Here is a 72,089-nt window from a genome sequence, read left to right on the forward strand (position 1 = left end):
GGTTAATAGCCTAAATATATACATTCTATTATCCTACCTTTCTTTCTTAGGTTCTATAAATCATTCTTTGGAAAAGTTACAAAGAAAACTAAAACTAAATAAAAAAACAATACAAAAACAACTAAAACTACTTATGCACACTTACACCTAACTCAAATTAATGAAACAAATAAGATGAAAATATCATTAAAGAATAGTGCCCCCCCAGTTAAAAAATCATCCCTACGCCACTGATCAGAACACGAGGAAGCTGCAGGGAGAAATAGAGTTTATTTAGACGTTTGTGGCTGTCCTATTGGCAGAAGTGAAGGCGGGTTTGGAGGTGTGCTCTATTTAGAGGGCTAAAAACTTGAGGCAGATCGGATGCTGTGTTCATGATTTGTGGAACGGGCCCCTTGGAAGCCAATCATGGGAATGGAATATGAAAAATCTGAATGATACATCTTGATATCATCATGACATGACATGAGAAAGTGTACCAACTTGTGTGAGTTTTGGACAAAATCTGTAGGAGTAGTAGTGAAAAATGATGATTGATTGTACGACCTATATGATTCAAGAGTTATAGACCAACACGTGAAGAGGGCAGAGGCTGTACACAGACAAACAAACAGATAGACACGCACACATGAACGGACAGATGTCCGTTTAACTCGCATCGTAGTCGGACACTCGATCTGGGTGGGGAAGTGAATGGCCACCACTTGCCCTTGAGCAAAGCACTGAATCCCAGACTGCTCCAGTGGAGATGCTCAGCGGCCAACAGTGTTAATGTGTGTCACTGGCACACACACACACACACACACACACACACACACACACACACACACACACACACACACACACACACACACACACACACACACACACACACACACACACACACACACACACACACACACACACACACACACACACACACATTCCCTCTCTCCACCAGAACACTTGCAAGAGCTTTTTCCGGCAAATGTCTTACACCAACATTGTTTTTATGAAGTATTTTGTTGATGTAACACTTTGTTCATTGAACTAACGTACACTAACGTCTCTCATGTAAGCACCATGATGACGCACTGCCATGATGGTACCTGACGGTGACGCTTTTCATTCACACTATAGCATTCGGAATTAAATATAACAGGGTTTAAGGGGTGTTACAGTATAGTTATATAGTGAAATTTAGTTTTTCAACTTTTATATTTTATTGGAGAGTCTAGTGCTGTTATTGCTGAGCTAACCTGTTTTTCTCATACAACACGCTGACCTTGTGTTAACCGACGAGTAACGCTTAGCGTGAACCATGAACCATGCACATGCAGCCACAGGCTCATCATCATCCACACACAGGAAACTAAGACATAGGGACCCAGATTTGTGATGTTAAATATATAAAATATTTTAAAAATGTCACATTATTTCCATGATTTTCAAATATATATAGGGTTGAAGTGCTTAAACAGATTTTTATGCTATACTAACACATTTCGCTGGGGACCCCCTGGAACCCTCTCAAGGACCTCTGGAGGATTTTGTGCATTTTACTAGATGGCATGGTAATACTCTGGCAATGACTAGCATCATCACATGTGAGATTACAATGGCACAACATGAGAGAGACAACATGGATGATGTATATTTGTTTTTATTAAAAACCAGTACAAATACTGAATAGAAAAAAACTATCATTGATTCACAAAGAGAAGAGTTGGGTAAGTGTGCATCAGTGAACACCTGCCATTTGGGGTGATGTTATGAAATTGACATTTCAATTCCTTTTCTTTAAACTATCTGTACTTTGTAATCATGAATAGGATCTAATATTTCACTGTAAGGCCTTGACATTTTTGCTGGATAACAATTATTCATTTGTGTTAAAGGTGCTGTTTTATGTATAAGTGATATTTTTGGGTTAAAACAAAACATTTCTTTGTTTTGTTTTAAAGCACTAAGCTATATGATAGCAAGAGGCCCCTATTATTGGACAAACAGTCTATAGCAATGATTACTATCAGAATATAGTGCTATTTAACACTTAAATATCACTTACCTTACCTTTAAATAGCTGTATAATACCATCATAATCATTGCTATAGTGTAGTGTTTGTTCAATAACTCCTCCAGCTTTGCACATTTTCAGGTTGCGATACCAACTTCATCCAATCAGGAACGAGAAGGATAAACAAGAGAAATTGGAAGTGAAGAAAAAACAAAATGATCAATGATTTCTATCAGAATATAGAGCTTTAACTTTATAACAACAAAAAAGTTTTGTTTTAACAAAAAAATATCATGAACAGCACCTTCAATGAATCATTCACGTTCAGACGTAGCAATATGATCATTTTCTCCATAATGAATATAGGATAGTGGCTCGATATAAATAATGTATTTAGAAAGCCACAGAGAGACTGCTAGAGTAGCTCCCGGTTTGCTTCGACAAATGCAGCCCTTGGAAGCTTTCACAAGCTGCACAGTGACTCAGGGATAGACACAAGAATATAAACACAGAATCAGAAAATGGCTCTTATTTGGTTCAATCTCACTATCTCAGTGTGAGATTCTGTTCTCCCTTTTGCATATAATTTAAATGCTCGGCCGTACGACCGCGCTGCGGACTGAAAATAGCAGATCTATAAGCTCACAAAACGTTGCACTCTGGCTATTTTAGGCCCGCAACATTGTTGTATGACAAAGTACAGTATAAAAACGAAGCTTTTGTCCTCCTCTCCACTGGTGCTGCTGGTCTTTCACTGGTGACATCTTGGTTCGGTTTGACTCTCTTCCAGTGGTGACTCTATGGTACCTTCCCTTCCTCTTCTTTACCGTCAACAGCACAGTATATCTTTTCTGTGTGAAAGAAAATGAAAACATACACTATAAGCAAGCAGGGTACACTATCATATCATTGTGCAAACAAGGGGTGGGGGGTCCCCAGTAAAAGTAGTTAACATAGCATCACAATCATCCTTTTATATGTTGGCTATTCAAAAATAGCAGCTCTACAAGCTTGTACATCTGCCCAAATACAATATCAATTTGGGGGTCATTGACATGAAAAAGTTTGAGAGCCACTGGTCTAGTTCGTTCCGGCCAGTGTTGATTTTGACAGCAAATTTTTATTTAGTTTTAGTCATAGTCTTTTGAATAAAATTCCATTTAGTTTTAGTCATATTTTAGTCATCTGAAATGTTTTAGTTTTTGTCTAGTTTTAGTTGACTAAATATCATGAGATTTTAGTCGACTAAATCTACAGTTGATTTAGTCGACTAAAATGTATTTTGGCCTTGATGGCGTCGTAATGGCTTATTTTACACTTGGTTGCATGCTGAAAATAGCCGCGAGGCGTTGTGAAGTCGTAGATCTGCTATTTTCAGAGCGCAACAACCGAGCACCCAAACATAAAATGACTAATGTCTTAGTTCTACTGGATGTCTTCTCCAATAGTCACTCCCTAACATTTTAGTCTAGTTTTTATTTGTTGACGAAATTATCAATATATTTAGTCTTAGTTTTAATCATCACAGCTTAGTTTTTATTTTGTTTTCGTCAGTGAAAAAAGGTTAGTCGACGAACATTTTTCGTCATAGTTTTAGTCGACGAAATCAACACTGGTTCCGGGCGTAACTCGGTCAGCCGCGAGCTTTTTTACCCTCGGAATCGGTCGGCGGCCTGAACGTCTGATAACATCTGAACAGCAGGATGAAGAGCAGCGCCTCGCCTCCCTGGAAGATGATGTAAATGAGGGGGAACAGATACAGGGGTCCGATGACCTGCGGGGGGAAGGCCACCTTCAAGATGGTGCCGCACAGCTGGATGTTCTGACAGCCCGTCTCCATGGAGATGGTCCTTCTACACCTGAAACACAAAGTGTCGTATAGTTTGTCAACATGGTTTGACCACCTCTTATCTCCACATTCTAACTTTTCGTGTTTTCTTTTGTAAATCAATGCTCACACATTCTACAGCGTCACACAAAAGTATCAAAAGCAGCAGATCTGCAAGCTCGAAACGCGTCGCTCCGCGCCGCGTTTCGAGCTTGCAGATCTGCAACTTTTGATACTTTTGAATTTGAATCCTGAAATAATACTAATAATACATCACACTTATATAGAGCTTTTCATAGTACCCAAAGTCGCTTTACAAAACAAATAAACATATGAAAAGTAACAGTTTTGGACATATGAGATATGCGGTTTCCCCCCGAACAGAGACAATATACTATAGAAGTAAGTACTCAAGAATTCAAAGGTACAAATGACAAAGTACATTTTATCTATTAATATCAATGCATTGCCGTGTTGTAATTTAGAAAATGTTCAAGAATAATGTAAAAAATATTCCAGAAGTTTTCGGAAATGTTCAAAGTGAAAAATAGCAAATCTACAAGCAAGAGGTTGTAATGTAGATCGGCTATTTTCCACTATATTTGAAATAGGGCTTAAGTGATTCATTCATAATTTATTTTTGTAAGTTTGGGCCCCAAGAGTCCCTTCCTAGAAAAGTAGTGGAGCAGAAAAAAAAATTGAAATTGTGAAAGTCAGAAAATGTCCTCCAAAAATGTACTTAAGTACAGTACTCAAGTAAATGTGCTTATTACTAACGGCACCAACTGGCTATGACATGACCGAGTACATTCCACTGGTCCAGAATGTTGTGTGTAGGTGTGTGTGACCGGCTGAATGCTGCTTACCGATGGTTGAGTTTGAACAGGGTGGACATGACATATCCAAGCATATAACCAATCAGCGGCATTAATGCGCCCACCGCCATGAGCTGGGGTGAGAGCACCACCCACACAGCCCCCCCGACGGTGATGCCAGACATGACGCCGATTGCCACGGCGGAGATGAGCAAGATGCTGAGGCCCACCTGTCGAGAAGAGCACTTTTGAGTATAGACGCACATCACATGGGTCAAAGTATCTGTGGTCTTCAACAAGGGGGTCCGGGACCCCTAGGGGGTCCTCAGAGTTACTACAGGGGGTCGGCCAAATCTTTGTGTGATATGATTTTTCTTTTTTACCTTAACCACTTGAACCTTAGCATCCCTTTTCCTGAGGAGAACTTTAGCCAAAAAATAGCAGCCGATCTACAGCCGATCTTGTAGATCGGCTATTTTTGGTAAAGGGGTATAGGTGTAGAGGGGAAAAAGAGCAGACCAAGTAAACGAAAAAAAGTATAATCTGAAACACAATTTCATACAATATAGAGGGGGGTCCCTGCTTCATCTCTCTCTCAGCTAAGGGGGTCCTTGGCCATGAAAACGTTGAAGACCCCTGGTCTAAACAGCATTGGTTAAGTTGGAACACCATAACCTCGGGGCAACAAACAGTTAAATTAATCCTAGTGTCTATTCTGGGGAGAAAACAAAAAAAAAGTTGCAGATCTCCGAGCTCTGACGAGCTGACGTGTTGTGAGATCAGATGCAGATCGGCTGTTTCTGATGAACAGATTTGATGTAGAAGGGGTAGTTGATTGATTGATTAAATACTTTATTAGTCAGACATGTAAACAGCACGAGGTACAGTCAGACATTTAGGCTAAAAGGATAACACAAAAAAAGTCCTGGGGACTTGTTTCTATTGTGGTCCTATGTATTCAATTAATCAACATAGCATAAAAATAACACAAAAATACATATCATCAACACATATAAAACACGATATGTACAAAGGGGAGAAAAAAATCATTAGTTTAGAATGGCCTTTAGCTAGAAGTTATAGTCAGCTAGTTCTCTGCTTTCAATCTTATTTTTGGTCTTATTATTTTTGTATGGTTCCTTTGTTTTTTAAATTTTCCATCATTGAATTGCCTATATTTCCTGTGTATGTATTGTATTTGTATTGTTAAGCACTTTGTAAACCTGTTTTTGAAAAGTGCTATATAAATAAAGTTTATATTAAAGTTTATATAAAGGGGAAGAATGTTAGCAGTGAATGTCACCTCCTTTCTATGGGACAAATGACTTTACCTCCCCTTGTGGTCTCCTGATTTTTTTCAGGCCTGTTTTGAAAGAAGCCAGTGATCCACATTTTTTAAGGGATGGTGTCAGGGAATGAGAATTTTCCCATGTTTTGTTCTATAGATGGGTGGTACCAGATCGTTGTCGCTCCCTCTAGTGTTGTGGCTGTGGGTGTCGCTCACTTTGGAGAAGTATTTAGTCACGGTATGAGGGCATTGAGGGCAATGCTCCTTTGACTTAGCCTGGTAAACCCCCCACCTTGGGAATCCAGGGGGAGAGGTTACCAGGCTACCTTTGACTATCTTAAAAAACAACCCCATTTTTAATTACATAACCCTGTCTTCTACCCTGAGCCATCCAGACTAGCAAAGTGTTTTGGAATTAGGTGGGTCGTGGGCTTTTAGGCCGAGAAGTAGTCGAATCGGTTTGTTTTGGGAGGTCTGAAGCTTAGTTTTAAAATAAGGGGGCCGAGTATAGACACCTGGGGGACTCTGGTATAGGGTTTTAAGCGGGCTAAGATCGAGATAGTAGACTCACTTTGATAATAATGGCTGAATATTTGGGCTTGTGGTGGTTGATGGCGATGCCGACAGCACACGGCACCAGGGTCATGATGAGAGCGATGGTGATGCCTTTGTAGGGCACGGCGTGCTCCAGCTGACCGAAGCTCTGGCAGTAGACAAACAGCAGCAGAGGCATCAGGCCCAGGGCCAGCACTGTGGAGCATGTTGTCATCACGATGCTATATATGAGAGGGAGAGACAGACAGTGGCGGAGCAGGGCTCACATTTTTAACTTAAGCCATTAAGACCTGAGGTGATTCTTAAAAATGTTTTCTAAATCCTAACAGTTTTTTGAAAAAAAATCTAAAAAAAAAAGTAGCAGATATAGCAGATATAGCAAAATAGCAGATCTACAAGCTCATAGCGTGGCACTCGGTGCCGCGCTATGAGCTTGTATATCTGCTATTTTTTAAAAGCCAAAGAAATCTAAAGTGACACGTTCCAGGTCTTAAAAGTACCAATACCACAATATAGAAATACTCTGTCACACGTAAAAAAAAAAGTTTTGTATTCACAAGTAAAACTGCAAATGTATTGGCAGCAAATTGTATTTAAAGTAGGGATGCACCGAATGGGAAATTCTTGGCCGAAACCGAATGCCGAAAATAGAAAACAGATGGCCGAAAACCGAATACCGAAAGGCCGAAAATGATTAATAAAAAAAAATGAATATATACATTTTTTTTTAAAACATTTTTTGGACCATTGCTGTCATGGCTGTGCTTCTGAGCTACATGATTATGTCAAAACTTGTCATCACTATAATGGGTCCATATTGAGATCCGTTATTTAAAATATATATTTAGTAATTGTGTAGAATTATGTATTTACTATTGTGTAGTAATAAAATACAATATGTCTCAAAACATTAGCATGCCATACAGTTGAATTATTGCAAATTAAATACATATTAATTCAAGAAATTAAAACAAATTTTGAATAGCCTAACACATTGGTTCTCAAAGTGGGGTCCGGGGATCCCCAGGGGTACTTAGGGGGGTTCCAGGGGGTCCCCAGCAAAATGTGTTAATATAGCGTCACAATAATTTTAACCTTTTATACTTTGGCTATTCAAAAATAGCAGATATACAAGCTCATAGCGTGTTGTAGATCTGCTATTTTTGAAAAATCGTGAACATTTGTGCAAACCTTGGTAGGCTATATATATATATATTTTTTTTTTTAAACTCAAATATTTGCCTCTGGGGGTCCCTGGAACAAAATATTTGAGATATTTGCCTCTGGGGGTCCCTGGAACAAAATATTTGAGATGAGGGTCCGCGGCCAAATTCATATCATTTTGGGGGTCCTTCCTTGACATGAAAAAGTTTGAGAACCACTGGCCTAACAAAAGGCAATATAATGTCTGCAGTTGCATTATTGCACACAGCCAAAATACTTTAAGTTTAATTTCAGAAAAGTCTCTCACACACACACACACACACACACACACACACACAATCAAAGAGGGAAGCGTCTCTACAGGCTACAGCTGGTGTTAATTATTTTTGCGCTGGGCAGGCACTTAACTAGCGCTGGCTTTCCTACTGTCGTTACACCTTCTGACATGTGTGGATTCTAGTTTGGTTAACAACAGCAAAGCTTGGTTACAAAGTTAGTATGTATCATTCCTTTCTTCCTACTTGAGTCTTGAGTTGAGACGGTGCGATCGAACGTGTGTGTGAGGGAGGGGGGAGGAATGTCAGGCTCTAGCTGCGCTCTGAGAGAAGCAGCAGCAGCTCTATACTCCTCCATACGGCGGTGTGTTACCGAGAGAGACGTTCTCCCTACAACAGTGTTTTACCGATCGGATTGTGTTGTTTCGGTGATATTTTTTCGGCCACAAAACCCTTTCGGCCGAAAGCCGAAAATGCAATTTTTAACCATTTTCGGCCGATATGTTTCGGTGGCCGAATATTCGGTGCACGTGCATCCCTAATTTAAAGTATCAAAAGTACTCATTATGCAGAAAGTCCCATTTCAGGTTTCAAAATGTACACACATCTTTTGAAAATAGCAGATCTACAAGCTCACAACGCGTCGCAGACAGACGTGTGAGCATACTTGTGAGCATCTGTGTCTATATCTGTGAGCAGTGCTAAAGAATTCCCCAACAAGTATTTGCCTAAATCTGAACTATTCCCCAGAAACCTCTTATCTACAAAATTCTAACTTTTTGTGTGTTATTTGTAAATGAACGCCCTACTTGATCATACTCCAGCGTCGAATTCGAATCCTGAAAAGTAACAGTTTTGGACATAATATTATGAGGTTTCTACTCAAATATCCATCCTTTCATGGTTCACTCAGTACAAACTGGGCTCAAAATACACAGGATGTTTTGGCGAGATGCTCTTCAAGACTTCCTTGAGGGGAAATCGACGTGTTCCTATCTTACAACAATAGAAACTTTGAGTCCTGGCTTCAGAAGGGCATCTATCGCATGCTTGGAGCATTGTTATGTGGAGGGATTTTTTTCTTAATTTATTTTATTTCTAGCAAATCAGCAGCAGACCCCTGCTCTAACCCCTGGTCATTTTGCTAGGATTGGATGGCTTAGGGTTGAGGACAGAGTACAGCAACTTGCTATGGGCCTGGTCTTCAAGATACACCACAACATTGGGATCCCCCTGTATTTGTCAAAATACTTCCAAAATGTTAATGAAGTCCATGATCATAACACCAGAGGCAGCTCCACGAATCATGTTCAACCCAGATTTGGCTCAACAAAGGGAATGAACTCGTTCTCATGCTATTCATCAAAAATGTGGAATGCCATACCAAAAGGAGTAAAGGAGTGTAAAACCCCACTCACTTTCAAAACTGCCCTAAAGATACACCTTCAGGAGGCTGCAATTCGAAAATGGCCCCTGTCCAAGTCTTAACCTACCCCAAGTCCTAACCTACCCCCCTACCCCCCCCCCCCTTTTCTTTTTCTTCTCTTGTACATCTTGTACATATTTATTCACTTTTCATACCAGTAACCTGTAAGCTGATTGTATGACATTCTGTATAGTAGTGTGTATATCTGTCTGTCTCTTATATGTCATCATGATTTGTGTCATCATGATTTGTGTGCATGGGGATCTCATCTTAAACAAGCTCAGTGCTTAATGAGTCTTCCAGTTTAGTAGACCTTGTATTGTGAATTTGTACTTCCATGTCTTACTAAATAAAGTAAATCAATCAATCAATCAGACAGACATATCCGCTACCTAACAGACTTTTACTTTTTTTTTTTTTATACCTACAACTATGAAATGTCATTACAATTCATCTTAAATGACACGTCAGTGGATCAATTAATGTTCATTAATACCTGAAGCCGATTCTACATGTCTCCTAAATCCCAACAGTATTCTGAAAAACGTATGTTTCTATATCAGTAGTGCTCAATCTTTTTCATGTCAAGGACCCCCAAAACTATATGTATTTGGCCGCGGACCCCCCCGCATCTCAAAATATTTTGTTCCAGGGGGTCCCAGAAGCAAAGATTTGAGTTAAAAATGTTCGCTTTAAAAATATATATATATTCAAAGATTTGCACAAATTTTCAAGATTTTTCAAAAATAGCAGATCTACAAGCTCATAGCGCGGCCCTCGGTGCCGCGCTATGAGCTTGTATATCTGCTATTTTTGAAAATAGCCAAAGTGTAAAATAATGCTTTTTTTTAGCTCAAATCTAAAAATGACACAGATGCGTTCCAGGTCTTATAAGGGTTAAAGTTTGCCGATCTACAAGCTCACAACGCTTCACGGACTTCGCATCCGTAACGCGTTGTGAGCTTGTAGATAGATTGTACCGTACATATATCAGTCTCAAATTCACTAGTGATTCTGTGTACATATATCTATTCATAAATCAATTGCTGCTAGATTAGAGTTGGACATTTACACTTATATGTATTGATACGGCCGTCTCTGCTACGACACCTGAATTTCCTCACAGGAATCGACAATGGTTTAATCTTATCTTACAATGGTTGCACAATGATTATAGTCTGAACCATGGGGCACCATACAGTACCATTGATTCTCAACCCTTTTCATTTCAAGGACCCCCCAGTTTGATATGCATTAGGCCACAGACCCCCATTTGATATAATGTTTTGTCTCTGGGACCCCCATTCTACACTGTAAAATCCTCAGTGTTCATTTAACGCTTACAGACCCATATGGACCCCTGGTGGTCCCCAGACCCAACGTTTGAGAACCAGTGCACTATACGACAGTGTCAACAGGGTTAGAGTTGTAAAGAAATCTGAGGGACATAAATGTTGTGGAGTAAAAACGTTGCCTCTGAGATGTAGTATCAATACATCGAAATGCTCAATTAAAGTTGATGTGCCTTGAAATTGGAACTTAAAGCGGCACTGTGTAACTTTCTTTTATGAATAAAATGTCATTTTGTCCAATCTGTATGGTAGAGTATGTTAATACAATATAACTTACACAATTGGGGGTGGTTGTATTTAGTTTCCCTGCTCTTCTATTGAGACATTTATATCCTGTGTCTATACTGTAGGCGAGACATGACCTTTGACACGATCCTGTTTCTGGCTTGAAAGAAATTTTGACCTGAAGGTCAAGATTCAATTCATCAGTAGTTTCCTTGCCTACCTGTATGTAGAATGCACTTATTGTAAGTCGCTTTGGATAAAATGACTGTAATGTAATGTAATGTAATTTAAGTACAGCACTTCAGAGTAAATGTACCTAAATCGCATTTTACACCAAACTGACCTCAGGTTCATGTCCCCCCTCAGGGCCAGGGCGAAGATGTTGGACAGGTTCCCCCCCGGACAGCAGCCACAGATCAGCACCGTCACCGCCTCCATGGGCCTCAGCTGGAAGACCTTCGCCAGGCAGAACGCCGTCAGCGGCATGATGCCGAACTGGGCCACCACCGCGATGGCCACCCCTTTGGGCCGGACGATGTGGGCCCTGATCTTGGATATCTCCATGGTGCAGCCCAGGGACACCATGGTGATGAAGAGGATGATGATGGTGAAGCTGTTGATGGCCATGTCCATGGCGGGGGAGAAGTGGATCTGGAAAGCTTTGTCGACGTCGCCGCGGCTCCCGTTCGTCATCGCACTGACGTTGTTCCTGTTGTTGTCGCCAATGTTGCTGAAGCCGTCGTAGCTGAAGCCATCATAGCGGACTGTGGAGACGAGGCCCTCGGTCAGGTTCATGGTGCTGCTGCTGCTGGCTGGCTGCTGCAGTCTTGCTTTCTTACTGGGCTGTGCTTTCAAACTGCCAGGGTGAGCAAAGGAACTGTGTTAACGTTCATGTGCAGTTGCCAAATGTTGGCATGTCATGACAAGCATCTGTGCCATGACAAATGTCAAACTGAAACTAGCCATGAATCATGAATACTCATGAATCTTAAATGAAACTTTACTAAATTGAAACCAAAAATTAAAAGCACAAAACAACAACTTGTCATTTTAGATTTTAGCGTTGGCTATTCAAAAATAGCAGATATCCAAGCTCACAGCGCATCACTGCGCTGCGAGCTTGTACATCTGCAATATTTCATAGGATTTTCAAGTATAAAGACATACAACCCCACACATACCCCACCCTCCCCCGGTTCCCTCACAGAAAACATAAAAACCAACAATAATAAAACAATACTTATTGTGTGTGTGTGTGTGGGGGGGAGGGTGGTATGTTGGAATTGGAAATAAAATAGACATGAAAATAAAATGGTAAAATTAACCTTGGTAAGATTAAGGGGGTTTAATGTATCCAGACCAGACAATAGCACAATTGATTTGACAAATATAGGCTAACACACATCCAAGTACAGTACCTCTGTAAACATGATGAAACCACAGTAAACAGGAAAATAAAAATGAAAACAAAAAGAGACATACGTCATGATAGGAAAAACACTTATTCAGTTAAAATATAGTATCCCTTCCAGTAGTTGTAGAAAAAGATAGAGAAAGGGTGAATTCAATAAAAGGGGACCAGGCCTTTATACACTTTTGACTTGTATCTGTTGTACCTGAGCTTAAGATAGCACATCCTTGACCCAACTCGTGTACATTGGAGGTTTATCGGATTTCCAATTGCGGAGAATAAGCCTCAGGGGCTATAAGTCAAGAGAATGCTATGAAGTTGGCCTGAGGAGAGGTAATTGGTACATCATCGTTGGGAACTCCAAATATAGCAGTTATTGGGTTGGGCTCAATTGTTATATGATGACAGATGGATGAAAAGGTAGAATTCTAAGGTAGAATCAATATTAGGATACATTTTGGACAGTTTTTTCTCTCGAGAAATGCAAACGATGCAATATTTTAAATTGGATCACCAGACAGTATCTGAGACACAAGGATGTGGTAATGCGTCTCAGAGAGCGCTGAGCGCTCCCATATTTCCTCCTCCAGCTCAATACTCAGGTCGTGTTCCCAGGCTGATTTTGTTCTGTCCATGAGAGGCGGTCTAATCTCCTGTATAGGGCATAGCAAACTACCATTTTCTGGTTCCCACTCCAATAAAGCCAATGTATTCTTCCCATAGAGATTTCCAAAAATATTTATATCAATTATTTTAAGCCTAGAATCAATCAGAGTCCTGGTGAATCATCATAAAACATTTGATTCTGTGAGAAAATGGAAAAAAAACTAAGGGTATTTATTAAATATTGTATATCATATAATTAAATATTACATTTCTTTTCTCACAGAATAAAATGTTTATGGTCATGATTCACCAGGATCCTGGATGGCTTGATTCTAGGCTTAAAATAATTTATATAAATATTTTTGGAAATCTCTATGGGAAAAATGCATTGGCTTTTTTGGAGTGGAACCAGAAAATGGCCGCCACTGCTATGCTCTATAGCCTTATACATATATTAGATGCTTCCTTTGGTGTAAGGATCCCAGTCTAGTATGGTGTCTAGTAGACTCTTATCTGGCATATACATCTGCTATTTCTGAACATTTTAGAAATACGTAATTTAGAGTAATTTAGATTTTTTTTAACGCAAATCTTCTCTTCTCTGGGTCCCTGGCACAAAACATTTTCCGAAAATAGCCGATCTACAAGCTCACGATGCGACACGTTGTGAGCTTGTAGATCTGCCATTTTCAAATATTTTAGTACTTTTACTTTTGGTACATTAAGTACATTTTGATTCCAATACTTTTGCACTTTTACTCAAGTAACATTTTTAATTCTGGACTTTTACTTGTAACCGAGTATTTCTACATTGCAGTATTGGTACTTTTACTTAAGTAAAGCAATTGAGTACCTTTCCCACCACTGTTAACACACCTGGAGCCTCGATATGCTGCCGGTGTCATTTCTGTGTTAATTCACTCTCTGCCGCTCGCCTGACATGATGATTCAATGGGATTCGGGTTTCACATTCAAACCAAGAGGACCTGAGTGCGATTGGACACTGCATTGATATGAATGGTTGTTTTTGTCTGGGTTTTTCACGATATCGACCAAAAGAAAGCCCCTCGGGATCGACCGGTGGATCTTGAAACACATGGTTGCCCATCGCCCCTTGCTCTAGAACAACTAGGTGTTGATGATAGCACATGGCAGGTCAGGACAGTAAGGCCTGATGCATACTGTAGGCCCAGGGGGCGGGCCATGGACCTCATAGTGATTAACATCAATAGAAAATAGAATTTTAGTGGTTATGAATAACATGCTTTTAACCAATTAAGACCTGGAACGCATCTGTGTAATTTTTTGATTTGAGCTAAAAAGCATTATTTTACACTTTGGCCATTAAAAAATAGCAGATATACAAGTTCATAGCGCGGCACCGAGTGCCGCGCTATGAACTTGTAGATCTGCTATTTTAAAAAAAATCGTGAAAATGTGTGCAAATCTTTGCATATATATATTTTTAAAGCGAACATTTTTAACTCAAATCTTTGCTTCTGGGGGTCCCTGGAACAACACATTTTGAGATGGGGGTCCGCGGCCAAATACATATCATTTTGGGGGTCCTTGACATGAAAACGATTGAGCACCACTTACATAGAAACATGTTTTTCAGAAAACTGTTAGGCTTTCGAAGACATAAGTAAAGACTCGGCCTCAGGTCTTAACGGGTTAATGCACAGACAGGGTCTGATTATTGGCATTCAACAAGTAATCATGTGGGGTGCCACTGGTGTAGCGGTTAAGGGGCATACCACATAGGCCTTACAGGCTCTAATGCAGCCTGACAGCGGGCTGCAGGTTCGATTTCCCGAACCCGACAACCATTGCTGCATGTCCTGCTACTGTGTGTACTATCAATAAAAGGCAGAAAAGACACAAAAATATCTTAAACAAACAAACAAACAAAGTGATTATGAAATATTACCGCCAGACGATCTACATACACAGTGAATCACCACCACACTGAAGGTAACGTTTTGAAACACCCAGTGAATCACCGTGAACACTGAAAAGTAACATTTACACAACAGCCCATCTGGGCGACATGAAGAAGTTATTGAAGGTAGAGAGAGAGAGAGAGAGAGAGAGTAAAAAGGGCTCTCTGTTAAAGAGCCCTCTTTGTTTCTTTAGTTCTCGTCCTGTTCCCTTGGTAGCCACTGACACCACTGCCTCGGCGATGGCATTCAGGCAGTGACAAACACAGTCACACAGTCGCACAGACACAGTGGGGAAGCAAGCAACCCAATCACACATGAAACCATGAGGCCCGCCGATGGGGAGGGAAAACGTGCTTTCCTTAAAGCCTCATTTATACTTATAGCTGCAGTGGTGGAAAGAGTACTCACATGTTCTACTTAAGTAAAAGTATCAATGCCGCAATGTAGAAGTACCCTGTTACAGGTAAAAGTTACTTGAGTACAAAGTACAAAAAGTATTGGTATCAAAATGAAGTACCAAAAGTAAAAGTACAAAAATATTTGAAAATAGCTAGATCGGCTATTTTCAAATAGCTTAGGTATAAAATAGGGCTAAAGTGAATAATGTACTGTATGTTTTATAAATGTAATAATTTATATCTGGAAAGGAACTAGTAACTAAAGTTTTCAAATAATTGTAGTGGAGTAAAAGCACAATATTTGCCTCTGAGATGTAGTGGAGTGGAAATACTCCAGTACAGTACTTGAGTAAATGTACATAGTTACTTTACACCACTGCTTAGTTGCGTGCCGGTGTCGTGCTCTGTAAATAGCAGATCTACAAGCTCACCACGTGTGACACGTGGTGAGCTTGTAGATCTGCTATTTACTGCATGCAACACCAGCATGCAACTGGTGCAAGTTTAAATGAGGTTTTGCGTGTCTCTGAGAGACTGTCGTGTGTCTTCTCAATGACAAGACACTGCAGAGGATAGTTATGTTCTGCTTATCCTCAGTTTTAGACGGTTTATAAGCCTTAAATGAATCTTGCGTACACAATTGTGTTTACAAGTTCTAGAATTTTATGTCTGAGTCGGGTAAGAAAGCTGATTCATATCACCTTTAGGTCCAATACGATGAGACTTTCTCACTTGATGATGGTATCGTTTAACACACAAGGAACCTTTGACCAACTCTCCCTCTCTGGTTGTCAACATATATCAAACAGACATATATCACAGACATATATCAAATCCTGGCAACTTCCCGGCACGTCCCATGCCTTAAAGTAACTTAAATCAATGTATACATTCTAATCTTTTAAGCATCTTAAGTAGTACAGTACTTGAGTAAATGTACTCAAGTTACTTTCAACCATACTGGGTTCGATGCCTCTTAAACCACTTAAACCCCCAGCATCTGCATTGTGTGGGGAAGGCTTTCAGATCGACAAGCTCACACAAAACTGAAAAGACACTAGTCTAGAGCCCTGAGGGACTCCGGTCAACCATAATGTGGGGTTTAAGTGGTTAATAGTTGCTGGGTGCAGAGCAGTGGATAGAGGTTAAGTAAGGTCAGGAATACCGGACTGCAGAATATTAAAAAAAAGATGTTTGCCATCAATAACTGTTCATGTTGTCAATATCAAACATTCACTGCCTGAGTTTAAATCACGGGCATTTGAGCTTTAAAAGCAAAAACAGAACAAATGATACTCATGTCTAATAAAGTGATACAAGTGTTTCCTCCCTACCTTCATAGTTGTCCATGTCCTGCTTGCTTAAATCTCAGTCTGCCGAGCGGCTCTCCCTCCCCGATTGTATTATTCTCTCTCTAAACACACACGCACACGCACACACACACTCTCCCCATCCCTCCTCACATTCTTCTCTCTTGCCCCATTTCTCTCTGACCCCCCCACCGCCCCCCCCATGTCACATGGAATCATGATCACATGGTATACAGGACAACCATATGTGTACAACAGTTATCCTCTGATGCAGCATTACACCCACCACACACACACATTCTGTAATGAGCTAAATTTAACCCCAAAACACTGTAACGAGTGTTTCTCAAGGGTCACCCCCAAACTAACTAATATGGATTTTTGGCCGAGGACCCCCCATCTGAAAATGCTCGGTGCCAGGGACCCCCCCCCCCATACAAGAACCTTTTTTATATTAAAAATGTGTCAAGTTTTATCAACATTTCTTTTCTTTTTTTTTTAAATAGCCGATGTACAAGCTCACTAATAGCCGGTGTATATAGGGTTAAAGTGATTAACCCATTAAGACCTGAGGCGATTCTTAAAAATATTTTCTAAATCCTAACATTTTTCAAAAATAGCAGATGTATATCTGCTATTTTTGAATAGCCAAAGAAATCTAAAGTGACACAGATGCGTTCCAGGTCTTAACGGGTTAAAGAGATTTTTTTTGGGGACCCCCTGAAACTCCCCTCAAGGACTCCTGGGGGTCCCCGCCGGACCCTACTTTTTGAGAACCATTGCAATAAAGCATGCATTGCAACCTCCCATGATAGCGACACATTTAACTGTGGCAAGCAGTTAATTAAACAAATGCCTCAGGTGATAAACCCGCCCCATGTTTGCATACTGGGCCCTGATTGGTCCCTCACTAATCTCTCAAGAACAGATTCATAGCTGCGCTTGAATCTGCCGGGAGCCGTGTTGAGCATAGATATAGAAACCTAGATACCTCATTGGCCTCTGCAGTTCATTGTAGCGACTGGTATCTCAATACAAGGCTCTTCCGCAGGGCTGTTTGACTACTGACCAATCACATCGCGTTAACTACTGGCCAATCACAGCGCGTCTAACTGACTAGTTGCTGCACGGCTGCCTCTTAAGAAAAGACCCGCCCCACCTGCCTCTGATTGGCCTACCGAACGCCCCCTTCTGCGACGCACACGGAAGTTTCCAGTTTGCCCTGCTGAAGCGGAAGGAAGTGGAAGGCTAGCCCAAGCCTTATATGGGCTAGCCCTGCGGAACAAGGAAGCGCGCCCGAGATACGAACGCTTCAGAGTCAAAGGAGGCGTCTACCTTTATATGTCTATGGTGTTGAGAACCTATGCACATTGGCTACAAGTGGGCGTGCCTTCAGATCAGGAAGCAGGCCGCGCTTCACCCATTCAAATGTAGTGGGTGGGATTTACATGTGTGCGGCTCGCTTCCCACTGGAAACAAACCCACAACTCATTTAACAATAAGCGTCCTCGGAGCCGACAAAACCACAGAAAGTTAGTAACATTTCATCATAGAAACAAGTGGGCTTATAACCAAAACGATCCATGTTCTTTGGGAGAAATGGTGTTAGCGTTCCGTGGAGAAGTACTGTTAGTGGGAATGAAAACACAGGCACACCACCGGAAGTGGAGGGCTGAGGGGCATGTCCAAACCCCGGTCTCCAGTGAGCATGTGTCAAATGCAAAAGTGAAAAACAGCAGAGGGCGGTGTTTTTCCTTTTTATTTGACGATGGGTTCCCAGATTGGTCCCTCACTACTTCGGAGGGAGTGAAATCCAATCACAACTGAACGGGTGCCAGACCAAATCTGCCGAGGGAATACATTGTTTTTGCTATGGCAGATTGGTCTGGGTTTCCAGGCTAATGAAGCTGGCCCACATGAACACTACACCTTACCGCCTCTGTCCAAAGGTGACACGGCAGACCTCTCCAAGCCTCGAAGGCCCCGTCACCCCCAGGTTGGGTGCTTGATCCTGTTTGGACACGGATGTGACAGTTAGCCTATGGAGGATTGTTGGTGCATTGTTGGAAGCGGTATAACAGGTGTATTGGTTGAGGGGAGGCAAATATGCTTAAGGTGACTAAGGCCAGAACAAATATAAAAAACAATATGTTTCTGCAAAAGCAATACAAATATGGAATAACTGTGAAAATGATTGAAAAATATGTAGTTCTATTGGCAAATTTAAGAAAATGGATGAAATTTAAATGGTAATGAAATATATCAATATGATATGATAGGATAATTAAAAACGTTGCTATAGGAAATATAGTGATGTGGAATTGTTGATAAAGCAATTATTTAAAGTATAGAATATTATCAATGATTTATGCAATTAATTTTCTGTTTTAAATAGCTTAGAAATATTATATATATATATATTTAGATTTATATAGCATAGGAATATTTTCTTTTCCAATGATTGAGTATAAATAATTGATTTTCTGTTTTAATAGATTATTCAATGCAAGAAGGGTAGGCACTATAAGCTATTAGCTCCAGCCTACGCCTTTTCGGTCAAGCAGTTTTGTTCTGCTTTGTTTTTGTTTTTAATTGTTTTGTCTTTTATTGTATGAAACTAGAGGTTCGGGCCGCCATATGTGTGTATGGTTTTATTGACCGAAATAAACTTTAAAGGTAGGGTAAGTGATATTTTTTGGTTAAAACAAAAAGTATTTTGTTAAAAGGTTAAAGCACTATATTCTGATAGTAATCATTGCTATAGAGTGTTTGTTCAGTAACAGGAGTCTCCCCGTCTTTCCAGCTCTTTAATAAACAGAAAATACATTTTTCGGTAGGTGTCAAAATCTCAGCCAATCAGGAGAAAGCACCCATTTTTATGCTTCATTTTTATAGTGTTCCAGTTCCAATTTTGCCTGCTCTTTTCTTAGTGTCATCACTTCCAATTTAATTTGTTTAATCTATATCATGATTGAGTTCTCTATCCTGATTGGATAAAATCTGAAATGAAACTGAAACGAAAATGCATTTTCTGTTTTATAAAGATCTGGAGAGACAAGGAGACTCCTTTTACTGAACAAACACTCTATAGCAATGAGTACTATCAGAATATAGAGCTATTTAACACTTATTTTAACCAAAGAAAATCACTTACCCTACCTTTAACTAACTAACAGGTTACAACTATTATTTCGTTGCTCCATATTTGACCTTTTTGTGTTTCTTTTCATAAATTAACGCCCTACTTGATCACACTACAGCGTCACACAAAAGCATCAAAAGTAGCAGATCCTCAAGCTTTGATGCTTTTGAATTTGAATCCTGAAAAGTAACCGTTTTGGACATAATGAGGTTTCCAGCCGACTAGAGACGATTTATAAAACATTATGAGATGCTAATGTGACTTTTGTTAACTCTGAGTATAGTGTGCATATGTGCATTACCCCCACGTCACCGTCCTGGGAAGATTTGCTGGGTCATCCAAGTGCTGCATGCATGGTGGAAACGTCCGAAATGGAATCAACGAGGTCAGCTTTGTTCCCTTCAACGTTCCTATAGGAGCCCGTGGCTCACACACAGACAGTCCATTGACCAACAAACCTCCCAAGGTAACACACACAAACAAACACGCACACACAAACACATGCACATAGACGTGCACACTCAGAAGGACAGGGACTCGGGACACCCACACAGTGGACAGAGTACTCCACTACTCCACTACTTGAGTCAAAGCATAGATACTCCTTGTCAGAATTTACACAACTAAAAGTTGCTCAGTCACGTTTGTGCCTAAGTTAAAAGCACTGGAGTACTTGCTATAAAAAAAATAAATGAAGTATTCCAAATTGCATGCGTTTAAAAAAATGCAATTGATCAAGCATGCATCATAATGTGAGTTGGTTGAACGATTGACTTTAAAAATGATTGTGTGTGTTGGATGGACCGATCCTAAGGGTCTGAGGGTCTACTAAAGGTCAAACTGATTGCCTTTGGGTCATTCCGCCCAGCCAAATGGGAGGGGATGCGTTTGTCCTGTCTTTGTTTGTGGAGAAAACACAAAAACTAAACAAAGAGTGTCACTGACAGAAACTTTGTGCAACTCTGTACAACTCTTTGAATAAAGAAAGAAAAAAGAAAAAAGAACCAGATGTCAGAAGGATAAAGGCTCCGTCTTTCATTTTCACTTTGGCTTTCAGGGAATTGGAAAGTGGAGGGCGTCTCCTGTAAACACCTACCTAAATGCCACGCTGTGCCCCCTATGTGCCCCTCCTGCCCCCCACCCCCCTCCCCTAGCGTGGGAAAGCCCTGTTGGCATCAGAGGCCTTCTAAACAGAATGACATTGTTGCGGTGACACTGAAGAGGCCCTTTTATTCAACTTGGCTTCACTCACATGTGTAAACACACCATCAATGAATATTCAGTGGTGGAAGAAGTACTCACGTTTGTAACTTGAGTAAAACGTTGCAGTATACCGCCTGGACCGCAGGCGACGGCCTTTGCTGCATGTCACTCCTCAGCTCTCTCTCCCCATTTCCTGTCAGCCTACTGTCATGTCAATAAAGGCATGAAAGCCCAAACATAAAACTTTAAAAAAGAAAAGAAAAAAGTAGCAGTACCACAATGTACAAACGCCCTATTACAAGCAGTGCTGATTTTGTCGACTAAAACTATGACGAAAAATGTTCGTCGACTACCTTTATTCAGTGGCGAAAACGAAATAAAACCGAAATAAGGTACGATAACAAAAACTATAACTAAATATATTGACAATTTAAGACAAGTCATTTTATGCTTGACTGCGTGCAGGTGTCGAGCTTCGAAAATAGCCAATCTACAAACTCACAACGCGTCGCGTCGCAGCGCAATGCATTGCGAGTTTGTAGATCTGCTATTTTCGGCACGCAGCTAAGTGTAAATCAGGCATTACGCCATCATGGCCTGCCAAACATGCATTTTAGTCGACTAAATCAACTGTAGATTTAGTTGACTAAAACTAGACTAAAACTAAAAACATTTCAGATGACAAAAATATGTCTAAAACTAAATGGATTTTTATTCAAAAGACTATGACTAAAACTGAATATTTGCTGTCAAAATCAACACTGGTTACAAGTAAAAGGCATGTATTCACAATTTTACTTGAACTTGTAACGGTTTTATGTTGCTGAGGTCCACGTGATTTATAATATATTATTTTCTTATTTTATGGTTGAAACAAACATGCTGTCAAAGTTGTTTGTGTGTAGATGTATCCTTTTCCAAATCCCATAAATAAAAAAATAAAAAATTAACAAAGTGAAAATAGCCTTAATACAAGATAGTCGTGAGCTTGTAGATTGGCTATTTTCACTAGTTTGGGTCCCGGGGGAGACATCAAATTTCTCCTCTGTGTCTCGAGCTAAAATGTTTGGGAACCAATGCTGTAGTAGAACATCAAAAGAAGAACCTCACTCACAAGTTGAACGTTTTTCATTATATGCCGCAGCAGCAGTCACAGGACACAGACCAACGTGTTTCGGCCTGTAGGCCTTGGTCTCGTCAGCGTCTCACTGCTGCGACCCCCCCCCACCCGCCCCCCCTCCCAAAAACAAAAAACATATTTGAACTGGAGACCCCCCACCCTGACAAGCACATGGAATTGTAGGAGTTGAAGAATTTTCAAAGATAGCAGTTGTACAAGCTTGCAGTGCGGCACAAAGTGACACGCTACATGTTCATGTATATGTTGTATTCTTTTATAGCCAACATATACATGGATAAAGTGGTTTAAATGATTGTGACGCTATATTAAACTTTTGCTGGTTTGATTTCAGTTCAGTTTTAATAGTGCATAAGTAGTTTTAGTTTAAGGAAATGACTGCTTTTGCTGGAGTTTCTGATTTAGTTATAGTGTTAGTTTGGGTTTTTCAGGTGTTATGAGGAGCAACTTGATTTATAGAAGCTGAAAAAGGTGGAATGAAAGAATGCAAGACATCAGATTTGATTTACAAAACATGTTCTTATCCTATATTAAAATTGCCTAGTTTATTAAAAGTGCCATAGTGAGCAAAGCCACTAAATTGAGGGGTACAAACTAAAACCAAGTTGATTTTACATGCAGTCCTACTTAGATTTAGTTCATTTTGCATTATTTTTTAAATACTTCATGTAGTTTTCCTTTTTTTTTTTTTTTTTACTTTTAGTTTCAGTTACGGTAATTATAATACATTTGTAATATCGTCATGCTTTCACCCTTGTGGAATTTTGTGTCTGTCCAGGAAGCTCTCATTAGTTCATAGTACATTCGTGGGACATAATCCCCTCTGCTTGTGGTAATTATGGAGCTGGATTTTCAGCCTGTGTAGCCGACTGTATTAGACTCTCCTGGCAGTCAGCTGATTGAGCCAGGCTGCTTCACGAGACATGTATCCACAGGCAGTCTGCAAAATATGCATTCTTCTGAATGAGCTTCCACAATGGAAGAGGTTTGAGACTATACACGACTACAGGAACAGTAGCTTTTTTGTGTTTTTGGGAAAACATTTTCTCAGCTAGCTTCACCCTGGCACAAAACTTCCCCCTGGCCCAAAACATTTTCTGGCACAAAACGTTTTCAGCTGGAGGGTTATAGGGACAAATACATATTAATATGGGGGTCCATGACATGAAAATATTTGAGAACCACTGGTGTAAACGATAATTAAAACATTTGGAAACAAGCCCAAATAAGCAACTATACTTTAGAAACAAGCCTAAAAAAACGCAACCCGCAACTACCAATATTTACAAGCGACTTTACAGAACAAGCCAAAAGGCGCTTATAATAAGCAGACATGGCAACACTGACCACCACCCTGGCTAAGAATCAACCTGGGGACCACTGTTGGGTTTTGGTGGCTAGGATTAGTTTTTCGGTATCCCATGTCTATATAATGTGTTATAAACATACTTACAATGCATTATAATCTGCTTATCACACTCTATAATTATAGTTATAAGAACTTAATACTCATAATGTTTAGAACACTTTTTTCTCATGGACTACTAGTGGCCCATGGAATAGTTTCAGGTGGTCCATGGGAAACGTGAATAAACGTTGAATATTTTTCAACGTGGTAAAGATTGTTATCTCTAATAATTGCGGAGAGGCAATTACAGTATGTAATATTTGTGACAGGCTTAGTAATGGAGATTGTAAAGCGCTTTGGATAAAAGGTCTAAATGCACCATTTATTACTGTAAATGTGTCGTTCACAACGAGCCAAACACATTCAATGTGTACACCTCAATTCATATTTAATCGAAATTATCACATGATATATACAAAGTAAAATTTAACTTAAAACTTTTTTTTACAAATATTAAAACAACATTTTTTCTAGAAAGAAAAAAAGGGTCCAAAAGGAAATTCAAAGGAAAGTAAAACTTAATGTTGACATTACGATAAGCTGTACAATAATAGTGTTCTTTTTTTTTTCTCGTGTTGGATTCACCCGATCATTTTTTACATCATCTCACATCACATGCCGACAGTTAAAGCCTAATTTAAAGCCTGCAGTACAACGGTGCTGCGTGCTCATAGGAACTACAACATTAACCACTAAAACCCCCATATGGTTGAGCGGAGTCCCGCAGGGCTCCATACTAGTGTCTTTTCAGTTTTCTGTTATTGTGAGTGAAAGCTTTCGCTGAAAATAGCCCATGGACAGGCTCACAACGTCGCGCTTGTCGATCTGCTATTTTCAGCGAAAGCTTTGCCCACAATACGGATGCTGGGTGGTTTAAAGTGGTTAAGCCTCATGTTATACTGCGGATAAATCTACAAGCTCACTGTGTGCTTGTAGATCTGCTATTTTCGGGGGGGAAAAAACGTTTGACAAATGTGAACTGTTTGAGTGGTTTTACTTTGTTTATTTATTTTTTGTATAATGTGATAATAATGTGTCAATAGTTTTGTACTTTCACTCAAGTAAAATTTTGAATAAGGGACTTTCACTTGTGACGGTGCGGTCACACCGAACTTTAATTCTGCCTATGAGGGCGGATTTTTCCAATGCTTTTCAATGGAAACAGAGCGTTTTTTTGGGTTGCAGAAATCCGTTAATGGCAACAAACCGCTCCATTCCCATTGAAAAGCATTGGCAGAATCGGCCCGCAAAGATAAAATTCCAGTTCGGTGTGACCAAACCCTAAGAGAGTATTTCTACATTGTGGTATTGCTACTTTTTACTTAAGTAAAACATTTCAGTTGGCTGTGGGCAAAGCAACACCACTGTGTGACACAGTCAAGTACAGCCGAAGCAGCAATGTGGAGGAAAATAAATCCTATTTTTAACTAACCTCCAAAGAATGGCGGAAGCATCAAAACGGAACCAAATGGCTGGTCAACAGCGCCCTAGAGGTGAATATATCAAATACTCAATTTAGTTCTCCTTATTATTATTTTTTTATTATTTAGAACAATAATAAGCCTAAATAAATTAAGTGTATTATTATTATTATTATAATAGTATTTTCAGGTGCCCAGTGATGTGTCCGACAAAAGCACTAGTAGTAGGCCCACTGGTGGGCACGCGGCGTGGCTGCTATTTTTTAACCCATTAAGACCTGGAACTGTGTCATTTTTAGATTTGAGCTAAAAAGCATTATTTTACACTTTGGGCTATTCAAAAATCGTGAAAATGTGTGCAAATCTTTGAATATATATATTTTTAAAGCGAACATTTCTCAAATCTCAAATCTTTGCTTCTGGGGCTCCCTGGAACAACCTATTTTGATGGGGGTCCGCGGCCAAATACATATCATTTTGGGGGTCCTTGACATGAAAAAGATTGAGCACCACTGATATAGAAACATACGTTTTTCAGAAAACTGTTGGGATTTAGGAGACATGTAGAGTCGGATTCAGGTCTCAATGGGTTAAGACGTCAGATGGGTGGGCCACGAATGCTTTCAATATCTTGATCCCTTGGATCCAGAAAAGGGTTGAGAGACACTGCTCTGGTGTTAACGACACTAAAGCTGTGGAGGCAATTAACACACATTCATTCTGTTTGAACATTACATGAAATTAAAACTCCTTAAGCCTGATTTACACTAAAGTCGCACGCTGGTGTTGCTGCATGCCGTAAACAGCACGATATACAAGTGTGACACGTTCTGAGACACGTTCTTGATACTGTAGATCTGCCATTTACTGAGCACGACAACGGCACGCAACTAAAGTAAAACAGATGCTTGTGCATAGAAGTGGAAAGCTAAGGGGGGGGGGGGGGGGGGTGGAGGATGAGGATAGGAGAGTACACTGATCCCATACAGCAGTGGTTCTCAAAGTGGGGTCCTAGAGGGGGTTCCAGGGGGTCCCCATCAAAATGCGATTTTAACCCATTAAGACCTGGAACTGTGTCATTTTTAGATTTGAGCTAAAATGCATTGTTTTACACTTTGGGCTATTCAAAAATAGCAGATATACAAGCTCATAGCGCGGCACCGAGTGCCACGCTATGAGCTTGTAGATCTGCTATTTTTGAAAAATCGTGAAAATGTGTCCAAATCTTTGAATATATATATTTCTAAAGCTAACATTTTTAACTCAAATGTTTGCTTCTGGGGGGTCCCTGGAACAAAACATTTTGATGGGGGTTCCGCGGCCAAATACATATAATTTTGGGGGTCCTTGACATGAAAAAGATTGAGCACCACTGATATAGAAACATAAGTTTTTCAGAATACTGTTGAGATTTAGGAGACATGTAGAATCGGCTTCAGGTCTCAATGGGTTAACCCCTGGGCGTGGCCAAATATACATACATTTTGGGGTCCTTGGCACAAAAAAGTTTGAGAACTACTGCCTGAGGGAGGGAGGTGAGGAAAGGACACGATAAGCCAGCTTAAAAACAGTGAGACCGTGTCTGCCGTTTTGACATGCATGTCCTTTTGTCCGTCCTAATTTGATATGATTTCATTCCTCAAAAGCAATTTGTTTTTAAATATACATTTCCATTATCTAGATATAATTTGGTCTATTCATGATTTGCAATCTAAATCTGATGATATATATATTTTTTTATTTGAAAATATTTTCAAAACTCAAGTTTTATACTCAAGTATCTTTTGGTTATTTAAGCGGAAACTGGAAAATATATATCGTTCCTCTTATCTCCATATTTGAACTTTCCCCCCCCCGTAAATTAACGCCCTAATTGATCATACTACAGCGTCACACATAAGCACTTTTGCTATTATTACATTTTTTTAATCCTTAACAGTTTTGGACGATACAAAAAGAAAACAGCTTTGAGGAAGGAAATCATCTCAAAATAACATGCGACAGCAGTACAATCATCTCATGTAAAAAGGCAAACTTATGTGGCATGATGCAAATTAACTACTAATTAATGAACTGATTTACACACAAAAAAGCTAAATTAAACCTTTCTTTCATCACCAGGGCTGCAACCATCGATTATCGTTGATTACTTTTTGGATTAATCGTATATCAACGAATCGAAGAACCACTTAAGACCGATATTACTGTCACAAAAAAGTGAGCGAAAAATTGTGAAAATGCCAGATCTAAAAGCTCACAACGCATGTTCTAAGCTTGTAGATCTGCTATTTTGTTCTTTACCTTTTAAGGAATTTTCTTTTTATTTATTGTAATTTTGTTTATATTGTCAGAATTTGTTTTAATACTATGTATGATATATATTATTTTATATTATCATAACCTTTTAGTGTGAAATGATTTCTAAGTATCATAATATTCAATATTTAGTTTTTTTCTTTTTTTTTTACAAACTTGATAATAATGAGCATTATTTGGGCATTAATAAGGTGAGGATTTCTTTACGTGTTGTTTTCTAAACTCTACGCCTATAATGACATGCCCAAAATAGGGAAAGGTTATTAACACATTGAGTGCCAGATGTTTTTTTTTAATGCTGTTTTTAACCATTTTTGGTTTTAAAAACATTCGGTAAATCCGTTCCATAGTTGCAGCCAGTTGAAAATAGTCAAAAACACAAAAAAAAAACCCTAACCCTTAACCAGGAAGTGGATAGGAGTCTAAATCTTCGAAAAATGATATCTCCTGGTGCTGTGAAGGAAAAAAAAAAAAAAAAAAAAAAAAAAAAACGGTGATCAGTTTTTGGCACTCCTCGTTTGGATCATGAAAAACGGTTATAACCGTTTTTGGCACTCAATGTGTTAAACTATTAATTTATAAAAAATTACCAATCTTTTTCTTTTTTAATAATCGATTAGTTCGATCAACTGTTGCACCTCTACTCATCATCAAAGCAGAAGAAAGTGTTGTGAGAGTGAGAATCACATCATCGTCATTCTAGTAGGTCTCCTAACCTTCATGCATCATTCCTTATATATGGCTTACAGCGGTCCTCAAACGAGGACCCCCGTAACTCAGAGTTACAGACGTGTGAGGGTCCATTTGGATCCCCCCCCCACCTCAAGAAACCAACCCTGAGGGTCCCTGTACCCCACTTTGACATCCACTGGCTTACATGATGTGATATGTTTGTAGATTTATCCATTAATTTACACAAAAAACATTGTTCACCACCCAATAGCCATCAGAACTCTTTCCCTTACGTTTTTCTTTCTTTCTTTCTTTCTTTCTTTCTTTTCCTTTTCACATTTCCAAGCTAAACCAATGGTTATTTAAAAGAAGCTAATGGATGCGTGTGTGTGTGCGTGTGTGTGTGTGTCAGACATTGGACGTACATAATGTAACAATTCCTATAAAAGTTTTAAGCATGTATGTACATACGGGTCCCCCCCCCCCCCCCCCCCCATTTGCGATGGCGAACTCGTTCAGAGCCACCCACAGCGTCGCTCAAGGCTCTTTTTGGCTACAAAGGGGTCAACCCAGAACCTGCCAGAACCGGAAACTTTACAGAACTATGAGGTTCCGTCATATTACTATAATTATTATTTATTATTAATTTAGGGTAGGTTGTTAGTTTTCAAAAGTGTTCAAAAATAGCTAAAAATAACAGATCCACAAGCTCAGGTGAGCTTGTGGATCGGCAATTTTCTCTATTTAAAACAAAAATAAAAAGAGAAATGGACCGCTTGCCTCAGAACTCCTTCCTGAGCAGGGGCCTGAAAATTTGGTTCCGAGAAACCTGAAAAAAAAAACGAGACGCAGGGCAAGCGGTACGTACGGAAAACCAATGCAGAACCCCAAGAGATACCGTTTTTCAACGGCACAGTTTCACTTAGTTCTTGTATTCGAAAAGAGCAGGTCGGTTCCCACCCCCCCCCCCCCCCCCCCCCCGTTTGAAGTGTCGTCCCGGTCTGTGTTGACAGCTGCTGTAGTGGAGAAGCTTTTTTTTTGGGAGAGAGCCCTCTTAGCTTTAGCAGGTTCACAGACACGCTGGTAGAGGGGGGGGGGGATGGTGGCGGGGGGGTCGGGTCTCTGGTACAGTATATCCTACTGTAGAGGGGCTGTGGCGTGCTTCAGGCCTCCTTCAACAAAGGCATATCTGCAAAGCCATAAACACAAACAAACCCAGCATCAATATATGCAGCACCCCATGGAACAAAGCTGAGTAACATCTCACGAGTGAAAATGTAACGGTGATGCTTAAGTATGATCATTCTAAACCAGGGGTCCTTCGACGTTTTCAGGCCAAGGACCCCCTAGTTGAGAGACGGATGAAGCAGGGAACCCCCTCAATATTGTATACAATTGTGTTTCAGATTATACTTTTTTTTGTTTACTTGGTCTGCTCTTTCCCCCCCCCCCCCTCTACACATATACCTCTTTGCCAAAAAAAAACGATCTACAAGCTCACAACGCCTCGTGAGCTTGTAGATCTGCTATTTTTTGGCTAAAGTTCTCCTCAGAAAAGGGGATGCTAAGGTTCAAGAGGTTAACTGACTTGGATCCATGCGTGGTCTTACCGTCAGAGTAGTCCATCTCAGAGTCCAGCAGCAGGGGCAGGCTGTGTTGGTCGCTGCCCGCGGAGAGCCTCCGCTGCAAGGGCTCCGCTGCGGCCGCGCCCGCCACCACGTGCTCCAGACCCCAGCGGGAGGAGGAGGACGTGGGTGAGGGCGGCGTGGGGGAGGAGGAGAAGGAGGAAGGCGAACGGGGGGAGGAGGAGGACGGCGGCGGTACAGGGTGGACCACGGCCATCTCCGAGTGCTGGCGGCTGAGGGACGAGGAGGGGCCCGCCTCCTCGGGCCCTCCTCCTCCTCCGGGGGCCTGTTGGCCCTCCTCCTCCTCAGACAGCACGATCTGCACACGCGAGTCAGAGCCGAGGGCAGTGCCGCCGCTCACAGCCTCCTCGTAGGTGGGCAGGGTCACCTGGACCCCCTCCACCATGATGGACACGGGGTGGCCGCTCACCCCCTGCTCCCTCCTGGGGGGCGGAAACAGCACAACTGGTCACATAGGCAACGATTCACTCAACTCACCATATGATTCACTCAACTCACCATATGATTCACTCAACTCACCATATGATTCACATGATTCACTCAACTCACCATATGATTCACTCAACTCACCATATGATTCCAACCAATCACGATACTCGGTTCACGATACCATTTTTCAAAACACCATTTTTTTCCCCCCAGACGAATGACAGAATTTGTTTTTTTTAAACCCTTTAAGACCTGGGACCTGTGATTTAGATTTGAGCTAAAAAGCATTGTTTTACATCTTAAAATGACTAGAGACGCGTCCCCGGAATTGCATGGGTTTAAGATCTGAGATCTTGAGGAACGGCCCTGGCCGACTCCCAATTTTTCCCCGAATCCCGTTTTTGTGGCACAAAAACAAAGTGATGATGAGACTCACCGATGGAAGGACTTGAGTTTGGGCTGCAGCAGCACAAACAGAACCACCAGCAGCAGGAGGAGGGCCACGGAGCTGGCCGTAGACGCCACGATGGACAAGGTGGGCATCCCCAGCGGTAGAGAGGGGTCTCGCTCTGCACGTTTGGAAACCGCCAACAAAAAAAGGATGGATTCAGCCAGTGGTGGAAAAAGTACTCGAATGTTTTACATGGACGATATTTCTCGTCATATTCTGCTATGGCACAGCCTGCCGTTGACGAGAAAGACTAGATACAAAATTAAAAATAAAACAGAACCAGAGATAATGCGATCCGAAGATGTACTGTTCCATTCACTTCCTGGTTAACTTATTACTTAAACATCCTGTATCTCGGCTCCTGTGTTGTTGTTTTTTGTGATGTTTTTTTTGCCTAAACATGCTATTTTTAATTGCCATTGAGGCAAAAGTTTGAAAGAAAAAATGGTTGACATTGATCTGAAGCCTCATCGACCCACCAGACCCATTTCATCATCATCAAACATGAGGTGTGTTACAAATCCCAAGCGTCCAACATAATCCTGTCCTCACTGGGCACACACGCACACACACACACACACACACACACACACACACACACACTTATAATAGTCCTGACCATGTGCCACCTGGCGGCTAATCTGCTCTCACCTTGGTCAGTGGTGGAAGGTAACTAAGACATTTAACCCATTAAGACATGAAGCCGATTCTACAAATTATTTTGATTTTTATTTAAAGATAATATATATATATTCAAAGATTTGCACACATTTTCCAAAAATAGCAGATCTACAAGCTCATAGCGCGGCACCGAGTGCCTCGCTATGAGCTTGTATATCTGCTATTTTTGATTAGCCAAAGACATCTAAAAATGACCGACCTTGGTCCAGGAGACAGCTGATCTGCATGGGGCCGTCCCACTCCCCGTCCTGGCAGGTCAGGTACTTGTAGTCTCCCTTCAGGATGAAGCCTTCGTCACAGAAGTACTCGATCACAGTGCCGTGGGACAGCCTCCGGCAGGGGGCCGGGTGGCAGGCGTAGCCCCCCTTCTCCGGCTCGTACGGAGGCAGACACACTGCGAGGGGGGGGGAGAGAGAGAGCGAGAGAGAGCGAGAGCAAGAGAGGACGGAGTCATGATTCGTTCTCAAACTACTACGGCTAGGTGAAGCAGCAGCACAATCATTTCAAACCTCTGCTAGGGCCTGTCACAATTATTACATAATCGAAAAATACCTGATCTACAAGCTCACAATGCGTCGCGAATGCTACGCATTTGTGAGCTTGTAGATCTGCTATTTTCAAGATTTTTAGACATTTTATACGTTTGAAATCTTGTGAAATGGGACATTCTGCATAATGAGTACTTTCTACTTTTGGTACTTTAAGTACATTTTGATACCAACACTTTTGCACTTTTACTCAAGTAGATTTTTTTATTCCGGACTTTTACTTGTAACAAGTACGTCTACATTGCAGTATTGATACTTTTACTTAAGTACTTTTTTTTTTTTTTTAAATCCACCACTGTACTTACCATCGCTGCGTAGGCAGCGAGGCGGCTCAGAGGACCAGTGACCCAGCGGGCTGCAGGTGAGGATGCTGGGCCCGTCCGTCAGGTATCCTGAGTCACAGCTGTACTGCAGCACCGTGCCCACGGGGAACGAGCCCCTGTTGCTCTCCGTCAGGTTGGTTGAGCCATGCTGCACCATGAACGGCCGGACACAGCCTGATGAGACAAAAGAAAACGTGGGGGGGAGGGGGGGGAGATTAGAGCCAGACCGATTTTGGCTCTATTTGGACCAGTGGTTCTCAACCTGTGGGTGTTGGGGGGGTCCCCTGATGGGGGGGGTCCCAGATGTCCCCAGACTGCATCAAAGGTAATCAACAAACTACAGCCTACTATAAAGAACTGGTTAAACATTGGCCAAATTGTCAAATTCTATAAGAAAGACTTGAATATTGAATACTTCATTAGCCCCTTTATTACGCCCCTCAAAAGAACCCTGATGGTCCCTGGGACCCCCACTTTGTGATCCACTGTCCTAGACCACAGAGTACCAATGCACCCAGGTTTCCAGAAGAACTGTCATGGAGTTCAGGATCAATCAGTAAATTGATGAGGCAATAGACAGAGACAATATTCTAGGTGGTTATTGTAACCCAGGTAACTAACCAAGGTGACCAGGTGACAGGTAACCATGGTAACCAGGCAATCATGCAATCAGCAGGAAAAGTATAAATGTCTGGCTACCATGGTGTCATTTCCTGCCACTCCCTCCACTCCCTCCTCAGTGTTTGCTGGCAGCATGGTGTGCTGCTGCTGCTGTGTACTCTCTCTTATACTCTAATGCTTCATACTCAACGGTGAGTTAAAGTTGGTTCAATGGTTTGGTTGTTTAGTCATGGTACAATGTGTGGTAAATGTTTGGTAAATGTTTATTTTGAGTTAATGATGAAGTGTTTCATGACTTCATGTTTTGAGTATCATTTTTGTATTTTATTTTCTATGAGAATTTATTATTTAATGAATCATGAATAATGACACTATTTATTATTTGATGAAAAGTCATAAAATAATAATTTGTTTGGAACTTGACATTGTTGTACAACTAGATGACTGATTATTTTATTTCACCTGGCCTTTTAGGTCAGGTTTTTGTGATTCGGCTGGATTCGATCCGATGTTGATGGCGAGCCTCCCACACTGACCCAACCGGACCCGGATTCTGGGGCCTAACTCCCTACCTCCACTCCGTGTGGTAGACAAAAGGACAGGTTCCATTCCCCTTGAATTCCCCCCCTGAAAGATCCACTGACACTGAAAACTTTAAAGGGCCCCCTTTTTTATTTTCTTTATAAATGAAATGAACTGTTTGTTCTGCACTATGATTTTGTTCTAATACAATCCTTAAGTTGAACTTTTGTGTCTGTCTTTAAATTCCTTGGGTTTTACACACATTGAGCTCCACCGAACCTAGTATCCATATCTAACAGTCGTTATCTTTGCGCAACTGGCTACAGCTTGGCGAGCCAGCTAGGAGCTCAATAAGTGTGAAACCCATTGAATTGTTTTTTTGCATTTTCAAGTTAAGATGGATTTCATCAAACAATCAGGTGTGAAGTTAGCCAAATCTGTGATTGTCAGAGGTGACAAAAACACAGCGGAAACAGATGAAACCCTCTTTAAATGTTTGAAACAGTATGGGCCGATTGAACAAGTCACTCCAGTGGATGACCCTACCAGTATGGATCACAAAAACTTGATTGTTGAATTCAAAGACGAAGCTACTTTAGAAGCGTTAGAGCCCCTGTTGCCAATGGTACATCGCATGGATGATGAAGGGGTTGTGTATGAAATACGTTCCTTGGCAAATGAGTATGCAGCTACAGTAGGTGGCACACACACTGAGAACTACCTCAAACAGCTTGCAGAAGTAGCCACCTCTAGTGGCAGAAGTTTTGAGGTTGTGTTAAAAGATATGCTCATTCAAATGAGTAAAGAACTGAGAAAACCTGGAGAGGAGGAGGGAAAAGTTGAACAGGAAAGCTCTGTGCCTGACCGGCATGAGCCACAGACAGAAACTGGAGGCACCAGACGTGTCAGGAGAACAGTGTCTCTAGCAGGAGATGACTTAAACCCCCCTGACATACAAAAAGTTGTGGTTGAACATATATTGAAGAAGGAGGACTTCAGTTCTCATTCATTGTCCCCACTAAGACTCCGTGCCTTCTCTGGGAAATGTCCCAAACCCAATAATGAAACAGACTATGAAACATGGCGCTCACAGATTGACTTGTTGCTTGCTGATCCTAGCATGTCTGCCTTATATGTCACAAGACGAATCCTTGAGAGCTTGCTATCTCCTGCAGCTGATGTGGTTAAAGGGCTAGGATCTGAAGCTCGTCCTGTCACCTACTTGCAAATCCTTGATGCAGCCTTTGCCACTGTCCAGGATGGAGAGGAGCTTTTTGCTCAGTTCTTGACTACCTACCAGGATCGAGATGAAAAATTCTCTGCTTATCTACAGCGACTACAACTTGCCTTAAACTCTGTTGTGAAAAGGGATGGAATTCAATCCAGTGACTCAGAGAAGCATCTTATCCGACAATTCTGTCGTGGATCTCTGGAGAACGCAGTGATCACTAATCTGCTTGATCAGAAGAAAGACAATCCTCCACCCTTTTCAGAGCTATTGCTCTTACTGCGCACAGAGGAAGACAGACAGCTGGCAAAAGAAAATCGTATTAGAAAACCTGGTACATCCAAGCAACGGGTGAATGTGAGTTCACACAGTGCCTGTGGAGCGACCTCGGAACAAGCAATTGCCGATCTCCAGAAGCAAATGAACCAGCTACAAAGCCAGTTAACAACCTTGCTTTCTCAGAAGAAGAGTCAAACCACATCAAAGTTTAGAGCTGCCACTGCAGTGTCACAATCTTCAAATAGACCAAGGCCTTGGTACTGTTTCAATTGTGGAGAGGATGGTCACATATCATCATCTTGCAGTGGTGCAGCCAATCCAACTCTGGTGATGGTGAAAAGGAAGCAACTACAACAGAAACAGCAGACATGGGACATGAAGAACAAAACAAGTGACTCAAACTGAATGCAGTCTCTGTGGAGGGACAACCAGAGGCTGCAGTGACACTATGTCCCATGAATTGCAACAAATCACAACCCAAAAGGACGCAAGGATACAAGATACCAAAAGGACTCATTGGCACACAAAGCACTGCACAAGTGGACATCAAAGGAAAAAAATACAACTGTCTATTGGATACAGGCTCTCAGGTGACCACAATCCCCTATTCCTTCTATATCAGTTGTCTGTCTGACCAAGACATCAAACCGCTGATGGATATATTGGAAGTAGAGGGGGCTAATGGCCAGAGTGTACCTTACATGGGCTACATCGAACTGCCTCTTACCTTTCCACCCGAGTTCCTTGGCACATCTGTAGACATACACACTCTTGCTTTGGTGGTGCCTAATGTAGAATCGATCCATGGTCTTGTGCATGACCTTGTGCTTATTGGTACAAACACCCTTGATGTTCTTTATGAGAGATGTTTGGAAGATGACCTACCAATGAATCACTCACTCCCCTATGGATACAAAGCAGTGTTGAAGATCCTTGAATTGAGATACAACCAATCCAATCATGGTGTAATTAGACTGCATGGGAAAAGTCCACAAACCATTCCACCAGGAAAAACAGTAGTTTTGGAGGGAACATCTACCAACTGCTTTTTACAAAATGCTGTTATTGTTGAACATCCATCTTCATTCTCTTTGCCTGGCAGCTTGATAGTTCAATCATGTCTGGTTGACTGTTCCAACCTTCAGCCATGTCAGTTGCCTGTCATTGTGAGCAATGAATCCGATCATGATGTCATCATCCCTGCCAGATCTGCTATTGCACAAATGAGTACAGTTAACACCATTTCAAAAGAGCAAAGTGTATCTGATCCAGTTCATTCTTTATCACAGCCACTGAACTTCAACTTCAGTGACTCACCTCTCTCACCTGAATGGAAAGATCGCATTACAGCTAAGCTTAATAGCATCCCAGAAGTTTTTGCAAAACATGACCTTGACTTTGGCAGAACTGATAAAGTTACTCACCGGATCAAACTGTCAGATGACACGGCATTCAAGCAAAGACCAAGACCCATCCATCCCCAAGATGTCGATGCTGTCCGTACACACTTGCAGGAACTATTTGAAAGCGGAGTAATCCGTGAATCTGAATCTCCCTTTGCATCACCCATCGTGGTGGTAAGGAAAAAGAATGGAAGTGTACGGCTCTGTATTGACTATCGGAAATTGAACTTACAAACCATTAAGGATGCTTATGCCCTGCCAAAGCTTGAGGATGCTTTCACAGCTCTCTCAGGATCTAAATGGTTCTCAGTACTCGACCTGAAATCTGGTTATTACCAAATTGAAATGGAGGAAGCAGATAAAGCCAAAACTGCCTTTGTATGTCCCTTAGGATTCTGGGAATTCAATCGCATGCCTCAAGGAGTAACGAATGCCCCGAGCACTTTTCAACGTCTCATGGAGAAATGCATGGGCGAAATGAACTTGAAGGAAGTCCTTGTCTTCATTGATGACTTGATTATCTTTGCACCTACCTTGGAAGAACATGAAGCAAGGCTGATGAAAGTGCTCAATAGGTTGAAAGAATATGGCCTGAAACTGTCTGTTGAAAAGTGCATGTTCTTTCAAACAGCTGTTCGATACTTGGGACATGTGGTATCACACGAAGGTGTCGAGACCGATCCAGACAAGATTAAAGCACTCACTACCTGGCCAGTTCCCAAGACGTTGAAGGATCTAAGATCCTATCTTGGTTTCGCCGGGTACTACAGAAGATTCATAAAAGGCTACTCTGCTATCGTTAAGCCCCTCCATGACCTTACATCTGGTTATCCACCATCCCAGAAGAAATTCAAATCGACAATAAAACCGGAACAGTACCTGAATCCCAAAGAGCCATTTGGTGGGCGTTGGACATCTGCTTGTCAGGAGGCTTACGATACCATAATTCAAAAACTCACTACTGCTCCAATTCTAGCTTTTGCTGACCCGCAGAAACCATATCTCCTCCATACTGATGCCAGCTCCATTGGTCTGGGAGCTGTGCTATACCAGGAACAAGAAGGACAAAACAGAGTCATTGCTTATGCCAGCAGAGGACTCTCTCGAAGTGAATCCCGATATCCAGCACATAAACTGGAATTCCTTGCTCTCAAATGGGCAGTAACAGAAAAGTTCAGTGACTATCTATATGGCAATGATTTCACGGTTGTAACGGATAATAATCCTCTTACTTACCTCTTGACAACAGCCAAATTGGATGCAGCTAGTTACAGGTGGCTTGCTACGCTATCCACCTATTCCTTTAAGATCCTGTATCGAGCTGGCAAGCAAGCTGCTGATGCAGATGGGCTTTCTCGCAGACCACATGGTGATCTGTTGGATGATTTCAAGTCTCAAAAGGAAAGGGAACGAATATGGAAATTCTGGGACCATCATCTACCTGATTCTGAATTCATTCCCCTTGATCAACCCACCGTTCTAGCCATTTGTGACAGACAGCTCATCTACAGTTCCAATACCCATCCTCATAACTTGACCCTTGTCCAATCACTGTCCATGTCCGTTAAAGCCCTACCAGACAGTTTTGTTAACGACAAGCAGTTTGGATCCTCAGTCATTTCTCATCTTACAGAAACTGAGATCGCTGCAAAACAAAGAGCAGACCAAGTCATTCAGCATGTCATAACTCAACTGGAAAGTGGAGTCACACCACCACCTACCTTGAGGGACGAACTTCCAGATTTGCCCCTTCTTCTTAGAGAATTAACTCGGTTGGAGTTCCGGAACAACATTCTTGTAAGAAGGCGACAAACTGGTTCTCAATGCTCTTTTCAGCTTGTCTTACCACAAGAACTGAGAAACGAAGTTCTCACCAGTCTGCATGATCATATGGGCCACATGGGAATAGAAAGGACACTTGACCTGGTCCGAACCAGATTTTATTGGCCAAGAATGTCTGCTGATGTCTACGCAAAGATCAAAACCTGTGAAAGGTGTGTGAAAAGGAAATCTTTGCCTGAGAAAGCGGCACCTCTTGTCAATATAAAAACAACCAGACCATTGGAACTCGTTTGCATGGATTTCTTATCATTGGAACCAGATGGAAGGATCAAGGACATTCTGGTAATGACAGACCATTTCACAAAATATGCCGTTGCCATTCCCACACCCAATCAAAAAGCCAAAACAGTTGCCAAATGTTTATGGGATAACTTCCTAATCCATTATGGTATTCCGGAAAAACTTCACAGTGATCAAGGACCAGATTTTGAATCCCGGACAATAAAGGAACTCTGCAAGGTGACTGGAATTCACAAAATACGGACTACACCATATCACCCCAGAGGAAACCCAGTGGAACGTTTCAATCGTACACTGTTGAACATGCTTGGAACTCTGACAAATCAGGAGAAAACTCATTGGAAGGATTTTGTCAAACCACTAGTACATGCATACAACTGCACTAAGAATGATGTCACTGGATTTACCCCATACGAACTCATGTTCGGACGTCAACCAAGACTCCCAATTGATTTAGCCTTTGGACTGCCTGTTACAGACAACCAACATACATCCCATTCTCAGTATGTCCAAAACCTTAAATCTCACCTGGAGGAAAGCTATAAAATAGCAACTGGAAATGCTGGAAAAGTCATGGAAAGAAACAAAACCAGATTCGACAAGCATGTCAAAGCTTCTGACTTAGCTGTGGGAGATCGCGTTTTGGTCAGAAATGTACGCTTGAGAGGAAAACACAAATTAGCAGACAAATGGGAATCTGATGTGTACATTGTTGTTAAAAGAGCTGGTACTCTTCCTGTTTACACAGTCAGACCTGAGAATAAGGACAAGCCTTCTCGAACACTACATCGAGATCTTCTGCTTCCTTGTGGTTATTTGCCTGCACCTGAGAAATGTCCTCCCAACAAACAGCTACTCAAACCAAAACCTCTCCCAAATGCAGACAATCATATCGATACGGACGATCTATCAGATGATGAAATCATTCCATCCCACTGGTACACTGGATCTTCCAACTCTGAACTTTCTAGATTCACAACAGTAATTGATATTCCAAACCCTTCTGCTATGGATCCAACACCCATGGAGACCACACAGAACGCATCCTCTGATGTAGTAGCAGAGGATCGGAACCTATCTAACTTACCTGATGTCACCGACCCTGAAAGTTCATACTTACCTGACGACCCTGAAAATTCATACTTACCTGATAACGCTGACAGCCCTGAAGGTTTAAACTTACCTGGAAGTGCAGAACCCAGTTCTGAACCGGCTGATGAACCCATGGATGTAACCGATTCCCCCAATTTACCACTTACCTCGGATTCCTCCGGCTCAGAAAATAGTGACGACCCTGCTCCCGTAAGGCGTTCAACTAGGACCCGGAGACCACCAGACCGATTAGGGTATTCAAAACCTGGGCAACCAGTATTAGATGCAGTTCAATCATTGTTTCATGGTTTAACTACTGCATTTACGTATGCCCTGGCAGGCCCAGGTGTCCCTCATTGTACCATGCCAAAGTAACCAATCGATCAAAACCAGTTGACACCAAACCAGTTACATGTCACGGGACGTACATGAGAACAGGGGGGGAAAGTGTAACCCAGGTAACTAACCAAGGTGACCAGGTGACAGGTAACCATGGTAACCAGGCAATCATGCAATCAGCAGGAAAAGTATAAATGTCTGGCTACCATGGTGTCATTTCCTGCCACTCCCTCCACTCCCTCCTCAGTGTTTGCTGGCAGCATGGTGTGCTGCTGCTGCTGTGTACTCTCTCTTATACTCTAATGCTTCATACTCAACGGTGAGTTAAAGTTGGTTCAATGGTTTGGTTGTTTAGTCATGGTACAATGTGTGGTAAATGTTTGGTAAATGTTTATTTTGAGTTAATGATGAAGTGTTTCATGACTTCATGTTTTGAGTATCATTTTTGTATTTTATTTTCTATGAGAATTTATTATTTAATGAATCATGAATAATGACACTATTTATTATTTGATGAAAAGTCATAAAATAATAATTTGTTTGGAACTTGACATTGTTGTACAACTAGATGACTGATTATTTTATTTCACCTGGCCTTTTAGGTCAGGTTTTTGTGATTCGGCTGGATTCGATCCGATGTTGATGGCGAGCCTCCCACACTGACCCAACCGGACCCGGATTCTGGGGCCTAACTCCCTACCTCCACTCCGTGTGGTAGACAAAAGGACAGGTTCCATTCCCCTTGAATTCCCCCCCTGAAAGATCCACTGACACTGAAAACTTTAAAGGGCCCCCTTTTTTATTTTCTTTATAAATGAAATGAACTGTTTGTTCTGCACTATGATTTTGTTCTAATACAATCCTTAAGTTGAACTTTTGTGTCTGTCTTTAAATTCCTTGGGTTTTACACACATTGAGCTCCACCGAACCTAGTATCCATATCTAACAGTCGTTATCTTTGCGCAACTGGCTACATTATGCTTTAACCACCTCTGTGCGTAAAACGACTAATCATCACAGCGACTGGAAGCGGAAGCGGTTTTGTGGTTACTGGTTTCAGAACCGCTATTATCGCTCTCTCTCTCTCTCACACACACACACACACACACACACACACACACAGAAACCAAGGAGTATATATTTGAAGAGAGAGGGATCACAGTAAACCTCCTAAGAGCATTCTTCTTCCTCCGCACTGGGAGAAAAGCTGCGGCTGAAAGTTTGATGGAATGTATTTTCACACGTGAGTGCCGCGAGAAAACAAAACCTTTTGAGATGGGCGGGTCTGCGGCCAAATACATATCATTTGGGGGCTTCTTGACACGAAAAGGTCCGAGAACTACTGATTTAGAAGGCATTTTTAGAATCGGTCTCAGGTTTTAATGGGTTAATGGGATAAGGGATCTACGTACGGTACAGGAACGTGAAATGGGTATGCCACCTTCTGAAAACCTGGGCCTACACTTATATGCACTGAGCCGATTGCTGATAAAGATGTGTTTTCTGTCCATACAACACAAACTCGATGCACACACACAATGTTTCTGACCTTTTAACAGACTTACATAGCAAATCAATATGAGTGATAAGGTTATGGCTGTTGACTGAGTGTCCACTGAAGATATAGGACAGACAGTTGTAAACATTAAAGGCCGGTGTGAAGTAGATTTTTTTCCCCTTTTTGTCAACATACTGTAGCCTACTAAAAGTCCAACACTGAACATGCATTTTCATACATACACACACACACACACTCTACCATACCTGCCTGTGAGAGCGAGGGAGAGAGAAAAATAAAGGGAGCCTCATAGAGCATATCTTTATATAAGAGTATAAAAGCCTACAGTAGCTAAAATATAGGTTGAAGACGTGCTGTGGAAACATTTAAACGATTCTCGGTCTCCGTTCGTCACTTTGAAGCGAACCGGCGTGTGTCTCATACGATCCCGAGATGTATGACAACCGAAAGATCACCAATATCTGTATCTGTCTGCCCGCAGGTCTGAGAAAGACGCAGAAATTCTCAGTGTGTTCGGGAGATTGTATGCGTCGGCTTCGCTGAGTCACGCCACGGTTGGGCCGCTAAGCCGGTATGAGGACCCTGATTGGCTGACCCGACCCGTCGGCTTAACTGATTGATCGAGCTTCGCATAGCGTTTGTGCCGCATAGCCAGTAAAAAATTTACGACTCTCATTGTTCCCCACATGCATGGCCCCAAACAGGCCATAGCCGTCCCAGTAATAATAATGAAAATTAAATAAATTGAAAATGGGGCGGCCCCCCTATTCCGCCACTAACACTGGCGTTCAAGTGGTTAGTTAAAGGGATAGTTCACCCAAAACATTTGATGACCAGCGGACCAGTAGGCAGTGGTTCCGGTAGGAGACCCTCCTACCGGACCCACTGCCGGTCATCAAATTATTGGCTTAGGAATGCGACAAAAACAAACACATTTCCATGATATTTGGGGTGACTAATCGATAGGAAAAAAGTCATTTTGGGGGTGAACTATCCCTTTACGTTAACAATGGGATAGAGAAGAGTTTGAGGGAGGAAGCAAACCTTGGTTAACACAGTGGATCTGCATGGGACCGTCCCACTGGCCGTCCTCACAGGTCAGGTATTTGTATTCTCCCTTCAGGACGAAGCCTTCGTCACAGAAGAACTCAATCACAGTGCCGTGGGAAAACCTCCGACAGGGGGACGGGTGGCAGGTGTAACCCCCCTTCTCTGGCTCCGAAGGAGGCGAGCACTCTGGCAAGAAAAAACAAAAACAAACAAAAGACAACCCGCGATGAAAAAGAAAAGTGACATTCTCCTTTACTTACAGAATCATGAGAATGAATGCCAATTCTCAAATGAATTAGCACATACATCGGCTATTCTATTCTATTTTTTTTATGTCCAATATATTTGTATATAAGTTCATAAAGCTAACATAAGTATAACTAAATGCATTTCAAATTTTCAGTATTCAAATTAAAAAATAGGCCCCAAAAAATATAAATCAGGATTCCAATTCAAAAACAGCAAAAATAGCAGATCTACAAGCTCAAAATGTAGATCTGCTATTTTTGCTACTTTTGTGTGACAAAGAATGGCGAAATACGGCATTAAATTACGAAAAAAGTTCAAATAAGATAAGAGGTGTCTGCCTCTATATATGTATATGTATATGTATATGCAATGTGGCCCTCTGGAGTGAGTGTGGAAATGTAGCGGCCCTCTCCATCATCGAAGTTGCATCACCCCTGAATTAGCACATCAATTAGCCCATTAAGACCTGAGACCAGATTTTTCGAAAATAGCAGATCTACAAGCTCGTAGCGCGGCACTTGGTGCCGCGCTATGAGCTTGTATATCTGCTATTTTTCAATAGCCTAAAGAAATCTAAAAGTGACACAGATGCGTTCCAGGTCTCAATGGGTTAGATAGGAGTAGCTTTCGCTTACCAAATTGATATGTCGACTATTATTTGACTTTTTCCCGGTACATTAGCATCAGCAATTATGCAATTGATGTCCTCTGATTTTTCTCGCCAGGTATGGGCTAGTTTCACTTTTTCTTACTTTCTTCTTTTTTTTGTTCAGAAAGATCGTAATGTTTTTGGGTTTTTCTTTACATATTGTTTCCCTCCCACACACTGTCTTCAAATGAACAAATTATAATACTTTAATGGGAAGTATTACCTTCACCGGGTGGATCTCAAGATGGCCTGATGAAGTACCTTCTGCTACGTAGCTGTCATTTTTACAGGGACCCCACACATTTATAGCAATGAATTCCCAAACTTTTCCCAAACTTTTCCAGAATATTTAGCCCAATTTTCAGGCCTATAAAACAATCCTTCAGCGCAATAATGTGTCTCTTACTCCTATGTACAATGCCCAAAGATAGGCAGTGTAGCAAAAATAAAGCATAGAATATAAAATAGTACAATTTCATTCAACATTTCGTGCAAAATTAGGGCATAGTGACCCTGCGAGCGAAAATAGGAGGGGTGGACGAAGTCGTTGCATGGTTCATTGTCGCTCGCGGTAGGTCAGGACAGTCTCATTCAAAAACATGTATTTTAATGAGATTTCATCACCCGCTCGCGTCACGTCGCATCACTGGCAGTGCGGATGGGGTGTTACACAGCCCGTTCGGCAAAAAACTACCGGTACTTATGTTACATATTTCATGTAATGTTATACATGTTTATGAAAATGTTTTGTATTAAAAAAAATCAATAGCCAAAAACAATGCATAGCCAAATATTTTTCCAGGACCCTTGATAAATTCCAGGACCTTTGATCAATTCCAAACCTTTTCCAGTACTGGATTTTTTTTTTTTTTTTTCAAAATATTTCCAGGAATTTCATGACCGTGGGGACCCTTGCAAGAAAGCTTGCTTTTCAACTAAACATTAATTACAGGATGTGGGGTCTCGGGCTCCTATACTTACCATCGCTGCGAATGCAGCGTGGCGGCTCAGAGGACCAGCGTCCCAGCGGGGTGCAGGTGAGGATGCTGGGACCATCTGTCAGGTAGCCCGGGTCACAGCTGTACTGCAGCACCGTGCCCACGGGGAACGAGCCCCTGTTGCTCTCCGTCAGGTTGACCCAGCTGTTTTGGACCATGTACGGCCTCAGGCATCCTGGGGAGAAAACAATTGGGAACATTTCGGAGAACAATTGGAACATTTCGGAGAACCGATGGTCGAGTGGTTAAGGCGCGTACCCTAGATAGGCTCTGATGAAGCCTGACAGCTTCAGTCCAGGGACTGATTTCCGAGCCAAGTAGACCTTTTCTGCACGTCACTGCCGGACTCTTTCCCCATTTCCTGTCAATCGCCACTGTACTACTGTTTGTTTTTGAAAAGCATAGCCTGTGAATGCATTTTCTTTATCCATTATTATTTTTATTTTATTAATCTGTTCAGGCAACAGATATTAAATTATTGTCACAATACTGAATATTATCATCAATATATTGATACGACTCACGCTGGCTTATAATAAATGGCATGACGGCTGGAGCTCCAAGAAGCTCCAGTGCAAGCCAGATGTTTGTTAGTGTTGGGGTACCCACCTGCTCTGCTGTGCTACGCAAGCTTGTGTATAGATTTATGTGTAGGGCATCTGAGATTCTGAGTCAGTAAATGACATCATTGCCGTCTTAACTAACCCAATACGTTGTTCTGTCAGGTTCTCCTCTAGACTGCGGAACCATTGGCGCACTTGTCTGCATGTTCGAAACGGAACATGGTGGAAGTCTTTTATTGTATTTCTTATGTTATTTTTCTTTTTATTGTGTTGTGTTTTTATTGTGATATAAATCTCCCTTGGGTCTGAAACAAAGATTGAAATGGACGCATTTGGTTAACACATAGTGATATTTGATTTAGTCCATATCGCCCGGCCGCCGGCCATAGCTTGAATACTACTCTCATGGCCTGTATTATGCATTCTAAAATAAATCATTTAGGAGGAAATCCTGAACAGACTAAACAATGGTTTCTTTCCGCAACACTCTTCATGCACAAGCAGAGAAATGACCGGGTGGTGTTGAATGAGTGACATTACTTTTTGTGACTTCCAAGAGATATGGCTTCAAAGCACGGCAGATAAACATTCACCAAGTCTCTTCCCTAGAAGTGTTTCGACTTGATATGCCTAATCTCTCAAGACAGACAGTCAGCACCACTGCCCTAAACATGTAGTGTTGTTGTTAGTAGGAATAAGCACAGAAGCACCCGGGAGGAAGTGGACTAAGAAAGGGGAGGAGCCGAACCAAGTTCCTGGTGCACCCAAGAGGTGCACCACCTAATGGGTTCCCGGATAGTGGAAGGCCAGAAAAGCCTCTGTTTAAGCGCGTACCACATATTGGCTCTGCACTTGGTCTGCTCTCGTTTTCCCTCTCGAGCTGATTTCAGTGTTTTAGAGAGATTTGTCAGGACTCGGGACACCCAGCTTGAAACCGGGACAATCGTGGCCATACCAGGACGTTTGGTCACTCTATGTGGGTGGGCTATAACAGTGGTTCTCAAAGTGTTCCTTGAGTGGGTTCCAGGGTGCCCCTGGCAAGATTCGCAGCTAAATCAGTTTAATCAACTTAACCATATATATACACTGGCTATTTGAAAATAACGATCTACAAGCTCATTGTCTGCTATTGTCAAATAATCTTGAAAAATGTGAAAAAATGAACACCAAAAAAAAACACAAATATTGTATGGGGGTCCCTGGCACAAACATATTTTCAGATGGGAATCTGTGGCTGAATACGTGTAAATTTGGGGGTCCTAGATATGAATACATTTGTGTCTGCTAACCAAACACTGTGCTATAACACTGTGTGTTTGTGGATTATGCGGTCGACACACACTGACATTTTGCACCTTAATCCCATGTACAACGCATTGACTCGTCTTATTTGTGTTTTTTTCTAGCACCTTCACTAACGTCCATAAGTATCTGCTTCTATGCTTACGCACCTTTATATCTTATCTCAGGTACCATCTGTAAATTTGTAGATAATTTGTTCCCCCTCCTCTTCTTCTTCACTTTCTTTTTTCTTCTATGGAAATAACAATACGATGGGAACTATGCATGAAAATGTATTTCACCCACTTCTTTACTTCTGTAAACCTGTGATGTGACAATAAAGCTGACTCTAAAACAATTTAGTACAGCCTTCTTACCTGAGCCTTGGCCAGTGGACAGCAGAGTCAGGAGCAGCAGCAGGGAGAGGGGTTGTGTGTTGGTTGGGGCGCAGCGGGGCCACAAGGCATTTGATATTGACTCTAACATTCCATTGCACATCTTACACTCCCCCCCTGAGCAGAGCCAACGCAAACCTGGGGAAGATCACAGGGGGTTCATTTAATTTCCACACTTAGATAGGCCTGTCACTATTATTACATAATCACAATTATTTGAGATAAACGTCATAATCGCTATTATGTTGAAAAATGTTCATAAATATTCCTGTATTCTCAAACAAAGGCAGAAATAGCTGAACTACAGTACACGCTCACAATGCGCCAAGCATTTTGAACTTGGCTCGGCTATTTCCACTAGTTTAAAGGTAGGGTAAGTGATATTTTTTTGTGTTAAGATAAGTGTTAAATTGCTTTATATTCTGATAATACTCATTGGTATAGAGTGTTTGTTCGGTAACAGGAGTCACCCTGTCCCTCCAGCTCTTAAATAAACAGAATACAAATGTTCAGGTCAGGATACCAAGGAGAGAGAACTCACACAGGACACAGGATAAACAAGTGAATTTGGAAGTGATGGCACTAAGAAATGAGCAGACAAAATTGGAACTGGAACACTGTGAAATTGAAGCAGATAAATGTGTACTCTCTCCTGATTGGCTGAAGATTGCCCACCCACCTGAAAACGTATGTTCTGTTTATCAAAGAGCTGGAGAGACAGAGACCCCTGCTACTGAACAAACACTCTATACTGCTTTAACCTTTAAACAATTTTGGGGGGTTTTAACCAAAAATATAACTTATATATAATTTAGTATAAGTAATTAAATGTGTCAGTAATTTTGACTAATTTTGTATATTTACTTATTTGTCATTTCTGCCATGTGGAATGTTTGCTTACTAAATGTTATTTTTTATTTACGTTTCGTGACAGCCCCTACTACATAGAACTGCAATAAATCAATCATGTGTGGACTTATGTTATCATGATATACACTGAAACGGGTGCAAGTATTCTGCATAGCCTGGTGGACAGATGCCAACGAGATGATGGGGGGCGTGATTGTGGGACAATGGCATCATTAACCTTGACATAATTATTAACATGGCAAAGTCAGTGACACAAAAACAAACACACCACCAGCTATTCAATCTCAAAGCAGTTCAGCATGGTGGTAGGTAGAAAACTACCTGACACATTGGAAAGAAGCAACACAAAAGCAGAGTAAACTAGAATGCTATCTGGCCCTAAACAGAGAATACGCAGTGGCAGAATACCTGAGCACTGTGACCGACCCAAAACAAAGAAAAATCTTAACTAGGTACAGACTCAGTGAACACAGTCTTGCGATCGAGAAAGGTCGTCACAGGCAGACCTGTATCCCGAGAGAAGACAGACAATGCACACACTGCACACAAAATGAAGTGGAAACCGAGCTACACTTCCTAACCGTCTGTCCATTGTACCAAGACATCAGAGACACATACTTCCCACAGATTACAACCACACACAGAGATTTTGAAAACATGACCAATGACAAAAAACGAAGTACAACAACGTGCAAACACAGCAGCAAGATTCGTGAGTTGCTGTGATAGGAGAAGGATATCAAACGGAACACAACCACCCTAAAGACTAATCATTGTGTATATTCCTGCACTATACCTGCACCCAGTGATCTTGGTACATAGAAATTGATCTATTGATGACTCTGACTTTCAAATGTACGTATTTTTTGTTTTGATTGTATTGCTGTATTGTTATATTGTGCCTTTTGCTTTGGCAATGTAAACGTATGTTTTCTCATGCCAATAAAGCCCATTGAATTGAATTGAATTGGTAGGCTAATTTCATGGGTTCTCAAAGTGGGGTTCGGGGACCCCCAGGGGTCCTTGAGGGAGTTCCAGGGGGTCGCCAGCTAAATGATAGATTAGGCACCAAATGGACCCTTATGAGTCTTATGAGTCTGTAACTGTACAAATGGAACCAAATGGACCCAACGGGTCCATTTGGTTCCATTTGTACACTCTCAGAGTTAAATTGACATAGATTTTACAATATAAATTGCGGTCCAAGTGATAGAAATGCCATTAAATGGGGGTCTGTAGCCCTAATGCATGTCAAACTGGTGATCCTTGAAATTAAAATGGTTGAGAATCACTGCTAGAGCCGTAAAACAATCTTCTCTTATGGGGGTCATATCTTTTGAAATGGGGGTCCGCGGGCTAATAAGTGTCAATTTGGGGGAACCACTGGGCTAATTGACGTGTTGTCTGTCGCTATGTTGCCCGTTATAAAGCTCACCTACAGCAGATTGTAGCTGTATGTGTGTTTGTGTGTGTGTGTGTCTGTCTGTCTATTTTCATCTCGACAGCTACACACACCCATTTTAACCCATGAAGACCTGAGGCCGATTCTAATGTATTCTAAATCAGTACTTCTCACACTTTCCAAGATTTTCCCCAAAATGTTCAAAAATAGCAGATGTACAAGCTCGCAGCGCGGCACGAAACCTGAGGTTCCTCAGGGGGTTTTGGCTACTTTTGAATAGCCCCCCCCCCCCCCAAAAAAAAATAAACAAACGACCAGATGCGTTCAGGGCAGCTCTACCTTGTTATATTATTGCTAGGTAGCATTAGCTGGGTTCATTACAACACTACTACGGGACATGGCCAAACAAAATTCAATAAGTGCCACCATCACATTTAACCCATACAAAGGAGGACTATTAAGTAACCATTGGGTTATCACTATCAAATAAGACGGGGGGGGGGGGGGGGGGGGTGAGGAAGGAACAGGAGGCAACTAGCTGTCTGTGTCCCATTGTTAGCTTCCTGAGACCATCTCTTTAGCCTATGTAGCTTTACAGTTCACACTGACGTTAAAAAAAGATGGCTCAGCCGTCAGCATTACCAACCAACCCACCAAAACAACACCAACACCACCACCGTCCACGGCCCGTGAACCCGCCTCCCTCTTCCACGCTCACTCCTCGGTCACACCACGGGTAGACATCCAGAGGGAATGCAATGGAGGCAGGTAGCAGGCTACAGCTACGTAGGCGACATCAGCCTCCGGAGAATGAGCTCCAAAACCCGGCGGGGACAGATGATGATGATGATGATGATGATCACTGGCTGGACTGGCTGCTCCAGGAGGCTATGTTATTAGCTAACAACACAGTGGAGCTATATAGCTAGCAGCCTGGCGCTACGACACTAGCTGCAGTCTGACTGAATCCCTGAATCCCTATCAGCTGGTGCTGCGTTCAGGACAACTTAGGAACTCCACGAGCCTGTCCGAGGTTGGATGATGGACTACTAAACTAAAGCAGAAGGAGTTCTCAAACATTTTTTATGTTTTTTTTATGGGTCTCCTCCAAAATGTTTCATTAAATTGTTAAAAAAAAAAAAAAAAGAATTTCATAAATGAGTAAAAACAAATCTAAGAAATTCCATTAATTAGAATACATTTTGTTTAAGAAAATAGCAGATCTACAATCTCACAAACGTTGTGAGCTTGTAAATTGGCTATTTTCAGTAATTTTGGGTCCCAGGCAGGGAGACATCAAATTACTATTTTGGGTCTTGAGCTAAAACGTTTGGGAACCACAGGACTGTTTCCCAAATGATTTGCTTAATTGTTTTCTCACTCAACAGTAAACAAACCAATATACACACAAAAATAAGTGTATACAGGGTATCTGCACAGTTTTTAAGGACTTTTAAGAACTGTTAAATAACAAATTGACAAATATTATTGTGAAAATAGGCAATCTAGAAGCTTACACTTGTAGGTGTGTGTGTGTGTGTGTGTGTGTGTGTGTGTGTGTGTGTGTGTGTGTGTGTGTGTGTGTGTGTGTGTGTGTGTGTGTGTGTGTACACTTTTTTTTGGATGTGACTTGTTATGGATGTGTTTGTTTAGGCTATTTTTCAACACACAATATACACTATATGTCCAAATCTCTTCCCTTGGGTCTTTTTGTGTTTTTTTTGTGGAGCGTGCACGAACAAATAAAAACACCTGTGATGTGATGTGACAATAAAGATGACTCTTTCTTGATTCGAAACCATGTCCTGAACAAACTTAATTCCGAGTTGTCTTGAACGCAGCAGTCTGGAGCTCGTTCCGTCACCATAGGAACCAGTGTAAATGTCCATAGTTACAACATCCGGGAGAGTTTGCGTCCTTAACTTTAGTGGAAAAAGAGAGACTTTGGTGTCATTGCTTGGCAAATAACTTGGTTTGTTACTGATGTGTTGTTTCTCACAAATACACGTACTACGACTGCAGGGTTTGTATTGCGGTATTTGCGGAGGTGGTTCATTCTTGTAAGCTGATAACAATGGAAATTATTACCAAAGGCAGTTTGGAGAATATTTCCCGACCTGCATCTAGTAGTGAGCGATCATGCAGCCGTGTGTCCAGTGGGTCATTGTCACTCATTGCTCTGACCGACGAGGCTCCTGATTGCCAGGTAAGGCAGTGGTGGAAAGTAACTAAGTACATTTACGTAAGTACTGTACTTAAGTACTATTTTGGAGGTGTTTATACTTTACTTGAGTATTTCCAATTTCCAGTACTTTTACTTCTACTCCACTACATCTCAGAGGCAAATATTGTACTTTTACTCCACTGCAATTATTTGAAAACTTTAGTTACTATAGTTACCTTGCAGATATACAAATATGGTATTCATCATGTCATATTTGAACTGCATGGGGACCCCCCCGATCTACAAGCTCACTGTGCTTGTTAATCAGCTATTTCCATTCCCCCCCCCCCTCTTTCTTATTTGACAATTTGACCAATGCTTGACCAGTTTGTTTATTGCTTTTGGTTTTTAAAGGTATTAATTAATAGGTATTAAAAGTTCTTAAATTGTCACTTTACTGTCATCTGGGGACCCCCAATACATTATGTGGGGGTCTATGGTCAAACTTTGTATTTATTTCAAGGAGGGACCCTGTCATGTTTGGTGTGCATTTAGGCCTCGGACCCCCATAACTCTCTGAGAATGTATAAATGGAACCAGATGCACCCGGTTCTCAATTTACTTGCACACTCTCAGAGTTGGTTACAGACCTGTAAAAGGGTCCATTTAGTTTCCTACACTATCAATCATTTAGCTTGGGAGCCCCCTCAAGGACCACTGGGGATTCCCAGAGCCCAGACATATGACGGAATCCCAAGTTAAGGCCAATGTGAACGCGTATAATCAATACACTGATGGTGATGAAGTTGCTTGATGATGACCATTAACTACTGTGTATTCCCACCAGGACCAAGGCGGTTCTCAAGAGAACGCTACTATCAACTTCACAGGTAAGATGTCCAGACCAAAGGTTGGAGTTCAATCTGCACGGAACATACTGTAAAACAGTAGTTCTCAACCTGTGGGTCGGGACCCCAGGTTGGGTCCCAGATGACAGTAAAGTGACAATTTAAGGACTTTTAAAACCTTTTAATACCAAAAAAAAAGAGAAAGAAATTACATTAAAAAATACCATTACTGCATCAAAATGAATCAACAAACTATACTATAAAAACATTGACCAAATTGTCAAATAGTGATCTACAAGCTCACAACGCAAGGCGTTGTGAGCTTGTAGATTGGCTATTTTCACAATATTTATCTGTGGAACCGAGTCAAACTAAATGTAATGCCTCAACTCCTACAATTCCAAGTGCTAGTCAGGGTGGGGGGTACCCAGTTCAAATATGATTATTCTGGGGGGTTGTGGCCTGAAAAGGTTCAGAACCTCTCCTGTAAAACAGTGGCGCGTTTGTGAGCTTGTAGATCGGCTATTTTCAAAAAGCAGATGTAGGGTTAAAGTGGTTAAACTGATTTGGATAGTATATTAACACATTTTGCTGGGGACCCCCTGGAACCCCCCTCGAGGACCCCTGGGGGTCCCCGGACGCCACTTTGAGAACCACTGCTGTAAAAGCAGCAAACACAGATTATCACTGTGGGTGGCGTTCATGGTTGCCCGAGCTTTGACAAATATGATGGCAGCAATGAACGCCAGGTGATCGTTTATCTCAAAGTAAAACCATAGCCTTATTTATTCATAAAGACAACAAGAAAATTGAGGAGGATACCAATTTCAACCAATCAGGAGTGAGATCTCACACAGCATACAGGATAAACAAGTGGAATTGTAAGTGATGACAAAGAAATGTCAGACAAAATTGTGAACCCACCTGAAAAGATATTTTCTTTTTATTAAAGTGCTGGAGAGTCAATAAAGTTGGTTCCTTCCTTTTCTTTTATGTAAAGCGACTTTGCTATATACATTTGAGCTATTATTATTATTAATAATAATAATAATAATAAGGGTAATAATAATAATAATAATGATAATAATAATAATAATAATAATAATAATAATAATAATAATAATAATAATAATAATAATAATAGGAACGCACTCATTTGGAGGTAAGTACTGAACAGGATAGCCTATCTGTCTAACACATATGTTTGTACTACCAGGACAGTTGCATGCAGATGTTACTGATGGAGACAATGGATCAGAACTCCAGAAAGCCTTTGAAGAAATGCAAAGGCTCGATGACATTCTGGCTGCAAAGGTCCACAAAGAAAAAGAAGTCAAGGCCCAAGGGCGGGATCTCAAAGAGAAACTATGGCTGGAGCTAATGGTATGCACACATCTGAGGCCCCCCTTCCAAAACGAGATGCTGCATCTCAAAGGGGCTTATCTTATATGATGATTTGCTTTTTTCTCACTCAACAGTAAACAAACCAACAGACAATATATGTGCACATTTCTACAGTGACAATTTACAGTTACTTTTTAATACCACTAAAATGAAAAGAAATGAATAAAACAAGACCATTACTGCATCAAAAGTAATCAACAAGATTATTATACAATAAAAAAATAGGCAAATTGTCAAATATTACCTAAGAAGGAGGAATGAATTGTGAAAATAGCCATGCTCGCAACGTGAGGCATTGTGAGCTTGTAGATCGGCTATTTTCATATTTATCTGTGGAACCGAGTCAAAACTAAATGCAATGCCTCAACTCCTACAATGCAGAGTGATTGTCAGGGTGGGGGGTCCCCACTTCCAATATGATTATTTTTGGGGGTCCCCAGTTCAAATATGATTATTTGACAACTTCTCATGTCTCTGCAACAGAATAAACGGGAAAAGTCCTCTGAATGTGCCACTGAAGCAGAGAACACGAGGCTGTTTCTGGCTCTGGCTACAGTTAGTGGTATGTTTAAATCCTTCCATTAAACAACATTCTAATACAGCTACAGTTAGTGGTATGTTTAAATCCTTCCATTAAACAACATTCTAATACAGCTACAGTTAGTGGTATGTTTAAATCCTTCCATTAAACAACATTCTAATACAGCTACAGTTAGTGGTATGTTTAAATCCTTCCATTAAACAACATTCTAATACAGCTACAGTTAGTGGTATGTTTAAACCATACCATGAAACAACATTCACTCATGGAGACCTTTGTATCCATTATCATTCTCAAGGTGCCAAAGAGGAAGGTGACTTTGAGCCTGTCTTTGGAACGCAAGTCCCTGAAAATGAATATGACTGGGACAGCAGACATCAGGAGCAATGTAAGTTATGGCTTTTTTTTTTTAAGCGAAGAGTAACCTAGAACCTTCCGTCATAAAAAATAAACTTATAAAAAGCAAAAATAGCCCATCTACAAGAGCTGATCTACGCGTCGCCGCGCAAGCTTGTAGACTGGATATTTTTGCTGTTTTGACAAATTTTGTAAGTATAAGTTCTGGATTCCCAGACTCAAATCGGTTCACTTAGTTCTTGTGGTGGAACAGAGCTATCCCTGAAAATGTAACATATGCAGCAAGGCTTGTTTTGGAGACTTCCTGCTAAGCACTATATAGCTTGAGGAACCGAATAGAATATGGCGCCACTTCTCCATTGAACTCAATGGACGAGGCAGCCCTGTTCTTTTCTGTCGCCCTATAGACGGGTTTCCTGTTAGTAAACATGAGAGGAATATGACCGCGCAGACGCGGGGGGAAGCCTATGGGTGCGTTTGGAAATTACGCACCGGAGCACACTCGCCTATTAGTTTGTATTGGCCAGTGCGCTCACTGCCGCTCAGGGCTGTATTTTCGAACGCGCCTTTCACCCGGGCATGCGCAGATTGCGCATTCTGCTCTGTGATGACGTCGCGCGGAAATCCGTCTATTACTTTGAATGGTGTCCTCAAGCTCCATAGTTGTGCTGCTGTCTACATTGAACACTAGATGGTGCCCAAAAACAGAAACAGCATTGTTGCTGCTTCTTTTCTTACCTTGCATTGGTCCAGATCAGTGCAGATATCTTTGATGTCACTATAGTCTAGAGGTTAAGGAGAAGGTAAAACATCCGCACACTGGTTTAAAGCTCCCAAAACGGCGCAACATTTCAACCGTATATGTCAGCCAGATGAAGACCTATAATATATATATTTTATTTATTTTGTATTTTATATTATATTTTATATGTACATTTATTTTATAAATGAGGGGCCAAATACATATACAAGTTTTTTTTTAATTACATTTAAGGCCCAATATTTATACAAATGCTACAACATTTCTACACAACCTGATATCCACTAATTTTGGGGATAAACAAGAAATAAAAAAATGTAGGTCTGATAATGATGTACCGTGCATTCAAATCATATATACTTTACATTATTTCCGACCATTTTCCAAAGCATACATTTATTCTTTATTTTCTTACTTTCTCCAACAGGTGACAGGGAACCAGGTGGGATGATTATGATGGTGAGATCTTCTGGCCTGGGCCAGGAGGAGAAGGAGCCAGATCGGTGTGTAGACAGCTCATGTGAAGCTCCAAGGAGCAAGAAGAACCAACCAGACTTTGTCAAGAAGAACATCCAGGTATGTCAAAGTTCACAGTGTTAATTTCGTCGACTAAGACAAAAAATATCGACTACCTTTTTCACTGTCGAAAACTAAATACAAACGAAACAAAAACAAAGCTATTATGACTAAAACTATGGCTTAGTATAACTGACAATTTCGTCAACAAATAAAAAATAGACTAAAATGTTAGGGAGGCACTAGTGGACGAGAGATTCAGTAGAACTAAGACAAGTCATTTTATGCTGGGTTGCGCTCCGAAAATAGATGATCTACAAGCTCACAACACGTTTGTGGCCCGTTGTGAGCTTGTAGATTGGCTATTTTTGGTACACAGCCAATTATAAATCAGGCATCACAACGCCATTAAACCATTTTGGGCGGGAACCCCTATTTGTAACTATACTTTTCAAGAAGGGAACCCCTTTTGGTACATGTTGCTATGTACAGTATATAGCAACATACATTTCTTGTAATTTTTGAATACATATTTGAAGTTTTTCTGAAAACTTAGGTCAGGATTTAGAAGGTGTTTTTAGAATCGGCCTCTGGTCTAAATGGGTTACGGCTCGCCAAAATATTTCTTTTACTAAAACTAAAGCATTTCAAATGACTAAAATATGACTAAAACTAAATGGAATTTTATTCAAAAGACTATGACTATATAACTACATCAAAATGCTGTCAAAATTAACACTGGTTCACGTTGGACCAAACCGCTCTGTCTGGGTGTGACTCTCCACAAGTCTCACCATGTTTTGTCAAGGGAGAAATGTATGTACAGTACACCAGACACATTAGGGCTGGGTGACAGGCCCCAAAACGTTGTTCTTCCAACTTGTTCTGACTGTATATATTTAACAGTTTTTGACGTTAAATTTGGCCTTCATGCGATGTGATTGATGACTTTTCTCTTTTTACGCCGGTGTTCAAATGTAATAGCTGGCCAGTGGCGCCGGGAGCCACGCGTTGACGATGAGCCAGACGGAGATGCAGCGTCTGACCGAGCTCCTCGGCGGAACTGAGGAGGATGAGGAGGAGAATGAGGAAGAGGACAGCACCGTGGGAGTAGACAGCGAGGTATGGTATGAGGACATAATGGAGACCTTCCATCGCGTGCTGGAAGAGGTGCTGTGTTGCACACTTAACTAGTTATAGGACCACAATGGAAACAAGTCCCCAGGACCTTTTTGTGTTATCTTTTTAGCCATAATGTCTGACAGTACCACGTGCTGTTTACATTTGTAAGTGTAAGTACGAAGCAGTGTTACTCATTGCTTCTCAAACTTAAAATAAATAAATATATATATTATATATATTTTATTTTTTTTCAAAGACCCCCATAACTGTGAGGTTGTTCAACAGGCCATTTGGTTCCATTTGTACACCCTCAGAGTTACATACCTGTTGGAACCTAGCCTGGTTCCAGACCATAGACCCCACCCACTCTGTGAGTGAACTGCCTCTCGTCTGGTGTTATGTGAACCTAGGATTTATTCGGTACAAAAAGTACCGTCTAATGTTTTTGGCATAATGACTAAATTAGGGAGAAAAAGGAGTAAAAAAAAAAAAAAGACCATTGTGCAAGGGTGCTTGTTTGGCACAGGCATAAAGTACCTGTCCACCTCAAGGAGTGTAGGGGTTTGAAATCACTGCGGTGCGTCCGGTTTGGCCAGGGGGTCTATACACGAATCCACAGACACGCTGCCTGTAGGCAGCCATTGCTGCGGTGTCAACGCTCCGCGGACGCGACACCTCAGCAACGGCCGCCTACAGGCAGCGCGTCTGTGGATTTGTCTATAGGAACACAGTTAGTGGTGTCAACACCCCCTGTCAGTAGCGGGGTTGAACGGGTGGTGCCTGTCAGTAGGGGGGTTGAACGGTTGGTGCCTGTCAGTAGGGGGGCTGAACGGGAGGTGCCTGTCAGTAGGGGGGTTGAACGGGAGGTGCCTGGCTGTCAGTAGGGGGGTTGAACACATAGATATAGAAACCTAGATACCTCATTGGCCTCTGCAGTTCATTGCAGCGACTGGTATCTCAATACAAGGCTCTTCCGCAGGGCTGTTTGACTACTGATCAATCACATCGCTTTAACTACTGGCCAATCACAGCGCGTCTAACTAACTAGTTGCTGCGCGACTGCCTCTTAAGAAAAGACCGGCCCCACCTGCCTCTGATTGGCCTACCGAACGCCCCCCTTCTGTGATGCACACGGAAGTTTCCAGCTTGCCCAAGCCTTATATGGGATAGCCCTGCGGAACAAGGAAGCGCGCCCGAGATACGAACGCTTCAGAGCCGAAGGAGGCGTCTACCTTTATATGTCTATGGTTGAACAGGTGAGAGAGCCTTGTAACACCCGGGTTCAAAACCAATGAACAAAATGTTGATCTCTTGATGAATGCTTGTTACTGTAGGTAGTTGCTGTGCCAGTAAACCTGTGATGATGTGACAATAAAGCTGATTATTATGATTCTCCCAGGATGATGTGTGGGCTGTGTGGGTCCCACCAGGCCAGGGTTACACCCCGGAACCATCCAGCATGGAGCAGCTGATCCACATCGACTCCACACTCCACCTCCTCCGCTCTGCTGAAGGTTTCCTTCATGTTCCAAGCTGCTACAACAACCCCAGCTTATGTCAGGTGAAATCTATGGTCATACCATCTACACCAACACCAGCTATATTTGAATAGCCTAAGTATATGTAGGTCTATGTCCTTTATAGGTCTGCCTGTGGACTTTTATTTCCTTCCATTTCTTTTTTTCTGCACCTTCTGTTCCCTCTCCTCCTCCTCCTCATCAGGATTGCACAATGTGTTCTTTAGCTCAGCCTCATCAGCATCAACACCACTGCACTCCATTGCATTCATCCGTTTTGGCTCCCGCAGCATAAAAATAATAACATTAACAACTCTCCTCATGTTGCCTCCTCGTAGTCTATGTCACCAGCAGCACTCTCAGAGGACCAGTTACACACCCTGCTACATGAGTGCATGTTGACACACACTGAGGAGTCGTGGGACATGACGCCAAGGGGTCCTGAGTCTGACAGAGACACAGAGGGTCATCAGAGCCTCACCTCTCTCTCTGAGGCCCTGCTGTCAGAGCTGCTCACAGATGAATACACCACCAGCTTCAGTAGGCTGGACAGTAATGTGGAGCTGTGTGAGAGGAGCATCACTGCCGGCACACAACCGGTGCACTCTGAAAAAAGACATTAACCACTTGAACCCTAGCGTCCCTATTCTGGGGTGGACGTTCGGTGAAAAATAGCAGATCTATAAGCTCACAATGTGCAACCCAAACGCGTTGTGAGCTTGTAGATCTGCTATTTTCACGAAGAGATTTTAGGTGTTTAGAGGGACCAAAGTAGGGGGCGTATAGACTCTGGTCAATGAAGTGTATAGGGTTTAAGTGGTTCTTAAGGGAGAGACTCCTAATGTAGTCTACACTAGTTTCATAATTTACAGCTGAACCTGTGACAGTCAATTAATGTTCAGTGTAAAAGGCAATATGGTGTCACCTTAACATATCTAATAAGATACTTAAGTGATATTAGCCTGGTTCCAGACGAATCTGCCTTTGCAAAATTGCATGCACTTTAGCCCTCGGCAGATTAGTGTGTCGTGTGATATTGTCTGGCTACGCGAGGCTAAAGTGATATAGTACTGTATGTAGATAATTATATTCTTGCTTTAAAACAAAAAAATCCTTCAAACTTCTGAAAAGTAGTTTTGACATGCAATCTCTTGGATTTTTTTTTTGGATTCTGTCCATATTATTCGTTTCTCCTTTAGTTTGATTTGTATAAACGGCTCCACGTGAGGAAAGAAAACAAGCATTCAATTCAGTGCTACAGAAGAGAAGAGAATGTGATCTATGAACGGGTATGGTTGTTGGCTGACTGCAGAACGTTCTACAACACGCAAGCAATCGAACATTTTAAAAAGCAAATAAAAATATCACATTTGTGGTGCACCATCAAGTCTCAGGCTTTGCCATTTGTGTTTAATTGATGTTCTCATTCTCAGTATGTGGACTTTTATGCGTTTGCTCATGTAATGCACTATCAATATTATAGATTTGTTTTCTTCATATTTTGTTTTACCAATGTATGTTTTTAAATGTATACGTGTTGTTTAACCCCAGGAAGTGCTTTAGGGAACAGCTAATGGGGATCCCAATAAAAAACAAAAAACTCAAGCATGGCATGTTTAGCTTAATGACAACAAATCACTGTATATGACATTATTCCTGACCATTTTCCTATCATCACACCGTAGTTTATTATGTTTAATGAATGGAAGTCACTGGATTCCATTCATTTGAATAAAATATTCAAATCAACTTGCTTATAGTTTTACCTGCCTTTGACCGACTAAAACCCTATAGTTATTAGACCGGAATCCCCCACGGCTCTATACTGTGCCCCCTCCCGTTTTCACTTCATACTCAACATCTTTGCTAAAAATACTGGCAATGTACTGTAGTTGATATTTGCTCCAATAGCTGTATTATATTAAACATTGGCATACATATTATTTTTTGTATACTTTATTAAGTCAAAAGATGTTAAGACAATAAATCATTAAGTTCATTAAAAAAAAATGTTTTATGTTCCTGTTAACAGACTTCGACCTATTTTTTTTGTGTGTGCATGTAAGAACCCTTCACCTATACATAGAAAGGGGATACACTAAATTAATCATTACATTCATGTAGCCGTATAGATATCCTTTATGAGGGTACATAAACAAATATGTACCAATACAAAAATATACTTTAGGCTTTGTTGTGTCATTTTAGTAATAGGTCTTCCGTTTCGTTTGAATACTTGGAGGTTTAAATAAAAATAAATATTTAAAAAAAATAGTCTTAGCAGTTCATTAAAGTTAAATCATCAAGTTACATTTATTTGAAAGATAGACATTGGCATACATATTAGGCACTGCTTTAAACACCCAATATAATAAATTAACATTGGATCAACACTTAAACTTTCTGGGGAGTCTGGGATATAGGTGGGGTTATTGCTCTAATTATCATTACAATGTCCTGATGTGAAAGAAAAATATGTCAAAAGAAGAAACAAATAAGGTTGTTATGTATATGGTAAATCAAAATTGATGTGGTGTCATTAATGTTGATATGGCACATATGACTATCAAGAAAATAAAAACATGGCACTTCATGTGAAAAAGGTTGCCGACCCCATACATAAATAGTGAGGAGACCATGAGTAAGCGAGCCCACAATAAAGTGCAGGGTTCTAAAGACTAAAATCATAGAAAGAAAAACCACTAAGCCACCTTTTTCTTGAGGTATGGTCCTTGCTATTCAAATAAGTTGAAAAGATGAACATTCAGTTTAATAATTAAAAAGGCCTGGTACAGAGGCTTCTACATGCCAATGAAAACACAAATAAAATACAAATAAATCCCTAACTACTAAACTAAAAAACATCCAACGTCACTACTTAAGTTAAAACCAATGTGAAAACGCAGCCAGCTGAAGAGAGGGACGGCAACAAGGCTCCGCTCTGCGGCACCACACTCCACACACCGGCTCCTGGGTCCCTGCGGAGGACAAAGGAAGTGTCTTTTCAACCATACAAACACAAGTTCCTTCTTGTCGTGACACACACACACACACACACACACACACACACACACACACACACACACACACACACACACACACACACACACACACACACACACACACACACACACACACACACACACACACACACACACACACACACACACACTCAGTGAAAGCGCAGTTTGTCGATTGAAGACACTTACCGGTGGCTTTGCACTGCCACTGCTGTGATTTCGCATCAGCACTTGGTCAGCCTTTCCTCTCAGGTCCTCCACAGCCCCATTGTGGTCGTCAGGTATGGGTAGCTGCACCGTATTGTCAGGTCAGGTCCCGCTCTTACTCGGTTCGGCTGGATCTGCTGGCCATCCACACACGCCGGATCCCCAGATTCTCTCCTCGCGTCTCTGCTGTAAAAGTAGGCTAAACACACGTTTGTTGGACAACTGGAGCAAATGGCAAAACAAATAAAAATAGAAAACAAGTTGAAGAGATGAACATTCAGTTTAATAATTAAAAAGGCCTAGTACAGAGGCTTAGACACAAAAAAGAAAAGAAAAAAGAAATCCCAACCGAACTAACATTAGTTAAAAGTTAAAACCAACAAAAAAAAACACAGCCAACTGAAGAGAGGGGGCAACAAGGCTCACCTTGGTGGCACCACACTCCACACATCAGGTCCTGGATCCCTGCGGAGGACAAAGGAAGTGCCAGATCACCCGTACAAACACAAGTTTCTTCTTGTCGTGACACACTCCATGGAACAAGTGTGATTGTCGATTGAAGACACTACTGGCGAGGCAGAGCAAATGCTCTGCCGCTGTGGTGATTTCATGTCAACACTTGGTTGGCCTTCCTTCTCAGGTCCTCCGCAAGCCTGGTGTGGTCGTCAGGTAGAGGTAGCCACGCCGTATTGGTAGCTGGTTGTGCAGTACCTTGTAGGTGGTGAGCAGCATTTTAAAGCAGACTCTTTGTTTGACGGGCAACCAGTGGAGGACGTGGACGACTGGCGTGATATGGTCTCTGGAGCGGGTGTGAGTGAGCAGGCGGGCAGCTGAGTTTTGAACATACTGGAGTTCATTGAGGACTTGGGAGGTGATGCCATGGAGGATGCTGTTGCAGTAGTCTAACCGGGATTGCGGACGTGGGTGGTGGGTGTGACATGGGAGCCATCGACGTTAAGTGATAAGTCCTGAGTGGAGCGGGTAAGAGAGTTGAGGCCAATGATAATGATTTTACATTTATTGCAGCTAAGTTTGAGAAAGTTATTTTGCATCCAGGCTTTTAAGTCTGTGATGCAGGTGGTGAGGGTTGAGTGGGTGGCTGTGGTGAAGGTTGTGCTGGTGAGGTAAAGTTGAGTGTCATTGGCATAGCAGTGAATTTGAAGGCCATGGTGGCGGAGGATCAGTCTGAGGGGTTGGATGTATATGGTGAAGAGCAGGGGAACGAGCACTGAGCCCTGGGGGAAACCGTGGGTAACTGGGGCAGTGGAGTTGCTGTTGATTGAGATGAATTGTTGGCAGTCGGAGAGGTATGACTTCATCCAGGAGAGTGCAGTGCTGGATAGACCTGCGATTGATGGTGTCGAAGGCGGCGCTGAGATCGAGGAGGAGGAGAATGGAGAGGGAACCAGAGTCGGCGGAAGAAGGATGTCGTTGGTGACCTTGAGGAGAGCAGTTTATGTGCTGTGAAGTCAATGGAAGCCGGATTGGAAGGTTTCATAGAGTTTGCAGTCCAGGTGGAATTTGGGTTGAGAGGCAACTGCTCGTCCCAGCATTTTGTAGAGAAAGGGGAGATTGAAGATGGGCAGGTAGTTATTGGGGGTGTTGGGAACAAGACCAGGTCTCTTCAGAATGGGGGTGATGGCAGCCAGCTTGAGGGCAGGAGGGACAAAGCCAGTGGACAGGGAGGAGTTTATTATGTTGGTGATGAGTGGTGAGAGTGAGGTGAGACAGGCTATGACTAGGGTATGGGATTGGATCGAGGATGCAGGTTTTCATGCCTGAGGTTATGGAGGATAGGTCAGATGTGGTGATTTCAGTAAAGGAGGTGAGTGGGTGGTTGGAGAGTAGAGGGGGGGGGGGCATGTGTGGGGACAGGGGGGGCGTTGGTTGAATAGGAGGTGGCCAGTTCTGAGTGAATGGTGTAGTTTTTGATTGAAAAAAATCAAAATCAAATCAAAACATGTCTTTGTCAATTGTGGATTTGTGACGGTGGCCAGGTTGTCACATGTAACTTGCCACTTCTTTTTAGAATGCTGACACTCTTTACTTTGTCTCAATAATAAATAAATAACAATACACATTAAACTCACAACAATAAAATATCAGTTGCACGGTAAAGTGCGGGGTGCGTAATTACTGTGAGAATAATACTGTTTGTTAGGTACTGCAAGACTACGCCACCTTTTTATTTAAGAGGTAGGGTCCTCTGTAACACTCTTTCTTAGGCTATTCACAGGTTCGAGTTTACCCAGGTAAGTACAATACTTTTAAATGAGAACAACACTTCAACACATATCCCTTGGAGAAAGCTGGACGGAAACAGGTTTGTATAAAAAGGTAATCTATTTTATTAAGCTAATACAGTGGCGTCTATAAGCCATAAAATATTGAAAAGCATAAACAAAATATAACACTAATTCTAAAACCTCAACCTCCTAATGCGCCCACTAACTAACTAAAATACAGGAATACAGACAATCACCAAACACTAAAAACAGACAGGGCTTGTGCAAACTATAGCAAATAAATAATGAATTTAGCGTTAAAGTGCCAAGTATTACTGAAGCAGTAAAGTGCCAAGTGCCAATTCAATTGCTATATGTCATATACTCATCACGGTTCAATGCAAAAGGTGGGAATGTCCTTATATGGGGTTTAACTGGAGCGGGGGTTTAGGCCAGGAATCACTGTCTCTTCTTGTCTTCGTGCGTATTGCCTGCAATCATAGAAACTAGAACCAGTTCATCTGTTCAGGTATATTTCACATATGAGGTTTAGGACCGTGGGTTTATAAAGGTAACGTTGCATAGAAGGACACTTACTCGCCCGCCAGACTGTACGTCTGGCTTTGAGGGTGTGAAGCGCGCAACGTTATCGCCACTGGACCTCTCCTCCGTTCCTTGGTTCGTCTGTCTGTCCTCCCCGTCTCTGCTGCTACTGCGCCGTCTGCTCACCGTCCGCTGCTGGTGGCTTGGTACGTGCCGCGATCACTGTATTCCCCACCTCTGCTCCGTGGTATGTCTGCTCCTCCTGTGCACAACCGTCCCTTCTGGCTGTCACTTCCACACTGCCCTGTATGCCTGTCTCTCTGCTGTCCAAGTGGCTCGCGCTCACTTTTGAATAAGGTGGGCCACACCCTACTCCGCCCTCATTCGCTCTGCCACCAGCGTGACCTGGGGACATTGGCCGTCCGCTGTCACAAGGCCAATGTCACACAGCCTATAGGGGAGTCCAATGTCAAGTGGCTCGGGGACCGGGGGGAAATACATTGTCAACCATAAAACATGCAGTGCAGAAATATAGTTAAGAGAATGATGTTTTTAAGTGCGTAATACAGGTTTTTCATCATCAATAAAAAATGTTACAATTTGGTTTCACCCCCCTGCTTTGACCCTGTCACAGATTCGCATTTGCTGGTGGTAAATGAGGTGGTGGTGGTGTCCATGGGTTTGAGGAGGTTGCTTATGGTGAAGAAGAGTGTTTTGGGTCTGTTGCTGCCAGATTGGATGACGGAGGAGTAGTAGGAGGTGCATGCGTTGTTGAGGGCAATCTCATAGATTTGCTCCTTTGTGCATCCATCTAACAATGTCTCAGATTGAGCCACAAAAATATCTTCAATTTGATCCATTATCAAAGTCACTTGAATACAATGGACACAAGTTAACTAACACACTGATATACACTTTGATTGAGTACTCAGGACCGTCCCCTAACTGCCTAACTCAATCTTATCTAACTCACCCCTATCTCTTCATGAGGTTATTTGCGGGGGTATTTATGCACAACATATACGCTGGGGACAACGCAACCAGTTAATAATCCCGTTGTCAGCCACGTACCGTGCCCCCGAGACAACTGCTTCTACCGCGTTCACCCCAACACTACAAGAAAAAAACAAACCCACGAAAGTTTAAAAAACTAAGCGTGGCTATGCCTCACATGGGACAACCAGCAGCAGCTCCTATATGAATACTCAACCAGTGTGTACCAGTGTGTCAAATAACTTACATTCCATATACATTCAATTAACACCATGCTTCAACGAAAAAAATAACGGGAATCAAAATATACTGGGTGGGAGTGTGCCAACACCACGCACAGAAAATAACCCAAATTATAAATGCAGGAAAATAATCAATGTCACGCTAGCACAGAAATAATAAAAATAACAATACTTTGTTTAGCCAACTGACACATAATTGTTAGACTATTCGACTACCATGTAAGTCTAATTTAAAGCAATAAACAGTGAATTGTCTGGTTGTTATGGTGGGTGGAGTTGGCGATTGAGAGTTAAACTGTCACACCTGAATAGTATAGAAGGCTTAGTTAGGTTTGGTGGGTGGGGTTGGTTCTAGGCTAATCTGAGTTCCCAGAAGTTTTCGCCAGCTCTGGCGAGGAACTTCTGGGCCACAGCCCTGGTATTTGTGGGCGGGATGTACGTCACGCTCTGAATCTGAGCGGACACGCCTCTTACCGGTCTGAGAGCTGTGCAACTCGTCTAAAAAGTCTGACGAGAGGCAAACAGCAGTACACAACAATGGCGGCCGAAATTTCTCAAGGGGAAATTGCTTCCCGTCGATCCTATTTAGATGCATCACCCACTGCATGTGGATCCCGCCCCCTTTTCTTCATTGGCTGTTGATTTGAATCACAACGCAGTGGCCGCGCCCCTGCTGTCCAAGCTCCGACGCTAACCCTCCCAGACTAGTTCTAGGCTAACCAGCCACACCTGACCTAAAATTGAGATATAGGCCTAAGTAGATGGCTCAGATCTATTTATTTTACTTGCTTTCCTTTTAGTTTAAAATCATCATTCCATCCCAACATTTCATCTGTATGGAGTTACAGTGAATATTAAATGGTGGAATGAAGAGATTGATTGGCTGCCCTTGCTGGCACCTGGTACATTATATCTCGACGATGCAGGGCAGACAGACCCATACGACACTTTACTTTCAACATAATAGAGCATCGCAGTTGCGCAGTTGCCGGAAGTAAATACTCAATGCATTTTTCCCATTGACTTTTCCAAAAATATTTATATCAATGAATTTAAGCTTAAATACTTGTTTGAACTATTTTTGTGTATTTTGTTTATTTTAAATGCTTAAATGCATGTGTTCTCAGTCATGGACCCAATTTGTCTTGGACGTGTCTTGGTCTTGGGCTGTTCTGCCGTAATACGAGGTAAATGGAACAATTGTTTCTACAGCTTAAGTGGGTTTCATTTTCCTTACAGAGCGAGGGATATACTGGCTGTTTTTCAAACAGTAAAACTGAGCTGTAAGTAGTGAGTTTAACAATGCCAACACTTGTCTTTTTGAACGTGGAAGCGACTGATATTTCAAAACTTTTGTTCACAATTGGTGTAAATGACCCCAGGGCAGGCACTGTTATTTATTTTAGAACATAAAGCATGCAGAAAGGTATATTGCATTGATGCATTTCTGTTTAATCTGAGGTGCTTTTATTTTGTCATCATTCGTTTTATGCATCAGTGGTATCACTTTTATTTTGAAGGAATTTTTGGGGTTCTTGATTAATTAGATATTGATTTCACCTGTCTTTCACCAGTCAGAGAAAATGTGTTTGCAACCAGCAGAAATATAGAGGAAAAAAGTCAGCTTGATGAGGTTTTAAGCTCCTTGCCAAAGAAGGGCACATGGTATGCTTTTTGTTTTTAGGTGTGTGATTATTTCATTTGTCTAAGGTCTGTCTAAAAGTACTCATTAATGGGACAATTATACAAAATGTCCCATTTCAAGTTTTCAAATGTATACAAATCTTTTGAAAATAGATTTGATCTACAAAACAGACAAGTCACATGCGAAATCATGGCAGAGGCAGCCAAAGTCAGGTAAGTCTTTACATTTAGGAATAAGTTACATTTTCCTTACCCAAAGCAACGTAACTGAGCTCAATTGCTAAAATAATTCTTAGAGATTCATTAAGATTAGCTTTGTGATGGTAAATAGAAAAACTTTTACCACATGGTTAAGCATACAACAGCAGAGGTTGAGAAGGCCCACAATGACTTATTAATGGTGTTCTTGTTCTTAACAATTATGTTCAACAATAATCAAGTAGGTCACATTTCATTTGGGGGTCCTTGACATGGACACGTTGGAGGAGAAGAACATTTAGATATAGGCCTAAGTAGATGGCTCAGATCCATTTGTTTGACTGTTTGTTTTCCTTTTAGCTTTAAATCATCATTCCATTCAAACATTTCATCTGTATGGAGTTACAGTGAATATTAATTGGTGGAATGCAGGGATTGATTGGCTGCCCATGCTGGCACCTGTTAAATTATATCTCGACGATGCAGGGCATACAGACCCATGTGACACTTGACTTTGAACATAATAGCCATGCTTCCTTCCTCCTCTAGGACAACCATTGGTCCCTGGCATGAGGGAAATGGAACAATTGTTTCTACAGCTTAAGTGGGTTTCATTTTCCTTACCGAGCGAGGGATATACTGGCTGTTTTTCAAACAGTAAAACTGAGCAGTAAGTAGTGAGTTTAAATCTACAAAGTAACTAGTAACTAAACTTTTCAAATAATTGTAGTGGAGTAATACAATATTTGCCTCTGAGCTATAGTGGAGTAGAAGTAAAAGTATTAGAAATTGGAAATACTTGAGTAAAGTGCAAATAAATGGCAGAACTACAAGCTCACAATGCGTCCAGCTTGTAGATCTGCCATTTTATGCTGTTTGTTCACGCCACCATTGTAAACATAGTATAGAAAAGTGGTTACTCATTTTAGCTGAGTATTAAAAAAACTTGCTTTTGCTTTATTCATTAAGTTGGTTATTGGTTTAAATTTGGGTTTCCATATTGTCGGTTAATTGTCCAGCACTAAGACAAATATAATAATAATAATACTTTTTGTGTGTGTGTGTGTGTGTGTGTGTGTGTGTGTGTGTGTGTGTGTGTGTGTGTGTGTGTGTGTGTGTGTGTGTGTGTGTGTGTGTGTGTGTGTGTGTGTGTGTGTGTGTGTGTGTGTGTGTGTGCGCGCGTGCGTGTGCGTGTGTGTAGGACATTGTGCAAATTATGGGACCGTATAAACCATGCCCACGCCATATTACAGAAACCAGCCCCCATCCTGGAAACCAGGGCAGTTATATTGTCCTTCGGTTTTATCAACAAAGGCCCCATGCAATCCGTAGAGGCGATCCTAACCAGGACGTATGGCCCAGGGCAGGAGTCACTGGGCAGGAGTCACTGGGTCGCCAAGGAAAGACTGTGAGAGGTAAGGGGTTGGATCTCTCTCTCTCTCCCTCCCTCTCTCTCTCTCTCCAGGTGAGGCATTAGCATACAGCATCACCCCCGCTGATGAAGCTCTCAGTGTTTCACTGAGGCATTAATCATATGCCAGTGGGAGCCAGCAGGGAGATGGAGAGAGCCACAGGGTGACTAGGAGGAGATGGTGAAATGAGGATAGGAGAAGGAGCGCAGAGCTCCGTATGGGAAGTAGACATTATTTACTGTCAATTCAGTCTGCTCCGACATTTCGAAAGCCAACAGACAGAGAGGAAATGACAGTAGGAGGGAGGAAAGGAAAGTAAGAGGCGAGGAATGGCTACTTTAGAGATAATACCAATGCAGATGAAGAACTGGGGAAAGACAAGTATAATCCTGTAAGGGGTTAAAAGAAGAGGGGCGACAGTGAGGGAGAGAGTGAGGTGGAGGAAGGAGAGAGAAGACGAAGAAGAAATGTTAAGCTACCGCTTGCTGCTGAGGAAGACTGGAGCAGAGACAAAGCTAGCCACACACACACACACACACACACACACACACACACACACACACACACACACACACTAGTATAATTGGCGTCTAGTGCTGTATGTGTGCAAGCATGAAGAACATTTACATATTCAAATATTGATGCCCATACACACCCACACAGGTTCGCACATTCGTACACCTACACATGCACTGTCACACACAGAGAAAGAGAGAGACGGAGAAAGAGAGAGACAGAGACAGAGAGAGAGATAGACTCTGCTGGAGGGCAGGAGAGGATTGACAGAGCGGAGGAGAAATAAATAGATGGTACAGCGTGGATGGGTGGGCAGATGACTTCTGATTCAAGCCTCACACCGAAATACAACACCACCCTTCACACCCTTCCATACAGGTGGCTATTATAGGCACACTGGTGCCTGGTGGCTCACCCAGCTACTGCACAGAACATATACAAGTAAGACGCGCGAACGCTGGAAGCGAACGCAGTTCTATATTTCAGCCACACTGTAATAGTGAACTCTGGCGCACTCTAGCGGCTGCACACAGGTAGTGCAGCTGCTATATTTCAGTCACGGAGTTTTGAGTCACATGGGGGCACGAGCCAATGAGAGCGTGAGTCGCATGGGGGCGCTGCTGCACACATACTGCACACAGACACACTATTTGTAAATAAATGAGGCTATGTGGAGCGATAACAACGCTCTTATCATTAACACAAAAAAGACAGAGGAGATTGTTTTTGGTGCCCCACTAGAGATACACAGATCCCCCATTACTATTCATAGTGAACAGATCAACCAGGTATGTTCGTATACATACCTAGGAGTAGTAATTGACCACCTTCTGTCATGGAAAGACCAGATTGAATCAGTGGGTAAGAAGACAAAGCAAAGAGTCTATTTCCTTCGCCGTCTGAGATCTTTTGGTGCTAGTTGACAGATTCTTCTTTTGTTTTTCACTTCTGTTATAATGAGTGTTCTTCAGTACTGTAGTACCACCTGGTATGGATGTCTGTCTGTAGCCTTAAAGTCACAACTGCTGCAGCAACTGAACATTTGTTCAAAGATTGTTGGACAGCCACTTCAGAGGCTCTATACAACTACGTATAATGACAGTATGATAAGGTTGGCAAGAATATCACTTCAAACACTAGCCATGCTTTGTATGGAGAATATAGGTTGCTGCCTTCAGGAAGGAGATACAGTGTTCCTACATACAATAAGGTTAAACTGAAGAGGTCCTTTGTCCATCAAACGACACTGAGGCTTAATCAGGAGTTATAGGCCAGGGGTAGGCTGAGAGGTGGACATTGCTCTTGTCTTTGTATGTCTTTATGTATGTAGTTTGTTTTGTTTTTCTTGTGTCATGTCAAATGTGTGTACTGTTTATTGTTGCATACATGGCTGCTGGGTCGCAAGACAAATTTCAGTGTGAACTGACAATAAAGTATTATCGTATCGTATCGTATGAGTATAAATAAATTATTGCCCATAATTTGTTCACGAGGTTATCCAACTGAGGGCTGGCATATCAGCAGAGCTGATGATGCAGCACTGTCCAAGGTGATACTAACCCTGTATTATGCATATAATATTGAGAGAAATAGACATTAGGTATGCGTGTGAGAGAAATAGAATCTTGTGCGTGTGAATAACTGAGTAAGTTAATGTGAAAGAAAGAAAGCTGGAATGTGTATATCAGCAACACTTGTGATCCTCTAATATCATTATGTGTGAAGGACAAATCTCCATGGTTGTGTTTTCCAGGTAAATCTACCGTATGGGGCACAGACTCTCTGCCTTTCACTACTCTGATGTACGGCAATGGACCTGGGTATGGCAAGAGGGTTGATGGCAAGCGCCCCGACATCCGGAAAGTTGACACAAGTAAAACTCCTTTCATTAGTCCAGTGGCGTGCACAGACATTTTGAGGGGCAGGTGCTCAAGTAAATTATACTTTTTTTTGTTTACTTGGTCTGCTCTTTTTTCCCTCTACACCTATACCTCTTTGCCAACTGGCCCAAGAAAAAAATCCCCAGGCTAGGATTTGGGTCCCCCAAATCACCTATTTCCCCGACCTGCCAGTGGCACAGCGTCTTCGCCTACAAGAACTCAACCGGAGCATTAGCCACCTCCGGCACATCGCCCCTGTCCCCCAGGACCAGTTCTACACACTCCTATGTTCCCCGCTTTCCTAGGGAGAGCGGGGAATATAGGACCTAACCTAAACCTAACCCTAACCTTAGTGGGGGAACATAGAACCCGGGGAACATAGGGATGACCCCCAAATGAGATGCGTGCGTCACTGCTGCATCTAATGCCGTTGCTATATTTGTGGCAGCCGCCTACAACAACACATCTCATCGCTCCAATTGCACTGAAGCGCAGGCCAAATTGAAGAGCGACGGTGCCGCAAACACAGCTGCTTATTGTAGAGCCTACTGCATTCAAGGTCCAGCGCTGGATGATACCTTGTTTCCAAATGTCATCGACTACACCATGGCCTCGATAATGGAAGGTGCCGACGCCATCATTTCGGCTGCTGGAACCAGCAGCTTCATACCACCTCACGTTAAAAGGTATTAATGTACATAAAGTACCAAAAGTAAAAGTACTCATTAATGGGACAATTATACAACATTTCCCGTTTCAATTTTTCAAATGTATACACATCTTTTGAAAATAGCAGATCTACAAGCTCACAATGCGTTGTGCTTGTAGATTGGCCATTTTCAAATGGCCGATATAGGGCTGTATGTTTTTGGCCGATATAGGGCTGTATGTTTTGTAATAATAATCTAAATGTACAAAAGTAACTAAAGTTTTCAAATAATTGTAGTGGAGTAAAAGTACAATATTTGCCTCTGAGATATAGTGGAGTAGAAGTAAAAGTATTAGAAATGAGAAATACTTGACTAAAGTGCAAATACCTCAAAATTGTACTTAAGTACAGTACTTGAGTACATGTACTTAAAGACGTATACCAAAATCCATTTGAAAAAAATGCTTCTCCATGTTCTCAGGTCAAATATTGATATGCGATTAAAATGCAATTAATTGCGATTAATTAATTACAAAGCCTCTAATTAATTATATATATTTTTTTATCTAGTTCCCCTACTGACCTCACCTACATGGCTGATGCCACCAGCCTGTTTGCTTTTGCCGCCGGAGATGCATTTAAGGCCGCCGTCCGCACCTACAGCACCAGAGCCACTAACCCTAATGATGTCACAAAGAGGGTCGCGGGTGTAATGAGTGAAGTTACTAAGACAGTGGTGCCAGTAGGAAGAGACAGAGAACCCGAACCCCTTCACCAGAGGAGAACGAGTTGAGCAAGGTGCGCGCTGCGAAAATTAGA

The 72,089-nt window shown here is 41.7% G+C and overlaps 2 protein-coding genes across 4 annotated transcripts; both read right to left on the minus strand.

Moving 5' to 3' along the window:
• Positions 1-2,082: 2,082 nt before the first annotated feature.
• LOC311036432 (hepatic sodium/bile acid cotransporter-like) lies at positions 2,083-21,127 on the minus strand. 2 transcript variants are annotated; one of them, XM_084045124.1, is made up of 8 exons: positions 21,037-21,127; positions 20,036-20,144; positions 18,527-18,603; positions 11,268-11,780; positions 6,499-6,703; positions 4,691-4,869; positions 3,650-3,855; positions 2,083-2,847 (listed from the first exon to the last, which is right to left on the minus strand). In XM_084045124.1, the coding sequence occupies exons 4-8, from the start codon at positions 11,717-11,719 to the stop codon at positions 2,795-2,797; spliced, it is 1,095 nt and encodes a 364-aa protein (XP_083901250.1). In that variant the 5' UTR covers positions 11,720-11,780; positions 18,527-18,603; positions 20,036-20,144; positions 21,037-21,127; the 3' UTR covers positions 2,083-2,794. The 2 variants fall into 2 exon arrangements, with proteins under 2 accessions (XP_083901250.1, XP_083901251.1); XM_084045125.1 differs by lacking the exon at positions 21,037-21,127 and having other exon boundaries at positions 20,036-20,157.
• Positions 21,128-26,091: 4,964 nt separating this feature from the next.
• On the minus strand, positions 26,092-49,469 carry LOC311036777 (sushi domain-containing protein 6-like). Of its 2 annotated transcripts, none has more exons than XM_084045728.1 (9): positions 49,173-49,469; positions 46,223-46,378; positions 43,985-44,176; positions 42,100-42,291; positions 31,953-32,144; positions 31,299-31,493; positions 30,404-30,536; positions 29,503-29,960; positions 26,092-29,081 (listed from the first exon to the last, which is right to left on the minus strand). In XM_084045728.1, the coding sequence occupies exons 2-9, from the start codon at positions 46,341-46,343 to the stop codon at positions 29,056-29,058; spliced, it is 1,509 nt and encodes a 502-aa protein (XP_083901854.1). In that variant the 5' UTR covers positions 46,344-46,378; positions 49,173-49,469; the 3' UTR covers positions 26,092-29,055. The 2 variants fall into 2 exon arrangements, with proteins under 2 accessions (XP_083901854.1, XP_083901853.1); XM_084045727.1 differs by having other exon boundaries at positions 49,167-49,469.
• Between the last annotated feature and the right edge of the window lie 22,620 nt (positions 49,470-72,089).

Source organism: Gymnoscopelus microlampas (genome assembly GCF_963454915.1).
Source record: "Gymnoscopelus microlampas genome assembly, chromosome: 20".
Classification (NCBI taxonomy): Eukaryota; Metazoa; Chordata; class Actinopteri; order Myctophiformes; family Myctophidae; genus Gymnoscopelus; species Gymnoscopelus microlampas.

Excerpts from the sequence above, each read along its gene's own strand:
- LOC311036777 (XM_084045728.1), bottom strand. The coding sequence starts at position 46,343 with ATGTGCAATGGAATGTTAGAGTCAATATCAAATGCCTTGTGGCCCCGC. Across the intron at positions 30,537-31,298 it reads CAGCTGTCTCCTGGACCAAG|AGCGAGACCCCTCTCTACCG; the intron begins GTCGGTCATTTT and ends CCAAACGTGCAG. Across the intron at positions 29,961-30,403 it reads AAACTCAAGTCCTTCCATCG|GAGGGAGCAGGGGGTGAGCG; the intron begins GTGAGTCTCATC and ends TCCGCCCCCCAG.
- LOC311036432 (XM_084045124.1), bottom strand. The coding sequence starts at position 11,719 with ATGAACCTGACCGAGGGCCTCGTCTCCACAGTCCGCTATGATGGCTTC. Across the intron at positions 6,704-11,267 it reads AGGGGGGACATGAACCTGAG|CATCGTGATGACAACATGCT; the intron begins GTCAGTTTGGTG and ends TCTCATATATAG. Across the intron at positions 3,856-4,690 it reads CTGTTCAAACTCAACCATCG|GTGTAGAAGGACCATCTCCA; the intron begins GTAAGCAGCATT and ends TTTGTGTTTCAG.